This window comes from Gossypium hirsutum, chromosome D10 (genome assembly GCF_007990345.1).
Source record: "Gossypium hirsutum isolate 1008001.06 chromosome D10, Gossypium_hirsutum_v2.1, whole genome shotgun sequence".
Lineage (NCBI taxonomy): Eukaryota > Viridiplantae > Streptophyta > Magnoliopsida > Malvales > Malvaceae > Gossypium > Gossypium hirsutum.
The window spans coordinates 67,486,613-67,544,415 of record NC_053446.1 but is presented as its reverse complement, the minus strand read 5'-3'; the positions used below and the strand labels follow the sequence as shown (position 1 = coordinate 67,544,415).

The following is a 57,803-nucleotide window of genomic DNA, read 5'->3' as shown; positions in this document are numbered from 1 at the left end:
GCAGTGAATAAGTTTTGGAGTTGATTCATTTGATGATTACATCATATAGGTGAATAAGTTTTGGATCGCAGATTCGTGACATTAAAAGTTGTTTCATGAAAATAAAATTGAAGAAAATAAGGAGAACAGAAGCTTTTGATTGGTGCAGGCGGTGCGAATAGAGAAGACCAACAACAACAACTGCAATAGCCTAGTAACTTAAATGAAAATTTTTGGACTAGTTCGATGACCATTTTGTAACTTTGTTTTATATTATTAAAAAAGTAAATATAAATATAAATAATTACAACTTTTTCAACTTTTAAATTAAAAACTGAACTAAAATTAAAATAATCCAACATTATTATTCAAATCAAATCGAATTTCGAGTTTTTCGAATTTTTTTACCAACCCTAGCATGGAGGTCACGTATAGCTAATGGTAATGATACATTAAAGGTCATGCGGCAATGATATGTGAAGAATTTAATGACAGAAAAAATGATGAACCTAACCCTATAAGAATATGAATATGTACTTAGCTGTAAACTTGATTGAAATTGGCTTAATACATGAATTTCATGGGATTTTCCAGCTTAGAGAGGGACAGTCAAATTCTATGTTGAAAATTTAGATTAGAGAAAGAAAAGAAGAAACTTCATTGGAAGGACATTAGACGACAAAGATAGCTCACTTTTGATTTCTATCAAACTTTTGATTTTCACTTATTTATGGGGACACAATGAGATATGGTGGGGGTGGGGAGGAACCTCCATCAAATTTATTAAATACTTAAATGTTTAATATGATATCAGAGATACAATGTGACATTAAGTTTTTGGGTTTACGAGATTTAATCAATTTTTTTTAAAAATATTGTAGATTATTGAAAATTTTCAAAAATTTTAAGAGATCTAATTAAAATTTTTTAGAATTTTTGTGGTTTACTGAGAATTTCTAAATTTTTTTGATGAAATTATGATTATTAGAATTAGATTGAATTGGTCGATTAAATAAAAATTGATGGTCTAATTAGTTCAATCAGTCCCATAAAAAATTGAACTGATGCAAAAACGAAAGCTGTTTAAACTGGATTTAAACTAATTTAAATATTTAATTTTGTTGTTACTATTTATAAAATGAATGTTTTTATTTCTATTATTTATTTATTTATAGGGTTTTGTTCCTTTTTTTCAAAATAGTGTTTAATTTTTAAATTAGAGTCCCTCTTTTCCTCTTGTCTAAGTCATGGAATTAGCATAGTTGTATACACTTTGCTTAAATACACAAAAGGCCAAAGTGATTGAGAGATGATGGGAGAGTTGATCACCACTTGCATGCTCAAAAAGATTCTATGGCTTCTCTTAATTAATGGTTTTCATGCTCAAAAAATTTTGGATGAAAATTAAATTATAAAAATTTGAATTTATTAATTATTAATTTATAAATTTCAAGAAATTCAGAAAAAAAGTTATCATTTGGAGGGGTCAAGGTCTCTGCTTATTTCCTTGCATTTGTCTTTGTTAGTGAGACATTGACACTATTGATAAAGGTTGAACCTTTTCTAAGTGTGTAGATTTGAGTCTCACATTGTGAAAATTATATGCTGCTTAGATAATTAGTTGAATTAAGCTATACAGTTAAGTTATTTCAATGATTGATTTTACTTGGAACTATTGATATAATTAATTTTTTGATAATTAAAATGAACTCTTTTTTTGTTGATGTGAAAATGTGGATTTAAATAAGGGGTTAATATACTATTTGGTATCTGAGTTTGATTTTAATGTTTAATTTGGTACTTAAGTATTTTTTGTCCTAGCTAAGTACTTGAGTTTAGCTTTAATATTCAATTTGGTACATGATTTTTTTTTTGTTTCAATTAAGTATTTCACACCCCAAAATATAGAGGGTTAATTGAAATAATTAATTAAGAAATGAATTAGGCTTGATGGTTAAGTAATTAGTGTCCTTTCTAGAGGTTTTAAGTTCAAGCCACTCTTCTCCCATTTGAAAAATTATTGCTAATTGCCTAAAGTGAGAAGCAAAAATATTCTGATAAAGATGTTCCTCAGTAATATCTTCATGACTTTCGAAGTCATGCACGGTAGCAATACCAAATCAAATACGACGGGTCCTGAGCTAATCCTTGGCTAAACCTTGGAAATCTTAATGCCATAATGCATTTCAAATCCTCTTAGCCATTATCCTACTGCAATAATTCTTGCTAAGAAGAATGCCCATGTTGTGGCAATTCCACCCAGAAGGTAATGGGTTACCCCTACAACACGTCGTTGTACAATGCTCAAGGCTCTAGGCTGAGTAACATGAACAACTTTTAATTTATTATGAGCCCAAACAATGGATTCAATAAGTTCTTGCCAATAACCACGTCGGCTGAATAGAAACATTAAACTAAAAGCCCATACAATATGAGCACCTGTATTTAGCTCTTTTTCCTAATTACATTTGAATTCTTGCTTTCTTTTCCAAACCAAACATAATTTTGCTTCATTTTCCCTATTTCTTCGCCCTTTTCTTTTTCATATTCTTTTTTGCATAATATTTTCTCTCCATTGTTGAAACTATTTTTGCTTCTCGAATCAAAACCAATTCTGGTTCGAATAATTTTCCCTACCAATTGTCGACTACGCCATTGATAGCATCCAATTCTTTTCATCCAAGATTAGTAAGTACATTCTTTTCAATTTGTAGAACGTGTAAATTTTGCAATAGCGTCGATCCACGTTAATTTTTTAATCCAATCACGACCTTTTGCGATTCTTGTCGAAATCTTCCATTAATCTTGTTGAATCTTGATGTTCAATGTTAACTTGTGTATAAATATCATTTGAATGACTTGTTTTAAGTGTGTCGGATCAGATTTGATCGCGAGGAACGTCGGTTAAGCTTCCGGTGAAAGGTGTGTGTTCTTTTACAAGCAAATCGGGGCAAACCGTAACTAGGATTAGAGCCACACAGTCTGTCACACAAGTGTGTGGACCACACGGCCATGTACCTCTGAAACCCTAGGCTAGTTAGAATCTCACATGGCTTGCCACACCGCCGTGTCTCCCCTGTAGGTTAATTTTTGCATTTGTCACACAGTCACAGTCTGTTACATGGTCGTGTAACCCTTCAACACAGCCTATAGCCTCTCACACAACTTGACCACGTGATTGTGTGACCCATTCTTTACAGTTTCACCCATAATTTTATGATTTGTTCAATTTAATCCCTGAAGTATTTTTAGAGTTCTATTTCTCGCAATTAAACCCCTGATAATATGAGTATTGCTATTATGATTTGAATGTTTGTATTATTACTGTATATGCATGATATGAGAATAATATATGTTTGTTGCATCTGTATTACGGATTGTAGGATTAGCATGCCTTATGTTACCGTTAACCCGAACACATGATAAAGCATGTCTCACGCTACTGAATTGAATTAGTATAAGCATAATAATTGTTATCGTATTGATCTACTATAAGTATATTAATTGCTATCGTATTGATCTATTATAAGTATGCCACATTACATTGCAAGAGGTGGGATGATATGTATGAAGGAAGATTGATAGTTTATCTACAAATTTACTGTGTATCCACAACTAGAGACTGATTCTATCTGCGGGATATTTGTTGTGCATCCACAATCAGAGGCAGATTTCATCTGCAGGGTATTTGCTGTGTTCTCACAGCCAGAGATAAATTTCATTGCGAAATTTCATCTACTAAATACTAAATTAAATATTAAAATCAAACTCAAATACTAAATAATATATAACCTTTTAAATAACTTTTCCATCTTAGTTCAATGATTAAATGATTATGAAGCTTTCATATTAAAGTTATGATTTTAAGTTTCGGAGCATGAGTGATAATTTCATTTTTTTAATAATAACATATATTCTATGCACCAACCAAATCAAATTCAAAGTACTTGGAATCACCTCCATGATTGAAATTAGAACCAGAGTGAAATTTTTGTTTTTCTTTTTGGTAAAATATATTAATCAACTCAATTGTAAGCATTTATTGTTTAGTTTTTGAATTCACATCTAATTTTTTTCAAAAAAGTTTTTAAGTTTTAACTGTTCAGAGTTGGTGGATTTTTTATTAAGTTAGTATTGTCTTTGTTTTGTTAAACTTGTCATCCCAGACACTTAGATTTTCTGTAAAGTTGAGGGACAAAATCCTAACTGGAGACAATATTGATCCGTTAAGAAATTTATTGACTATCGACGAACAACACTTCGAAAATTTCTCTCAAATGAGTCAAACTCCCCTCAACAAAACTATATCATCCTTCTAATCAGAATTAATCATTACAAATACTGAATTAAATAATTATTTCAACAACTAACTATCAATAATATATTTGAGAAAAACCCAAACATGATTTTTCTTTCACAAAATAGATCTCGAACTTAACACTCAAGATCTCATATGAAGCATCAATCTTACCAAGACGACCAAGACCTCATTAGCTTTTAAGTATTATTGTTTTCCAATGCCAATAGGCAAATTCAAAAAATCCAATATCCTATATGGAAAAAATTGTTCTTTAGTCTATTTAAAAATTAAAAATTGATCTTTCAAAAATTTATAATTTAATTTTGATTCCATTTTTTTTTACTTTACTCAACTAATATATGATTTTATGAACAAATTTTTTAAAACAGAAGAAGAGAATATCTTGATATTTTTTAGTGTGATCATTAACAACTAAACCAATCAGTTTAATATCATCTCGATTGATTCATATAATCATCTTTAAAAGATAATATCCTATAAATTTTACATGTAATAACAAAAATGTATGTTATTTTAACCATGGAGAGTTGTAATGATTATATTATCAAAGTGAAATGATGGTGAATTTTTTGGTGATGTATGTCGGTGGCTGAAAAAGGAGATTAGTTCGTTTAGGTGAGAATCTAAAAGAGAGCTTTCTCTGCAATAGAGTTCACATCAAATAGGATTTAACCCACAATGTAGAAATTCAAGGGTAAAAGTGATTCATTTCAAATTTAATTAGAATTTTTTTATATTTTTTATTATTTATAAACTGAGCCAACTCGAGATTGAAAAATATAACACCAAACATGGCCAAAGTAGGTTGGACGAGGCATCTAGCTCATGAGTTTTTTTTGAACAACCTTATTATAGGTTTTGATCATATCTGTTCTTTTTTTACAGAATTACAAATGGTCCCTCTCAACACATAAATAGGAAGATAATGTGCTTTAGCGTACTCAAATCTACGTCCTTCTGCATTGACAACAATACCCGTATCAATCGAACTAAAACTCAATTGACTATATATGAAGTTTTTTAATTAATTAAAATTTGATTTGATTTAGTCTTTTAATAACATAATTTATCAATAATAAGTAAATTGACTATTAATATTCTATTATTTGACATTCTTAAGTCAATCATTCATTATCCATCATTGCACCCAACGTTCTTCATTGATTTTTGTGCAATATTTCACACTTTATTCATATTTTCTCAAACTCGTTTCTTTGAATTTTGCAAAATGTATTAAGTTTTTAAGGTCAAATTTAGTTTTGGTCCCTTCATTACACTCAGATTTGTGATCTAATCCTTATACTTTTTTTATACAAAGTCTACTTCTACCCTTAAATTGGAGGAAAAGAAGAATTTAGTCGCACTCAAACTCATGTCCTATTGGTTATTGCAATAGCAACGATGCCTACTGAGTTAATGCTTAATCAACATTTAATCCATGGTAGTTGGGACCATACCGTTCCGGTCCCAAACCGGTACCAAATAGTCAATGTTCCATTTTGGTCAAAATTTCGGTGTGTTTCGACCATTCCAATGTATTTTGTATTAACCATTTTTTAATAATTAAATTTAAAATTACTAGTAATTAAATTAAATTATTGAACCTAATTATTAATTTTATAATTTATACTTACATATAAATATATTTATATAGATGTAATTGAGATATATTTGTATGTATATATATCATTTGATTTATTTTTTGATCAAAATAATATATAATTTAATTGAGAAACTAAAAATTAAACTCTCTATATATGAAAAATATTTAAAAACATCAATGAATTCAAAACGGTATACCAAAACATACTGGTAATAGTACATACAAGTATCAGGACAAAAACGATACATCAACCAGTACGATACTGGCTACCTTGATTTAATCCCTATATTTTAATTTAAAATAATTTAATTATCCATTTTAATAGTTTTATACTTTAAATAGTTAACACCGTTAATTATTCCAATTAAATTCTTGAAGTTGATTTTTTTTTAAAATATGATTTTTTTAAAAATACTCAGTCCAATGTCACGATGAGAAAAAATGTTCTTAAAAATAACTACATTAACAATTTAATCGTTAATTTTAATAATTTCATACTTTAAATAGTGAACACTGTTAATTATTCCAATTAAATTCTTGATGTAGTTTTTTTTTAAAATACTCAATCCAATGTCATGATGAGAAAAAATGTTCTTAAAATAACTACATTAACAATTTAATCGATAACTATTTTGATTAATCAATGATATTATAAAAATAGATGAATCAAAATAAAAAATAAATCATGAGGACTAAATTTTAAATTTGATCATAATAGAGGGACCAAAATCAGTACTTGACCAATTTTAACATGGTTTGATGAAGTTAATGAATTTATTGGGATCAATATCAAATTTATATATGAACTTTGGTCCAATGTGCAATTTGATACATAAATTTTCAGTTTTGTGATATCAACGTAAAATGGTGATAATTCTATAATGTTGTTAGTGATTTATGAAAATTGAATCAAATAAAAAATTCATATACAAAATTGTACAAAAATGAAATTTCATATATGACATTACACATTAAATCAAAGTTCTTGTATAGTTGTGATATTCATCTTGAATTTATTATAATAATAGATTGGCTTACATTCATAGATAAGCTATGATGTTCTTCACCAAGGAAGGAAGGCAACCGAACAGAAGTGATAATATGTTCGTCGAGCTTTGAACATCGAGTTGAAAAAATGGAGCGTCGTCGAGATTTTGGCTGGCGCCGTCAACATTGCAAACTTGAATAATAAACTTGAGACTCGAAGTATCCGAAGGGATGACAAGTTGAGATACATAGAAGGCTTCTATGTGTGCTACTCCGATGTACTCTCTAACGCTTTCTAGCGTTCCTCTCAATGTTCGAATCGATTGTTTCGATAATTTCTCAACGTAGATATTGTACTTTGGGAAAAGAGGACCCTTTTCATCTTCCGGTTTCCAGCTGATCTTAAGACTAAGTGTTTTGGAACCTTGAGATGTTCCCCATTCTATGTCTTGGCCGTTGACGATCCAAGAAGTAGATGGAGGGAATTCGGTATTCTTGCTCGAAGTTGAAATCTTAATGTCTCCGAGCACAGCAAAGTATTCAGTTGTATTTGTGATTTCGGGTTGTTGTTTGTAGCATACGGCGTGGATTTCTGTTAATGTGTATCCGTTCATTGCAATGCTGACCTCTTGCATAACCCATCCTGGAGCATTGTCCGGCGTTGTAAGTCGTCGTGGCAGGAGGACTTCACTTGAGAATTGGTTTGTTCCTTGGGATGCAAGAAACAACTTCTTTTTTCCTTCCGTTTCAGAAGATAATTCAAGAGAAAGGCCCAAATGAGAATTACCTTCAGACTTTACCTAAAGCGGGGGTTATTGAACACTATTCGTTAGCGATCATAATGTTTGATTTCGAAAATATTTGGTTATGATGTAAAGCAGTAAGTCGAGATAGCTTACAGAATATGTGAAGTAAATCGGTAACGGACCCGTAAGAAGTTGTCCTGAGAAGAGTCTGGTTGAGAATGAGGCGCCGGCTTCGAGAGTTCCTTTAAATGTTATGTTTCCACCTCCGTTAAACGATGCTTCCTTAAAACTACCATTCATGAACCAACTCATAGACCTTTGAACATTATATAAACACAACCGAATCGTTTGGTATACAATAAATCATGCGAACTTACTCAACACGAACTTCAATTGTTTTTGAGGTGGAATCATCAACATACTCCAGGAAAGGCTGAAACAAGAAGGTAACGTAACATGCAAGTAAGTACACTTTTTTCTATAAAAAAGCAACTTAGATCCAAACCGACAAGCAAAGCGATAGACCTGAAATGTTTGTGAAGAAATGTTATTCCATTGAGTGCTTAATACTTGTGCTCCGTCAACGGAAATATGATTACCACGGCCCTGAACAATTTAAAACAGCGGTCATTGGATGCGTAAATGCCCGTCATGCTAGATATTCGATGAGTTGATTATTTTGTTGCGTGCACGAGACGTAACAAAATAACAACAAAGACTATGAGATAGTTTTTACCTGGTCGAAATTCGAATAGAACGGTAGTGTTTTAGGATAATTTTGGACGATCCCCCATGATTTCTCAACCAGACTCCACCAACTGCGAAAACCAAATTGTTCATAATGAAGATAACTCAAAAATGTATCATGCTTCTCTGGTTTTTAAGTGAAGGACCCGATGATGGTCCAAATCGTAAAAGAAAATAAAGCAAGTACTGGATGACACTATTGCAACCACAACGAGCTGAATACATCAGGACATTTGATAAACGAATTAAGTCCGTTACCGGTTTTGAGCGGTCTGAAAATCGGGTGGTTGTTTTGTTTCATAAACCCATCCCGGAGCGAATATCGCAGCCGAGACATCATCCTTTTTAATCACTTCAAGTGCAACATTCGTCTGTCAAAGGACAATTATCATATAAAGTTTGGAATGAGACAATAAAAGATCGGTAAATTACACTAATAATCGCTCAACTATTAGTAATTTTTTTATCACCCAATTAAAAAAAAGTTACAAAATGGTCATTCACCTATTCAATTTTGTTTTTTTTGGTCACCAGTGGGCTAACAATGGTAGCTTTTAAATTAGTATAATAGCAACTTTAATTCACAAACATTTATATATTGTATCAATTTAGTCTTGATTCTAAAAAAATTAACCCTCAACATTTATACATTATATAATTTAGTCTTTTTAACAAGTTTGCTTTTCTTTGTGGCTCTTTCATGTAAAAGGCTAAAAAACAAATTATCAGCTAAATTTGATTGTAAATATAAAAAAGAAAAAGAAACAGTTTAAAATTTTTAAAATCAAGACTAATTTGACATAATTTATAAATGTTGAGAGTTAAATTTACTATTATGCCAATTTTTAAGAATACCATCGCTAGTCAGTAGGTGACCAACAAAATTAAAATTGAAAAGTTAGATGACCAAAAAGAAATTTACTAATAGTTGAGTGACTACTAGTATAGTTTACCCATAAAAGATTATCATTAGCATGAAACATACCGTCCATTGCCCGCCACCGTATGTTCCTCTTCCGAATACATCAATCCCCATGTAAACATCGAGCTTTCTATCGCCGGCAACCGTTGCAGATAACTTTGGATCATCCTTTTCCCATAAATAGTTAACGAAGATTCCATCACTAATATCGAAAAAAGGTTTATTCTCTTCATTCAATTGATTTTGCCAACTAAGTGTTCCATCAATTGTAACACTATCATACCTGAAAAACCAACACTGCAAATCAAAACAAACACCTAAACCGCAAACCGTAAATCTAGGAGTGGATCTAGAGGAACTAATAGGGCCTTAACCCCTTAAAATGGAAAAATTTTTATTTAAGTTCTTTATAATTTATAAAATTTTAAATTAGTAATGATAAAATTACATTTTGACCCCCAAAATTATAAAAAATTGATTTAATCCTCTAAAAATTATAAAGATATGACTATTAAAATATTAAAATTATATTTTTACTATCATAAAAATATATAATTTAATTCTGGTGCCCAAAAAAATTTCAAACTTCACCGTTACTCCCCTAAATCGTATTTCTAAATCCGTCACGGCTTAAACCCGATTTACTAACCATATAACTAAAGAACCAGGAACCGAGGAGTGCATTGTCTGCGTTAAATAGCTAACAAATTCTTTGAGATTGGGGATTTGGCTAATGGCAAGGTCAACCTCCATGTTGAGCTGCAAGTAAAGCATTGAAATCAACATTATTAAACATTTTCTGAATTTTATCTTGTCTTGTCGGAAAAAAAGTGAACATATTTGACATTGGTAAAAAAAACCTCTTCACCCCTCTCAATTTCAATATTAAGCAAATTAGTTCCTCTAAAAAAATTAGGACAATTTAAATCTCGTCAGTTTCAAAAGTCAGTAACTAAGGACAATTACTCACGAAGTTAATGCTTTTTGTCATTTGTACATAAATTTGATTGGTAGATAACAAATTTAGCTTTTATAATTTACACATACTATCAACTTGGTCATGATTTAACAAGTTTTGTCTGTAATTTTTTTTTTGTAAATTTGTAAATGTTGAGGCTGAATATGTTGAATTCTTTTAGAACCAAACTCTCTAAAAAAATAAAACATATAAATATTCGCGGAAAATACTTGTTATTATACTAACTAAAAATACTTGTACAATTGGCGGAAAACATTAACCCTATGATTAATTGTCCTTAATTGCTTAATTTTAAAATTCATAGGGATTAAATAACCCTGATTGTTTTGAGAGGGACCAATTTGCTCAACTTCAAAGTTGAGAGGGGTTGGACAGGCCTTTTTTACCTTTGAGATTGGGATTGAATGAGAAGCATGTTGTGTACCAGCCATCCATCAAAGCCCAAAGCAACAGCAAGCTCTACTAAGAGTTCAGCATATTTGTGAGCAGATTCCTTTGTTGAAAGCATTTTATTGCAAGTAGCTGTCCCTTCTTCTCCTTCAACAATGAATGTCCCTAATACCTTAGTTTCCAAAGAAAAACAATATATGGACATGTTTCCGTTAGTGTCTTAGCACACACCATGATCCAACTACAATAAAAAGGTCAAATTCTGATTTTGGTCCCTTTTCTATATTTAAATTTGCATAATTTGGTACTTTTACTTTTATAATGGGGTCTAACTATGAATTTCATCTCTCTACTTTAGAAAAAATTGAGTTAGTCCCTCTACTTAATTGTTAAAATTTCGTTGTCAACTCTTTGTCTTTAAGTTGTTAACCCGAAAATTAGCATTTCAATCATTTATATGCACAAAATTAGAGGGAGAAAATCAGCAGTTCAACAATTTATATGTAACAAGTTAGCAAAAATTAGAAGTCCAAGTTGATGTATTTACCAACAACTGGACTAATCTCTCAGCTTTTGTAAAGTATAAGTATCAAAATCTAGTAAATTAAAGTAAAGTGACTAACTTTTTTATTTTCATAGAGAGGTGAAATTCATAATTATGTCTTTATAATTTCATTAGTAAGTCCAAATGATACAATTAATTATTTTTGTTAAAATGCTAACGTAGATTTTTCCTTAAATTTTAACACAATAGATTTTTCATTAGTATGTTTTTTTTATATTGGGGTACGGGGTAAGAGTAACACGGTTTGAATCACCACTTCATACAAGTCAAGACAATGTCAATACGTTAATGATATAATTAACGGTATTAAGTATTTGGATTAACTAATGACATTATAAAATCAAAGAGATTAAATTATACCAAATTCACTAAATCTCATATTCAAACATAAGGACCAAAATCATAATTTACAAAGTGACATATGTCTTAAGGGTAAAATATACCAATAGTCAACCAATTACTGGGAAGCTTTTTTTGTCACCCAATTATGAAAAGTTACAAAATGATCACTCAACTACTTAATTTTACCTTTTTTCTGGTTACTAGCTATTAGATGGCTCGTGGAAAGGTGTTAGCTTTTAAAATTGGCATAATAGCAATTTTAACCCTTTAACAGTATCAATTTAGTCTTGATTCTTAAATATTTAATCATCAACATTTACACATTATGTAATTTGATTTTTTTTTTGTAGTACTCAATTTAAAACCCAATGATGCATATAAAGATATTTGATCATTTAAAGCACAATAATTTAAACATAAAAAAAAAATCAATTTTTATAATAATAAGAGTAAACTATGCCTAAGGTCACTAAATTATTTGTAAGTTTTAATTTTGTTATTTAACTTCAAAAAGTTACAAAATAGTCACTGAACTATTCGAATGTTTTCATTTAAGTCACCAGATTGTTAAGTCTTTTTTTAAAAGTCCCATCACGAGTTTTGAGTGACGATTCGAAGACTGGTACGATAGAACAATACCCATTCACAAGTAGTATAACATATCTCAAATCCAAGCTGATCTGATTGTCGGTGTCGGAGATCGAAAAAAAAATTGTTTGGAATTTGGTTTGCAGATTATTGACATTCAAAGTTGTTTCACAAAAAAACTAAACTGTAGAAGTGGAGGGGATGTTTACCCTTTCGATTGGTGCCGGAGATGAGAACGAAAAATGTCATATATCAACAGATTTAACAAAATAGTGATTTAAATAAAAAATTTCTAATAGTTTAGTGACCATTTTATAACTTTTTAAGATTGAGTGATCAAAACATAAATTTACTAATAATTTAACGACTTTAAATATAATTTATCCTAAAAATAAAAATCATCATACTTTTCAATCAAATGAACATCATCCTACTTTTTATGCTTTAAAATTATTTTAAAAAATATTTATTACATTAACTAACCTTAACTCCATGTGTATGAGCAGTATTGGTCCAACAAGGTGGAGGCAAAGTAACCAAATAATGAGAAAAATAAACAAACACATCGATCAAATACCAGTGCCATATGGCATAAGCACCGGAATTTTCGCCACCTTGGATCCACTTGTCGTCCACGTAACCACCTTGCATATCATGGCAAACCAAAACCCTAGGCCTTTGAGCCAAACCTGTGTTTGGTCGTAAAGGAACACTGGTTTTATTAAAAGGGTAATGAAAAGACTTGTAGTAAGAACCATTTTCAAGGTCTTCAAGGGTCTTGATTGGATAAGAGATGGGAACGGACGGCTTTGATGGATCGAAAGGTGGTGGTGTCGGGTCGGATTTTTGATCGTTGGGTTGGCCGGACATGTTATTTTTGGGTTCTCCGATGAGGGTTTTCTTTTCGATCGATGAGTTTAAGATTGGAGGAAAGCATGTTGGAATTTTCTTTTTGTGGATTACAATGTAAGAAGACTAGCAATTGACTTATTGAGGCATGACGTGAAGTTTGGGTTAAATTACTATGTAGCTCCCTATATTAAGAGTAAAATTGCATTTTGCTCCTTTTACTTAAAAAAATAGTAAATTGATTGTTATATATTAGATCAAAGAATAAATTGGCCATTCTGTTAAAATTTTTAATCCATTTTGATTGTTAAAAACTAGTTTGGTCTTTGATTTAATGTACAAAGACTAATTTACTTATTTTTTAATAAATGACGCAAAGTGTAATTTAACTTTTAATACAGATGTCTCTATAGTACTTTTACCTCTATTTAACTTATTTTTAACGCTTTGGTTGTCTTTATTTTGGTCGGATTGTTTGTTTTAACGTGAGTGGGGAAAGGGACTTTCATTAGGTGTTGGGTCCAACCCTCAACAAGGTCATTTGTATTTGAAGCTCAAATATTTCAAATTAGATCTTTTTGAGTTGGAATCCTTTTGGATTTTGATCACTTTAGGTTCGAGTCAATTCAAGTTTTAGTTAAATAATTTTTTACAAGTATAAATAATCTTAATAAGGTCCATATATAGTGGATTTTAAAAAAAAAACTGAAAGAGAACATACATGACATTTGCACATGGTAATAATCGAATTTGGATGTTCAAAGCTTTTCGACCTTTGTTACACTATCAAGTCTCTTTGAATTAGTTGTAGACTTTTTATAATCAAATCAAAGGTAGGGAGCAAACAGTGGCCTTGGACCCCCTTAAATGATAAAATTGTTATATTACTCTCTTTAAATTTTGAAATGTGATAAATTAGTATAATGGGAAATTCACATCTTGATCTCCCCAAAATTTATTGTTTATTTTTTTATCCCTAAAATAATTTTATGAGTTTGTATTTTTTTTTCTTGGGTCCAATGGCAGCATTATTTAAGTTGTGGAAAATGGTTAATGCAAGACTTGACTTTAACCAGCCGATTTATTCAGACGAGGACTAATTTGGTAGGGCATTTATTTCTTCAGTCCTCGAAGGAAACTACATGGAAATTTCTCAATTTCCACGAAGAACTTCACCTAATTTCAAACGACATAAAATTTAGAACCGGTGCTAAATAAAAACAATTATTTATGGTTCAAATTTGCATATTATTCAAGCTGATAACAATTTCGTCCCAAAAAATAAGAACATGTTCAAATTCTAAGAAGTAAATCTGTTGGAAGAGCTTTACCTTTAATGCTTTTAGTCCTATAGAAATAAGTTTCAAGTTCATTGTGACTTTGGGAATAATTAAGTTTATGCACACAAAAAAGATAATGAAAAATAATGGAAAAAGATTCTTTTTGTTGATAATGATTTGGAAAATAATGTAAAAATAATGATGATTTGCAGAAGTAGAATTGAATAGGTTAGTTCTGAATCGAGTGAATTTGGGTTTTCAACAAGTAAAATATTATTCATAGTGTGGATTTTGTCTTTCGATTCTTTTTTTTTTGTATTGTTTATTTTCGTTTTATTATCCATGTTCGGAGTTCATAGTGTGGATGTTGTCTTTTAGGTTCGAATCCGCACCTCCCATTGAAAGTGCAATGTGCCTTACCAGTGCACTCAATACTTATTGGTTCTCTTGATTCTATTAATGGCTCAAGTGGATTCATTGAGTAATTCTTCCATGAGCTAGAATGCTTGAAGTGATGGCAAGTTCACAAAGTGGGAATGACTCGTCAAATACATGAACAAGTGAACCATGTGCAATTGTGCATGATCTAACTCAAATCCATGCCTTATAGCATGTAAGGCATTTATAGGTGAATAGGCTACCACTCAGGCTAGCTTCTTGACAAAGTCAAGAGACAACGCCATTGAGGACAAATACATGATGGGTTAAGGGTCCAACCCTCAACAGGGTCATTTGCGTTTGAAACTAGGATCTTTCAAATCAAATCATTATGGGTTAGAATCATTTTAGTTTTTGACTACTTTTGGGTTGAGTTAATTCGAAATGTAATCAAATTTTTACTAATACAATTACAAATAATTTGAATAAGACCAATCTAAAATAATTTGAGAGAGAGCTCACACATGACTTCGTGTATGATAACAATTCAACCCAAGTGTTAAAAACTTTTCACTACCAAAATATCATAACATTCACTTCGTATCATTAAAAACTGGTCAATGCAAGACTTAACTTTAACCGGCCAATTTTTTCACAGAAGGACTAATTTGGTGGGGCATTTATTTCTTCAGTCCTTGAAGAAACTACTTGGAAATTTCTCAATTTCCACGAATGACCTCGTCTAATTTCTAAAGACCCAAATTTTAGAATAAGTGCTGAATAAAAACAATTATTTATGGTTCAAATTTGCATATTTGTTTATAAGCACCATTACATGTCAAATTTGTCCAAATGGACGAGAACACGAGTTAAAATTTTGAAAAGCATATTTATTAGAAGAGTTTTGCCTTTAATTCTTCCTACATGATAAAGATTAGTCTTTAAGTTTATTATAATTTAGGAGTACGTGAGTTTACACACACAAAAAAGATAACACTCTAAAATCAAATCTAGAATATTATCTTTTGGGTTGATACCCCTTAATAGAGGCCGGTTTTCTCCTTCATATGTTTTTGTACAAGACTAAGGTTTTCAACTGCTTTCTGTGTTTTGTGTAGTTGAGTTTGTGGTTTTCTTTTTAGTAGATCTGTTTATAGGTTGAGTTATCTACTCAAGCATAGATAGGCCTAAAATGAGTTTGGGTTAACTATTTACAAATAAAGGCGGGCTCGAACAAACATAAAGTATATTAATATCATGACTAGGCTTGGCTTGGCTTGACTCACGAACGCCTCTAATTTATTGGGATGAAGCTCAAAATTACTCATGAACTTCGATTTAATATGTAATTTGATATATAAAACTTTGATTTGGTATAAATATAGACATGAAACATTGGTTTTGAGTCAATTGTGCATATTTGAAAAAAAAAATAAGTACATCAATTTATATTTATATTAGATAAATATAATTATTTGTGCATACAATATGTAAATATAAAATGGTATTGTATCAATAATGGTATTAATGATTTGTAGGCAATTGGATCCAATAAAAATTTCATATACAAAATTACACAAAATCAAAGTTCATGTATAAAATTATACATTAATTCAAAATTCAAATTGAAACCGAAACAAAAATCACATATATATAAGTTGAATTCTTTTTAAAAATATAATAATTTAAAATTAATTTTCATTTATTTAAATATAAATATTTATTTCCCGTTATAGAAATAAAAAATAAAAATAAAATTCAGTTTAATTTAAATAATTATGATTTTTAAATTTTACTAATCACAAAAAGAATATATTTATAATCTAATCAAATTAAACAAAACCAATCTAAAAATAAATTAAGTTACATAATTTTGTGAGTTTCAAATACACTCATCCCATTAATTTGGTTTGGGTTCGAACTGGATGGAGTTTGGACAAAAAATTTATGTTTTCAAGTTAATCTGAATTTAAATTAAATAAATTTTTAAAATTATATATTGTATTCTTTTAAATATTAATATGGGTTTTTAAGTAGATTAGGTTAGGCTAAGCCGGGCTTAATTTTTTTTTGAAATTAGAAATCAACCTGACCTAGAGTTGTTTATTAGCTCAGCTTAAAGGCCCGCCGAAGTAGGAGAGTTCGGATAAAAATATAGGCCTAAAAAATGAGTTTGAATGAAAAAAATGCCTATTTTCTAAATAGATTGGGCCTTGGGTAAGTTTTTTTTTTCCTAGGCCCGGCGCGGCCCGAATTTACAAAAAAAACTATTGCTATTTTTTACTATTTCGCCACTGCTTTTTTATTGTTTTGCTATCACTTCCCTATTATATTGTTGTTATTTTATTATTAATTTTGTTACAATTTTAGAAGTATTTGATTGTTAAGTTGCACTTATCTTAGTGTTATTTAAGCACTATATTTTAATTTTTTTCTATTTGTTGGTAAACATTTATTTTAATGTTTTTAGTATATTTGATGTATTATATATATTTTTAAAATTATTTTTTATATAAAAAATAATATAAAAACTAATACGGGCAGGCCGAGTCAAGCTCGGGTTTTAACTTTTTCTATTCGAGCCAGTCTTGGGCAAAATTTTAGACTTATTTTTTAGGCCAGGCCAAACTCAAACCTAAAAAATAGGCCTAATTTTTTTATTTGGCCCAATCCAAACCCGACCGGGCCCATGGACAACTCTAACCTGACCTCGCTCAACATAGTTTCAAACATTAAGTATTAACCGACGTCGTTTCCTTCTTAAAGCTGAGCCGGTAATTGTTAAGTGATAATTGATAATCTTGGGCACTTGGCAGGTGGCCACATCGCTATTATTAAAATTAAGAGTAAATTACACCTAATGTCATTAAATTAAATTATTAATAAGTTTATATTTTACTTATTAAATTATAAAAAGTTAGAAAATTATCATTAATATATTTAAAAAAATTATTTAAGTCATTGGGCTATTAAAATCATTACTCTTTAGCCTTCTTTATTTACACTACTTGCACCAATCGAAAGCTCTTCTATTTTTCTTCTCCCATTTAGTTTTTTCATAAAACAATTTAAACGTAACAAATTTATAAACCAAAATCCAAACAACTTGCTTTTCTGATATTTGACATTGACCGTTAGATTGACTTGAACCTACTCGTCAATAGATATTAATCCATCATACTGATTATCGAATAGTCACTTGGAGCTTGCTAGCTGAACACTTAAAAAAAATCTTAACAACCTAATGACTTAAATAAAAATATTCGAATAGTTCAATAACTATTTTGTAACTTTTTGAAACTTACTAATATTTTAATGAATTTAAGTTGGGCACTATTAAAAATAAAGGGGTCAAATTATAATTAATCAAAAACATGAGTTGAAATCGAGCAATTAACTCAAAGTTCAAAAATTTCCTCTTAATTTCAGCAATGAAAGCTTGTTTCCCTTCCCTGCTTGTCGTCTTCGGTCCAGCTTTGTATTTTTTTTCCCCTCTTCACTGTTCTTTTTTTCAGCTGAAAACCAAAACAACATCATAGGAAATTCAGGAACCAAAGAAATAAAATAATTTAGATTTTTTTTTGGAGTGAATAAATTGATAATGGGAAATGAATCTCGGAGATTGCTTCTTCTATTGATTTTTCTCTTGACGGTTCAACTCCGAGTTAACTCAGTCATTGGGATCTGTGAACACAGCTTCAATGACGGCAACAAGTTATACAACTTTAGCTTGGCTTCTCCTTTGCCTAAATTCCCTCATGGCATTCTCAGCGAAGACGGGTAACTCACTAATTCCCTCTTTCTCTTAGGTTTTAGCTTTTTCCTTTTATTGCCTGATCTGAATGTCTCTCATTTCTATTAAAATTACTTTGTTTTAATTGAATTTTAGTGTAAAATGCTCTGTTATATATACATACATTTATATTGTTCGTTTTTAGCGTACGAGGTTGTTGAAAATTTTGGTAATTTCCCCTTTTATGCGTATATTATACTAATTTAGAATAATTTGAATTTAATTGTTTGGTGCAATTTGGTATAATTAACTTAATCAAAGAGCGAAATTTCTATGGCTTATAAACAAGTTTGATATTGTAGTTATTATGAGATTAAAAAGAAAATTTGGTGCTGGCTACTGTTGCATCCAATCATTGTTGATAAGGATACTTGTTTGAAGACGAGGCGATAAAGGAATTGGTTTGAATTTGAAGAGAGTTCCTCTTGGTTTAGTAGAACTTTAGACCTGTTTGAATAATGAAATTGGGTTAAATTGCAGATTATCTTAGTTTGATTGGAAGCTATCATATCTTGATTGGGTCAGCTTCCATTTTTATTGAAATATGTTTTATTTCGTGTAACTATGTGTTAGGTTTTATAAGGTGGCGGGGAATGAGACTGTGCTTTGGTTTCAGGTTGGCTCCATCAGGTTACACTTTATTACTTTTGTTTAAGTAGCACTGTTTTCCTCCTTTTGAGTATGAACTTCTTATGTGGAATCTGATGTGGTTAATTAAACAACTGAAGTATGCCTTTAAATTCTTGTTGGTTGTTTAAACTGGAGAATATTTGTGCGTTTTAATTAGAGTACTTGTAACTATTGAGCAGAGGCAATAAGTTGTTACTGATCTTTGTTCGAGGGTCTTTTACAAGCTAAGTATAGGATGTTTTACCTTATAAATTTAACTTATTCTTTTATTGGCTTTCTTTTCATTGACTTAATGGAGCAGCTTTGTGGTGGAATGCTTTTTAACCATGATCCACCTAGATGTGCTGAGTGCTCGGTAATTACTTCATTAATTTTATCAGAGTTTTATTGTTTACATTCTGATTGTGGAAGGATCCAGAATAACGATGGTGGTAATTATTTATTTGATTTCCTTATGATATTTTAGGAATGTGGAGGTCCATCACGCTGTGGAACGGAATGTAGTGCGTTAGCGGCTAGAAATGCTGGAGGTAAACATTTTTTGCTGATTTTCTTGCATTTAGTTAGCAGATCTTTGTTTACTAGTGGCCAATCACTCTCTGTTTAGGCATTGTCACTTAATATTATCTTTTCTACACCGTAACCTATCAGAGTCTAATAAAAAACGGTGCTAAAAATGTGTGATTTCGTTTCTCTTTGGAGTGGATTGCTGCTTAACATTTGGATTACTTGAAATTTACAATATTCTTTTATATATGCGTTATTGACAACATGGTAGAAACTTCATATTCATGTAGGATACCAAAGATTTTCCTGCCTTGCTAACAAATTCAGTATGTTAAATTGTCTAATTCTAATTGAATCTCTGTGGTTTATGTAGGTTATCACGTATGTTCTACTCTTGGACATGCTTCAAGTACAAATGTTAGCATCCTTGGTAAGTCAAAGATATCTTTTAGGTAAAAGTATCATGGAGGCCCCTATAATAGAAGTTGGATTGCATTTTGGCCCTCCTACTTAAAAATTGGGCAAATCAGTTTCCATACATTAGATCAAAGAGCAAACTGGTCCTTCTAATAAAAATTTCATCTATTTTTACTATTAAAAACTGGTTTATGTGCATCAGCATGAGTTACACATGACATGCTATGTGTATCTGGTTATTCTATCAGTCACGCCAGTTTCTAACAGTACAAAAGGATGCGATTTTAACAGAAAGGATCAATTTGCTCTTTGATCTAATGTTCAGAGACAAATTTGCCCATTTTTTGAGTTGAGGGGGCAAAATGCAATCTGGCTCTTAGTACAGAGGCCTCTATGATACTTTTACCATACCTTTTATTTTGTAGGTGTCTTTCAATTGTGATCCAGGCCTTAGTAAATAAGATTAACACTCTAACTTAGCCTCCAAATGGAAATTCTTTCGTTTTCCATAGTGCTGTGCTATTAGGAGGCAGTCGATTTCATGCTTATTTGTATGAATGCAGTTTGGTAATACTGACTTCTCTATCACCTTTTACATGACAGACAAGCAGAACCCTTTCAAAGGTGTCATTGTTAGAATGTCAAGCAGTGGAAAAGATCCCGGTTGTTCACTCTCGGTCTCAATCCTTTGTGATTCAAATGGAGCTCAAGTAAGAGTGTTTACCACAATGTTTATGCTGAATTTGATCAAATAGAAATTCTCTAGAGTTGCAAATACCTGTATTATGACATATACCCATACGTCATTCTGTTTTTAACAGGGGCCAGATTCAGTGGAGAAACTGGGGACTTGTGATTATGTAAGTTTCTAGAAAACTTAGTTTCTGATATACTTGATGATATTTTTAACCAAACATCATGTATGTGGTGAGTATGCGTATGCTTGAATATAGATGCACATGCATTACATCATGTCCAAGAAGTGCAGTTTTGTGATATATTATTCAATAACCAGTCATTTTAATTCTTTTGCAAATGTTACTTTATATAATAATTTACTCTACTGGCTATTGGTAAAAGTATTATGGAGGCCCTTGTACTAGGAGTCAGATTCCATTTTGGTCACTCTACTCAAAAAATGGGCAAATCAGTTCCTGTACATTAGATCAAAGAGCTAACTGGTCATTTTGTTAAAAAATTTGTCCGTTCTTACTGTTAAAAATTGGTCCTTGTATATCAGCATAAGGTATACGTGACACGCCACTTGTCACTATCTGGTTATTCTGTTAGTAATATTGATTTTTAACATTACAAAAAAATGATAATTAACAAAAAGGATCAATTTGCTTTTTGATCTACTGTACAGGGATCAATTTGCCCTTTTTTTGAGTAGAGGGGTCAAAATGCAATCTGACTCCTAGTATAAGGGCCTCCATAGTACTTTGACCCTGGCTATCCCTTATTTCATTTGACTTCCCATTTCATTTGACCACTACTCTAGAAATAATTGGGAAGGGAAGAAAGGAGGAGCGAGTGTCGTCCAATGGATTTTCTGAAATTTGAGCAGAGGGTTCTAGGCTTCTAGCTTTATGTTTGGGCTAAGGATTATAGCTTTTAGCATATATGGTGGTTTTCATCCATCCAACCGATTGACTGTCTCAATGTTGTGGTTTTGAATTCAGATTGGAACACTTAGGTTCTCTTTTTCCTAGTTATGGTAAGGTTATTTGTGTTTAAGCTCAAGTTGCCTACGAATAATTGACGTTTAGTTTACAAAAAGGTGTCTCTTATCAACCAGTCTGGCCAAAGAAAATTTTTTGTAGTATGGCAAGGATAGAATAAAGGAATATAGTTTCCATTTGAGAAAGATGAGGATGCTTACTTTTTCTCGAGTTCGGGAATACTTAGTTATCAGAGTACAAATCTCTATGTCCGAAAGACTTTCAATATAGAGCACAATATCTATTATATTGATAACTTTTCTGTTTCCTCGCATTTGACAAATGGTTTTTTTGTCATCTCTGGTGTTTCAAGTTTGTTTCCTTACTTTTGATAGGCTACAACGCTGCGGCATCCTTCTGGCTGTGCAACAATCATATCCATTGGTGGGAAAGGGTTTGGCTGGTTTGGCACCTTGATAATCATGTAAGGTTTTTACTTCTTCAATAATAATAAGGCATAATGATAAATTTAGTTCTTCATCTTTTGTCAATTTGGCTCTTTATTATTATTATTGTTATTATTATTTTGAGCTAAATTTGGTCATTAACCTTTCACAATGAGTAAAATCACTTTTTTAAATGGAAATATTGCCTAAAACATTAATTTTTTAATGATGTTGGTGTGGTAACCTGCATGGCGATCCACATGTATTTTATTCTGACATACACTATTTGTCTTATATGCTATCATTATAAAAATTCAAAATTCAAAAAATTATAAAAAATTCAAAAAAATGCAAAAAACTAGCATGATGTATATGCGGATTGTCATGCGAGTTGTGTTTAAAATTTTATGTTTTAGTCCGAATTCCCATTAAAAAAACAGTAATTCAACTTTTTTTTGAAGGTTGATAGTCAAATTTGACTTTTTTTTAAGTCTAAGGCCAAATTTAGCTCAAAGAAAGAATAAGAGCCAAATTAACAAAAGATGTAAATGTTGAGGGCTAAATTTATCATTATGCCTAATAATATCTATAACAGTTTTAGTTCTAAAAGAGTCTCTTGGTTGACTTCTCTCTCTCTCTCCCCTCTCTCTTTTTTTTCTTTTCTTTTTATAGTATCATATGCCTCTTTGGAGCCTACCTGCTTGCTGGTACAGTTTATCGATATTTTTTCCTTGGGGTTCACGGTATAGAAGTAAGTTTTTAGTGCTTGCTCTTAAAATTCTCTGTTTTTTCTTTGCGAAAGTAGGTACTTGGTACTTTGTCTTGCCTCGATCGATTCACCATTTTCCTAACTTCTGTTATATTCTTGCTCTACTTTCTTCAGGCAATTCCGAACTTGGATTTGTGGGCCAGCTTACCACATAGAACTCAGGTACCTCTCATTATTCGCTATTTTCAACCGCACAAGCAATAAAAACGAGCCAAAACCCACTAGTCTTACAATCGTACATGTTATCATTCTTGCAGATATTTTTCTCGTCTTTGGTACGACAGTTTAGTGGACCTTCAACCAGTCACAGAAACTCCTATTCGCCAGTCAATTCTTGAGCAGTTGCAATTTGGTTCCGCGTTTGTAGGTAAACCAGCTTTGAGATCGCTTGGTCATGAACCTTTTTTTCCCAGTAAGTTCCAAACTGCTAATATGATTGCACAGGGAATCGGTTTTCCGATGATCCGCCTCTTGTTAATTGAAGTTGACAATTTTTTTCGGTGTTAAATGAGTAGCTTACTCGGAGAACAACTAATTAATAGTAGAATCTTCATTCCCTTTGTTCTTACTAGGGATAGTTAGACATTTAAATTGATAAGTGTGTACAATGTTAAATTTGCTTGAATTGTTAAAACCTAATTCAATGACTGTTGCATTGAGAAAATTGTTATTTTTTCGTGTTTTGAGTAATTCCTTGTTTCGGTAATTCACGAATTTACAGGTTAGATTTTGTTACATAATATTTTTTTTTACTCGTACCGTGAGTTTGTCATAATCTAGAGTGAATTTTAAATTTTTTTTTGGCTTAAATGCAAAATTGGCTATCACAATTTTGATATTGAGTAAATTGGCCTCTCTAAAAAAATTTGAAGCAATTTAATCCTTATCAACTTCGAATGTGAGCAATAACTAATCATAGCATTAATGTTATTATTATTATTATTATTATCAATTTTACATAAATTTAATTGGTATAATAATAAATTTAACTTTCATAATTTACATATTCTATCAATTTGGTAATGATTATTTCGCTTCTAATATTTTTGTAAATGTGTAAATGTTGAAGTTAAATATATTGAATTTTTTAAAATCAAGATCAAATTAACAAAATATGTAAACATTGAGGATTAAATTTGTTATTATATCAAACTTATGTACTATTGATGAAAGACACTAATGTCCTAATTATTTGTCATTAATTACTCATTTTTAAAATATGCAGGTATTAAATTGATCCATATTAATTTTCTCAATTTCAAAATTGAGAGAAAAGGTTTTTTAAAATCAAGTGTTTGAAGTTTTTTTTTTTGTCAAAATGATACCTAAACTATTAATTTAGTCTAATTTTACCCTAAACATGACCTCAGCCAGGCCAATAAAAATAGGATATGTGGTAATGTTTCATTGAATGTCAGTACATTTTTGGATAAAAATGTTACTAAAGAAAATTAAATACCTAACAGGAAAAACGAAAATTTTACAGTTAAGCATAAAACGAAGTTCAATCAAATACATCTATTTAATGGAAAAAGGGTTACCCTCTAAAGTTGTAAAGTCTCTTTCTCCATTATCACGTATCTATTAGAGCGAGCTTAGTATTTAATTTTTCGTGTTCTATAGGCTCATTAAGGTGTAGACGTTGGTCACGAGTTTTAAAATTGTTTCATACTCGAATCGAATTCTCGACCACTAATTAAGGTAGAAAATACTCTTACCATCTCACTTAACTCTATGACTTATGTAACACGAGCTCCTTTAAAATGACTCTTTCCCCGATAATTGAATGTATTTTATGCTAATTTCACAATAAAAGTAAGCAAAGATTGGGAATACCCTTACATTCTTTGCATGACCAGCTTTTATCTCCACTTTCTGCAACCTGCCAAAAATTATTCTTAAAAGGGTTAATATATATAGAGGTGGTAATTTATATTTATTTGGTATTTAAAATATTTTTGGACTTAATTGATTTCTAGACATCAGATTAACACTGTTAAAATATGCTGACGTGACGCTCATAATTAATAGCATGATGACATATAGTAGTCTCACATTTTGATAAGGGGCAAAAATAAAAGATTATAAATTCTTATTTTTAATTTTTTTACCATGTATCAAAATGTAAGGCTACCACATGTCAATATACTATTGATCATTAGTGCCACGTCAGCGTATTATAATAGTATTAGCTAGGTACCTAAAGAAACTACCAATTTAGCTTATAGTTTTCAAGTTTAAGTATGAAATAAATAAATAAGGTACCAAATAGGTACAAATTACCAAATTCAAGTATAAATTATTTTGAATTTGGAATTATTTAATAAATAATAATTAGATTTGTCAATTTTGGCTTAAACTCGACAGATCATTTGAAATTACTTGAGCTCAAATTCTGTCTAATATAATTTAATTATTTAATAACTCGAATCCGAATTGACTCGAATGTAAATTAACTCAAATATGAAACTAAACCGAATCTTAAATGAATCAAACAAGTAATTTGAAATGATTTGAACCTAAAGTTAATAGAATTCAAAATGATTTGACCAATAACTTAAACCTCAAATTTAAATGACCCAAATTCGGAAAAAGCCAAGATTTAAAATAATTCGAACTTAAAATTGACTCAAACCGAAATGACTTAGAAATTTAATAATCTGAATTAACTACATCTAGAGTGACTTGATCTGCCAAATTGATAGTATAAGAATTCATAACTTTTTGTACAATTAAGATTTTAAAAAATTCACCTGTTGTCTATCTCTCTCTCTCTCTCTATATATTGGCATGGTCAATGTATCTTTCATGTCCATTTTATGGTCTATGAAGATTAAGACTAATCTTTCTAAGGTTTTTGGTGGCCCTTCTCAACAATATTATTTCTAAAGTTCGAACCCAAGTTTTTCACTGGGAGTGTAATGTACTTTATCACTATTTAATTGTTGAAATATTTACATTAAAATAAATAGTTCAAAAAAAAAATAATTGACCCCAAACGCGACTAACATAATCTACAAGAACATGAAATACATCAACTAAATTATTAAAATATTAATCATACAAAAAATTATAAAAATCTTCAATTTTATATAGTGTTTTTCTCCATATGAATATGGGATATGTTGTAGTTGATACATCCCAATTGGGTTGCTGATCATATCAATTGGATGACACCTTAAACACCTATTTTCTTGTTGAGGATTAGAGTAAGAAAAAGAAAAACATTTAAAAGCCAACAAAGTAGAAGTTGAAATGTTACCAAATCTTCACCTAAATCCCTCAATTAATTAAAGCAACCCTATTTTAATACATCCTCAATTATGAAATTACTTTTAAGGATAAATATCAAAATTATACATGAACTTTGATTTAATGTGCAATATCATACATAAATTTTGATTTTGTACAATTTTATACATAAAATTTTAATTTGATTCAATTTCCACAAACAATTATATTAATCTAATATGAAAATAAATATATGTATTCATTTATTTAAATATGTACAATTAAATCAAAATAATTTTTTTTACATATATATGAACCATAATTTAAGTTTCATGTATATAATTGCATAAATTCAAAACTTATATATCGACTTAAATATTAAACTAAAATTCATTTATAAATTTTGTATTTATCCTGCTTTTTTACCCTTAAAGTCATTGTAATAATGGGTTCATCCATGTTGGAAGAATACTAAATAGGCTTAACAACAAAGATAAATATTATTGACTTTCCTTGCAATACTAGTTAGTGTTGAAAGAATATAAAATACTTGTATCGAATCGATTGAATTAAAAATCAATGAATTATTAAATTAGATGAATATCGAATTTTTTTTACAATTATACGAAAAATCTATTTTTTTGACACAATACCTAGAATTATCTATAGTCTCTCTCCAACCCATAAATAGAAGGATAATACGTTTCAGCACACTCGAACTCACATATTCTTTCATTGACAACAATGCCTATGATCAAAAGTTGAGTTGAGTTAAAGCAAAGGCAAGTTGTGTTTACAACAGAAATTGGACCACTTTTTCCTGTTAGCAAATTGATCCCCAACCTAATCACCATTTAATTAATGTTAATCCAAAAATTATTCACCTAAATTAAATTGTTACAAAACAAAAAAAAAGTAAAGGAAACCCCCAAAATCCCAACCTCACAAGTCAGAAAGTGGCAAACAAACAGAAAGATATGACCTGGTGATCATATGCAACCAATCATTTTGTTTTATTTTATTCCATAAAAGGGTTATATTCTGATTTCAGTCCCTCTACTGTGCTCAAATTTGAACTTTAGTGTTTGTATTTTGATTCAACATAATTTAACCTTTCGTTTTCATAATGTATTTAGTTCATGAAATGGTGACTTTACCAAAATTTCAATGGAATCCTTGTTGAATTGCTTTCGGAGTTGGTGCTTCATTGGAGGTGACACTTGCTATATGTAGCCATAATTCGATATTTTATAAAATTATAAAGACCAAATCATGTCAAATTAAAGAGATTTATGTAGGGAATGTCGGGTTGGGATCGAAATAGGCACATAAGAAGGTGACGCTTGCTATATGCAACCCTAGTCTAATCATTTAGCCGGTTGATATCAAAATGAATCATAATAGAGGGACCAAAAATGGAATTTAGCCGTTTATAAAATAATACAATTTCACTTTCTCACCACACATTCATCACATTAATAAAAGCATTCAACCCTTTTCCATGGCATCCAAATACATTAATTATTCATATGAACAAACTTCCACAAACAATCAAAACCATAGAAAAGTTCCTCTTTTCTTCTTTTTCATTTAAAGAACAAAAATGAAGGCTCCACTTTCTTCATCAACATCATCATCCTCTGGTATTCTTAGAAGGTCTCGTCTCTCAACTTACTTATACACTTTATTAGCTTTCATTGTTTTCGTTGCTGTCATCCATGGAGAATACTCCATCGCCAATTTTGGCCGAGTTGACCCAATAATCCCCAGCCCAGTTTTCTCCACCACACCAGGTGAGTTAACCTTATACTTGACTCAGTCAGTCCAACTCAAACTCAAAACCCGAGCTCTCTTTGTTTTTTTGGCTGATTTTTTTTTGTGGGGTTAGTGAAGAAAAGGGAGAAGGTGGTGGCGCAGCTGCCGTCATTTGCGGTGGAGGAAAGTGAAGAAGGATGTGATATATTCAGTGGGAAGTGGGTCAAGGACGAGTTGACTCGGCCTCACTATGATGAATCGGAGTGTCCATACATCCAGCCACAATTAACGTGTAGAGCACATGGGAGACCGGATACTGAGTATCAGAAATGGAGATGGCAACCCCATGGCTGTGATATTCCTAGGTAGGTATAATTACAAAAAAAGCCCCTTTCTTTTATTTTTCTAGTTTTTTGGCTGATAATTTAAAGCCTCTGAATTTTTTTTCTTCTTCTTGTGTTTGTTCTCATTGCTTTGTCGACTGATAGAAAAATTGTCCGGATTCATAAACGAACTTTGTCTTGTTCTTCTTGGGTTTTTAGTTGAATTTTTTAAGGGTTTTTAATTATAGGTCAAATTTTGTTATTGATCCTTCTAGTATGCATGTTTCAGTTTTACATCCTTAAACTATTTAGACTAACTGATATTATAAAAAGTAAAAAAATTAAAATTAAAATTAAAATAATTTAATTTCTATAATAAAATTAAATTAAAGCCTAGGGTTAAAATATAATTTGCAATTAAATAATTTTAATTTTCTATGAAATAAATTAATATGTGATTAAAAATAGTGATGTTGTTGTTTTCTTGGTAGGCTTGGCTTAACTTAGTAAAATTAGAGCTACAAATTAAGGTTTATCTTATAATTCAGTCCCTAAATTATGTCAATGTTTTCATTTTGGTATCTAAATTTTTTTAAGTGAAACGAAAGATGAATTTAGGTAGTAAATTGAAGTAATTACGAATTAGTGGGGTTAAATTCTAGGGCCGGCGGTTCAGGGTGCGTGATTATACACACGTGCCGAACCGGATGGGTCTTATGGCCGTAGGAATAAGCAAAAGTTGTCGGTGTGGTGTTGGTAGGAAATATTAAGAAGGTGGGACCCATTTACTTTCTTTATTTCCACGTGTCGCTTGATGTGGTGGCTTGTAATATTGTCATTATGCCACGTGGGATTAATCAGGTGTTGAGTTGGGAACACGTGCAAGCAAGTGCAAGTATGTCTAGGGACATGTTCCATGGGTCAGATCCTGGTCTGGTTTTAAAAAATGATTTTTTATTTTTTTCTGATTAGTAAAATCATTTTACTATTCTCTAGTTTTTAAAATATTAAAAAATATTTTTATATTTTATAATTAATTTGAATAATAAATATTTTCATGATAAAAAATAAATTTCTATACATAACCACGATGTATACGTGGCATACTATGTATTGCTGTCAAACAACTTTTAATAGTACAAAAGGTGAAATTTTTAACAAGAAAGGAATATGTTCTTTGAACTAATGTACAATATTTATCTATTTTTTGGATAGAGAAGACAAAATATAATCTGACTCCTAATACAAGGGTTTTAATGGTAACTTTCACCATTTAATTTTATATCCATAAAATAAATAATCCTTGATGAATGATCTCTAAAAGTTTGAGATTTTGGATTCAAAATTTTATCATTTGTGGGTTTTTAATTTGGATTTTATTCTCTATTCAAGTTATATTCATATGTAATTTGATTTAGAGATATATTTAGATTATCAAGACATATATTTATGTTTTGTAATAATTATAATTGTAATTGTAATTTATTTAGCATGAAAATAAATTTAATTATGATGGTAGATTTTGATGATTAACAGATTCAATGCCACATTGATGCTAGAGAGCCTAAGGGGGAAGAGAATGATGTTTGTGGGTGACTCATTGAACCGTGGTCAATATGTATCAATGGTTTGCCTTCTCCATAGGCTCATACCTGAGGATAAAAAATCCATGGAAACATACAATAATGACGCCCTCACGGTTTTCCGAGTTAAGGTAAATTCGAATTTAAAATGATTTGAACTTATAATGATTTGAATGAAAAATTCGAACTTCAAACTCGAATTGATTGAGCTTGGAATGATTGGAACTTAAAATGATTAGAACTTAAAATTGACTCAAACTTGAAAAGACTAGAATCTATAACGGGTTGATTAGGAAAAACCAAGACTTAGATCCAAATAAACTGAACCCGAAATGACTTGAATCTAAAATGAAAAAAACTTAAACTTGAAACAATCTCAAAATGATTCATACAAGCTTTAAAACTTGAATGAAAAACTCAAACCCCAAACTCGAAATGATTTCAGTCTGAAATTAATTGAATAATGACCTAACTGAAAAAACTCAAGTCTTAAACTCAAGTAAACTAAATCTGAAATAGATCCAAATCTAAAATGATCGAAACTCGAAATTAATCTAATCTGAACTAAAATGAATCTAAGATTTTCAAATTTGAATTAATCCGACTTAAAATCAATCCAAGTCGTAGTGCATGGTTAATTAATATGTGTTTTTCTAGTGCAGGACTACAATGCCACCATAGAATTCTATTGGGCTCCATTTCTTCTAGAATCCAACTCGGATAATGCTGTAGTTCATAGAATATCCGATAGGATCGTGAGGAAAGGTTCGATGAATAAGCATGGCAGGCATTGGAAGGGTGTCGACATTTTGGTTTTCAATACGTACTTGTGGTGGGTGACAGGCCAAGAGATGAAGATCTTGTACGTGTCTCATTTCAACCACAACTCTTTTAGGGGAAAACATATATGTGTTTGTGTGCTTAATTGTGATGATTTGTATGTGTTTTATTCTGACAGGATAGGGTCATTCAAGGATGTTGAGAAAGAAATAATGCAGATGTCAACTGAGGATGCTTATCGTATGGCAATGAAGAGCTTGTTGAGATGGGTGACCAGAAATTTGGATCGTGAGAGGACTAGGGTTTGTTTCACCAGCATGTCTCCTACTCATTCAAAGTGAGTATAAATTAAATTTGGTCTAAATTTGGAAATCTAAATTGATAAATTGAATCATACGAGTTTGATCCTATTCAATCTGATTACAAGTCTAACTACTTAGCTAGACCTGTGCAATCCAAACCGAGAAATGACATGAACCTGAAATGGTCTAAACAAGTAATTCAAGAAAGCTCAAACTCGAGTGTTAAACCCAACTGATAAAACTTAAAACAACTGAATCCAAGATAGTTTGAACTTGAAATGATCCTAAATTGACCCGACCTGTAATCAACCCGACCAGCCAATTGATAGGTCTATTCGTAGTTATAGTTTATTATTAGTATATGGATTAATTGGCCTTAAACTTTGAAACAGCCTAATTAAATCTTCAAGTTATTAGTATTTTATCAACCAGGTCCTTTGCTAGTTCAAATATGAGATGGCATATACTTAACATACATGGATCAAATTGTAAATTTATTTGTATCTATTGAATGAACAACCTAAATCTGACCTCCTAAGAAAAAAGAAAAGAAATAATCCTCTTAAATTTTATTGACATTGTATGTTTTTTAACACAAATGATTTATGTTTTTTTATGTGTTAAGCACACGCATATTTACAATTTGATTCACGTTGTTTCATGTTAGATCCAAAGTGGCATTTAATGTCTAAATTGATGGCTAGGTTGACAGAAGGACCTGTTTGATACAATAGTGATGCTTCTGAAATTTAGAGATAAATTTAGAATTGAGGTGATAGTTTGAGACTAGTAGATAGAAAATTTACACTACACATATATTGGCAGGGGCGATTGGGGAGGTGAGGCTAGTGAGAACTGTTACAATCAAACAACACCAATCGCAGATTCAAATTATTGGGGTTCTGATAGCAGGAAAAGCATAATGAAAGTGATTGGGGAAGAATTCAGTAAATCCGAATTCCCCATCACGTTTCTTAACATCACACAACTCTCGAGTTACCGCAAAGATGCGCACACCTCGATTTACAAGAAACAATGGAATCCATTGACGACAGAGCAACTAGCCAACCCGGCTAGCTATGCAGATTGCATCCATTGGTGCTTGCCGGGACTTCAAGATACTTGGAATGAGCTTCTCTTTGCCAAGCTTTTCCATCCTGATTTAATCTAATTTCCATTCATGAATTTATATATATATCAAATTAACATTCTTTTACTTGGTTTTTGGTTATAGCCACATGCATACTATGGCCATTGATACAAGGTTTTGGTGCTTGAGGTGGTAACATTTGATCAACAAAATAGATGAAGAAATAGATGAAAAAGAAGAGCTTTTGTAAGATAATAATAGAGGCCCAATTCTCCAAAGTGTATTGATATATGTATAAATATATATAGATATACTCACGACATGAGTGAAAAAATTTTATACATTTAAATATAATAAATATATTTATAAAAGTTGTAATCGATTCAAAGTACCTGTGATTGGAGAAGATATTTTTTAAAATTAAAATTTTTGGTTAAAAGTATTGCAGAAGTTCTTATATTAAGAGTTAGATTGTATTTTGTTTCAATTATTTAAAAAAAAAGTAAATTAGTCCTTGTACGTTAAATTAAAGAGCAATCTTTTATGATAAATTTTTTATTATCTATTTTTATTGTTAAAAACTGACGTGATTGACGTAATAACAAAATTGTTACATGTGGCATGCTATGTGCACCACATGTTGACGTACAAGAACTAATTTTTAACAATAAAATTAGATAAATTTACTTTTTAATCTAACATACATAGTTAAATTACTCACTTTTTAAGTAGAGGAGTTAAATGCAATCCAAAAACTTTCCTTTTAAGTTTCTCTAATACAAGTAATTTTTGTCAATGACATAACAGGCCAAAGGACCTTCATTGTTGTCCTTTTCGGGATACTTTCTTCTCGGTCTAAGAGACGGATTGGTGTGTCTCATGGAAAAATTTTCATTTAGGTATTTATAATTTATAAAATTTTAAATTAATAAAATTATACTTTGCTCCCTTTAAAAATAACAAAAATTTGATTTAATCCTCTAAAACTTATAAAGATATAGGCTATTACAATGGTGAAATGATATTTTTACTATAAAAATATATAATTTAATTTCGATCCCCTAAAAAAATTTTAGAATTCTCCCTTCTCAATCTGTAAATTAATAAAAAAATTATAAACACAATATACATCATATGTTTCTAATTTTAAGAAATTCTTCATTTATTTAATTGATTACCCCCAAAATATTTGTGGTTAAAAATTAACAATTTTCCTTTTCAGAAATACTATCCACATGATTCTGTGTTGAAAGGTGATATTGACACTAATAATGTTGAAATATTAGTGACAATTAAACAAATATATTTATAAAAAATTATATAAAAAAACATGAAATGATAAATTAAAAATATTTAAAATTATAATGTTTTAAGTTCAAATATGTATTATTTTAGTTTTTCTTCTATAAAATATGTAAAATGATAAAAATATACTCAAAATAATATAATTTATTTTGTAAAACAATGATATTTTTAGTTATTATTCAACTAAATTGGTACTCGATTAACTCGACGCCAATTCAGTCAATGGCTTAATATATATAATTAATTTTTAATCTAAAATATTGATTTCAAGTCGTAATTGGTATTTAAGGTTAAATATACTCCAAGTCATTGTACTCTCTTTGCATTTGGAGCTTAGTCTTTAGTTTTTGGATTTAAAAATGGAAGTCCAATTGTTAATGCCGTTAAATTTTTTAGTTAAATTCAAGTTCATTATAATGTCATTTTTTGTTACGTGTTTGCCAACTTGAGTAATTTTTTTTATTTTAAACTGTCATGCCAACGAATTTATAAAAAAAATTCTTAATGGTGTCACACAGTTGGCCTTGAATTTAGAAATATGAAAGCAGATAAACTAAATTTTTGAATGTATAAGTAAAAAGACTAAATCTCAAATGTACGAACATATTATTAAATTTTGACATGAGATCAAATTTAGCTCCTAATGTTTACATTTTTATCAATTTAGCTCTTATTCTTTTTTTTTATAGCTAAATTTAACCATTAACTTTTTGAAAAAGAATAAATCACTTTTTTTAAAAAGGAAATGATAACTAAAACATTATTTTTAACAATGTTGGCATAATAATCCACATGTACTTTATGTTAACATAACATTATTTGTCTTATATGCTACGTTAACAAATAACTTAAAAATTGTACAAACATTAAAAAACAGAAAAAAATTATGAAAATTTAAAAAAAGAGCATGAAGTACACGTAGATTGCCATATGGACTCCCACGTTTAAAAATGTAACGTTTTAGTCAGTATTTTAAAACCATTCAACTCTTTCTGAAATATTAATGGTTAAAATTAACTGTTTTTAAAAGACTGTTTGCCAAAATTAACTAAAGACAAAAAGGATCAAATTAATAAAAAAAATACAAACATTAAGGATTAAATTCGACATTATACCTTAAAACTTTTTTATATGTTTATCAAGTTGCAGACAATGGCCAACATCTGGTTTCCTAAGCAAATTCCATCTGTTCAAATTATGAGAAAATCACATGTATGTTAACAAGTGGCAAAAATGATTTTCTTCTTTTTCTTGAGGGATCAAAATATGCTTTTAAAATTTTTTTCATCAAAGATAGTAAAATGTGAATGGGGGATAATTTCTTTTTTTTTTAGAATAAAGGTATCTTATGCTAGGTTTAGGGTCTATAAATATTAATCCTTTTAGAATATATAGTTTTCCTCCTAAATAATGTCGGTTACAAAATTTGAATTAAAGAACAATAGATAATTTAGTTTTATCCTATTTTTTAATATTGGAAAATTAAGTTACTAGTTAATATGAAATTATGTCAATGATTTAAATGAAAATTTTCGAATAGGTTAATGAACATTTTCTAACTTTTTGAAGTAATTTAGTGACATTGGGTGTAATTTACTTTATATATGTATATGAGAGATTCACTTATACCGGTGTATTACACGATCAATATTTTAATGTTCTAACTATTGAATTTATCAATATAATTGTACTTGTCATGCATGTAAACTTTCACAAACTGATCTGATATCTCTATTTGACATGCATGATCTATATGAATAAAATATAACGGTTAGATCAATAAAATATTAATCGTATAAAAAGATACCAAAAGATAAAAAACAACTTACCCCTCCTATATATATAGAATATACTTCTAGAATAATATAGGAAACCTACAACGTGGAAACATTAAAGGCCTCGTGCCCACTTGCAATCCAACTTGCAAAACCTCGTCCCTTGCTCAACGACATATACATATATATATATATACCAGATGAATATATAAATAAAGAAAAGGGGGAGAATATATAATTAGAAAAAATGGGCAAGGTTTAACATCAACTTGCATGCTTTTTTCTATATAAAAGTCTTAATTAAGTTGCAATTTGCAAAGCAGCTGTTGATTCTTTGTCTCTTAGAAAACATCTGTATTGTTGATTTTAAGAATCCTATTAGGATTTTATTTACATAAACATTAATAAGAGATGGTTAAATTAATTCTATTAATCTTATTGTTAGAGTTATATGACCCGAATTTTTTTTTATTAGACTTTGATTATAACAGGATTGTTTAGCTCTTAAATAGATGTAGTCAAGCTCCTCTTGTATTGGTGTGTTTTCAACTTAGTGAATTTTTCCTCCTCCGTTCGTGGTTTTCTCGATAAGGGTTTTTCACATAAAATCTATATGTTCTGAATTTTCTTTCTTATTGCTTTGCGATTATTTTATTATCATTATCGACGTTCATTATAACATTTATCAAATTCAAGAAGAGCAATATATGAATTAAAATCTATTATTGTGATAAATATTATCAAGTTTATTGTGTAAAATAAAAAAATTAGTATGGTAATATTTATAGAACTATACATGGTCGAAAACTCATTTTGTATGAACGAAAACCACTCCAAGACATCTTTTATATGAATAATTAGATTATAACATATTCATAGTGCGAGTAAAAAAGAATTAGGTATGATAAAAATATTATCATGATAATATTTATTATTTTATAAAAAGAAATATTTTTTTAAGATGGATGGTGATACTAATTCACTTAACCCCTCTATATACAACAATAAACATTTGAATATTATATTCAATCCTCACCTTCTTTCTTCTAAACATGTTCTACACAACAAACTTCAAATAAAACCTATAAAAGCTATAATTATATATATATAATCTCACATGCCATTCATTAAACCTTAATTATATAAGAATAATGTAGTTGTACGGCACAAAACTATATAGTAAAAGGTGGGTTAATTTCCATGGAGGGGAAAAAAAGGTACATTATGTACTAATATGGGTAAATTAGCAAATTGGAACCACATTCAATGCATATTGTTGTGATGTATTAATTATAAATTTAGTCAAATATATATTTATGAAAGATAGGTAATTTATATAGAATTTACAAGGAAATATACTCAATAATTACATAGGGAAATGAAATGAAAATTAATTCATATATGTATGTATTATATTGTTGAAACAAAGAGAAATATATTTTCTTTTTGGTGAATGATTATGGGGATGATGAATATTTTTCTTTTTTGGCCGAATTTCCGGCCATTTGAGCCAAAGATCGAAGGTTACAACTTACAATCATATCAACAAAAGTACATGTATCTTCTTTAGTATTACCCGACGGTACATCAACAACGTACGACTCAACGGCAACCGTCCCTTTACCGTCTGTAGAAGCGTGTAAGGTGGTGACCGACTTATAATTTCTCAACCGATGATCGCCTCCGACCACGCTGAAGCTAAGCACGTGACGTTCATCATCAAGGATCTCAAGCCTCTCTGTGCTAGAAGCGGCGGGGAGGCCGGATATCACGTGGACTTTGCGGAGGGTTCCCACGTCACCGTCCCCGACTATAACGTGGCAACTCTTGAGGAAATTTTTGTAAGCTTGAGGGTTATCGAATCTGCGAACCAAGGACCAAGCCGTCTCGATTGGGGCTTCGATAAGTTGAACCACCGCGGAACAACATTGGTTCGGTCCAAGGGTGTGTACGTGGTACAACGAGACCGCGTCAGGTAGGGAGACGCCGCGTGGAAGAGGGGAACACCTTGTGAGTGTGGTGGTGGGTAAGGGTTGAGGTTGTTTGTGGTGGTGGTGGTGGTGGCTGCTGCCGAAGGTGGTGGCGGTGGAGCGGTGGAGTTGCAAAGAGGAAGGCATGTTTTTCTTTTCTGTGGTCTGCTTGTGCGTTTGAGATATTTGAAAATTTAAAGGAAAATTTCCACTTTAGATTTTGAGGGTTTTATTTTATTTATTTATTTTCGGTATTCTCATATGCAAATGTAACAGCTTACGCTGGACAATGCAAGTGGATGGCCAAGTTGTAGTTCCTTTGGACTTAGTTAACATATATTTATCCATTTATTTTATATAAACTACAAGATTGCCATTTTCTTATTTATTTATTTTTATTACTTAATGTTAGGGTAAACTGTATTGGTAGTCATCTAATTATTAGAAATTTCTTTTTAGTCTCTCAATTATAAAAATTTATAAATTGATCATCTAATTATTCGATTTCTTTTCTTTTTTGGTAACCCGTGTTAAATGAGTAATGGAAAGTTTTTAATCATTTGAAGTATAAGGAAAGCAATATTGTATTTGAGGATTGTCTAGTTTAATAATAAACATATATTTTTAAAATATTTTTATTTCTAACTTATACATTATGTATTGAATTATACTTTCATGTAAAAAAAGATAAAATTAGATAATGTGTAAACATTGAGGGCTAATTTTGTTATTATGCCAATTAAAGGTAGTCATCTTTTAGTTACCCATTTAGCGACGAGTGACTAAAAAAGAAAAAATGAAATAGTTAGGTGATCATTTTCTAACTTTTCTTAGGTGAGTGACCAAAAAAGAAATTTACTGATAGTTGGATGACTACAAGTATAGTTTACCCTTGATATTAATACCAACTCCTTTTGAGTCAAGTTGTAAAAACTCGATTTCCCTTCGATTAAGTTTTAAATCGAGTCTTTTGAATGAAGAAAATAGAAAGAGCTTCATTTCCTTTTGGGTATTAATTATTTTATATAAACTACAATTGTAACACCCCTAACCCATATCCGTCGCTAGAACAGGGTTATGGAGCATGACCGGAAATTTACAGATCAAATATAGACATTTCATATCACTTCACATGCATACCAGAAATCAATCATATATTAATCATATTGTCTCTTATATGAGTCCTCGAGGCCCAAAACATACATTAGAAACAAGTCGAGACTAAATCGGGAACTCAGAGAATTTTTCACAAAATCTCAAAAATTTTCTAAAATACAAGAGACACATGCCCATGTGGTCATGCTGTATGGCTCAGATAGCCAATAGACACGCCCGTGTGGGCTTTCGAAGTAGGGCACACAACCGTGTCCCAGCCCGTGTCCATATCCGTGTAACTCTCTGACTTGGATTACACGGCCAAGTCACATGCCCGTGTGCTAGGCCGTGTGAATATATTAATTTTCATTAATTAAGTGCAAGGGTCACACGGCCAAGCCACACGCCTGTGTGTCAAGCCGTGTGATCAATTCTGAGTATTCTGTTTTTAAATTTTAAGATGCAGCGGACACACAGACAAAACACATGCCTATGTGCTAGGCTGTGTGTTACACACAGCTGAAGCACACGCCCGTGTCTCTGCCCGTGTGGACAAAATAAGGTCATTTCCTAGCCATATTTCTCACCCAGACTTATCTTCCACCTACATCAACACTTAAACATATTTTCAAACCAATACAAGACTTTCAAACCAATACAAGACATTCAAACCAAACCAAAATCAAGTTTAATACATGTCATGGCACCTCATATGCCTAAATATTCAATCTTACCTAAATGACCATATAATCATATATATATCAAATATATCAAACTCAAGCCATTCTAATGGCTATTTACAACAAAATATTTTTAAGCCTACATTTGACCAATTTTCCCTATACATGCCATTATAACCAAAAGGAATTTTGCTATTTTTACCGAAATGAGTCAAAGGATAGTGTGATGTTGCTCTGACCAGCTTCTAACCAAGCGAGCTTCAGGATTACTATAAAACAGAGGAAAAGGAACAAAGTAAGCATTTAATGCTTAGTAAGTTCGTATAATGGGAATTTAACTTACCAAATATTTCACATTCAAGGTAAACAATTAAACATGCTTAAACAAGTTTGGTCATTTGCCTAAACACATATCTCCATCAAACTTGTTAGTCATGTAATTCACATAAATACAAAGGAACTTGATTAATCTCATCAATATTCAAATTCCACATACATGTATTTGTCACTTCAATTGTCTATAAACACATAGATATCTTATCTTTGTATTTCAAGCATTTCTCATAATAACTTATCTTCAATTCATATTATCTCATATTGGAACTTTACCCGTTAAATCATTTAAAATATCGATGGATACAAGGGTAGTACACATGAAGTGTACAAAGCTGTAAATCGTCAATTCATATCCGAGAATGCTCATACGAGCACATAAACGGGAAACTCTCTCTCGAGCACATATAACAGAAGCTCATGTAAGCCATGTAACAAGAAGCTTATCCAGGTTGTATAATAGGAAGCTCATAAGAGCCATAATCAGGAAGCTCATGCGAGCCAATAACGGATAGCTTCGAATAGCCATTAACAAGAAGCTCCGGATAGTCGTGTATCGGGAAGTTCAAGTGAGCCATATCGGGAAGCTCACAAAGAGCCTTTAATCAGGAAGCTCACGAAGAGCCATTTAACGGAACACTTATAAGAGTTGCAGTGTGTCCACAACACATGCAGGATCACAACCGATCGGGATGCTCCGAAGAGCTATTAATGGGAAGCTCGTAAGAACCATATAACGGGAAGCTCGAGAGGGCTAATAACGGGACGCTCTTTCGAGCTGTGGTGTGTATGCAACATATGCATTACCACAACCAATTTAGGAACCCTGTATCCATCGAATCTCATTTATCCAAATGGGATTTTTTATTTATCAAGCATTACCGAATATGTGATTAATTTCATATATATGACATTTATACAATTCAAAAATATAACATCAAATTCAAACATATAAATATACACAATTTAGTTACACGATTTAACTCCGTTACTTTCTCTTTTCCTCGATTTAACTCCGTATTTGATCTATTCGGGTCTATACGAATGAATTTAACATCAATTTAATACAATTTATACTCAATTCAATCCAATTCACATCTTAGGCAAAACTACCATTTTGCCCCTATACTTTTAATTAATTCTAATTTTATCCCTAGGCTTTGAAAATGAAATTCATGCAATTTAATCCTTATTCCAAGACTAGTAGAGTTTTACATGTAACAATATCAGCCCATATAATTCAAAAAATTAGAATTTTTCCATGAATTTTATAACTTTTCAATTTAGTCCCTAAATCATAATTTCATCAAAATTCACTTTACAAAAGTTGTTTCTCTATCAACAACTTTTCTTTTTCTACCATAAAACTTCAAAATTCATGCATATTCATCCATGGTAAAACTTTAATACCTTAATAAATTTGAAAATAAATCCCCGAGATAGTTAAATTAAGCTTATACGATCTCGGAAACATAAAAATTACTAAAAACGAGACAAAGAAACATACCTAATTAAGCCAAACAAGCTTTTTACCTTAAAGCTCTTCTAACTAGGGTTTCTTGGGAAAGATGATGAAAAATATGATATTTCCATTATTTAATTACTTATCATCTTTTATTATTTCTACTTTCCAATTTCATCCTTTTCTTTAATTAGTTTTCCATAGATGAATCATCATACTTATCTAATAACTCCTCTTAATGGTCTATTTGCCATATAAGGATATCTAATTTTGAATTCCATAGTTATTTGATACTTATAGCTACTAGAACTCAACTTTGCATTTCATGCAATTTGGTCCTTTTATCAATTAAACATGTAATTGGTAAAATTTCTTTACGAAATTTTTATAAGATATTTCAATCATAACGCAGATCATGAAATAATATTAAAATAAATTTTCTTTCAGACTCGGGTTCGTGGTTCCGAAACCATTGTTCCGATTTCACTAAAAACTGGCTGTTAAACAATATTGTCATTTTCTTAATTATTTATCTTTAATAATTAATAGTACTTCCAACCCCTTTTAGGTCAATTCTAAGAAGCTTGATATGCTTTCAGCAAGGTCTTGAGATTTATATACAAAGAAAATAGAGGTCTAAAGTGCTTTGTCCCCATTTAAGATCTAACCTAGGTACTTGACATTCAATTTAATTGATACAATATTGAATTCTGAGTGTCTTGCACAAAAAAAGAAAAGTTAATAACATATGTGGATGAGTCCCATTTAGGATCTAACCTAGGCACTTGACATTCAATTTAACTGATACAATATTGAATTCTGAGTGTCTTGCACAAAAAAAGAAAAGTTAATAACATATGTGGATGAGTGGGTGTATATTCATATATATATATATATATATATATATATCTAAGTTAAGAGTAGAGATGTTTATAGGTTGGATTAGTTCAGGTTTGGGTTAATCTCAAACATGGTGTAATTATCATACATAATTATCTAAGTTTGATTTGTTATAAATACACTATACATTGGATTGTATTTCAACCATTCTACTGAAAAAATGGACAAATTAACCCATGTACGTTAGATGAGTGAGGAAAAAAGTCACTCCGTTAAAATTTGGTGTTTATATATTTATTCAATTTAGCACTCAATTTTTATACACTTATTCAATTTGACCCCTCTTTTAGTGGAAGTAAATTAGAAAATTTTGAAACTAATAAGGCTAAAGGGTCAAAAAGACCTTAGTAACAAATTAAAAGAAAATAAATTAAGCCCTTTTAAAATTTAAAAATTATTAAAAAATAAAAAAATTGAAAAAAATTATGAAAAAATTTATAAAATTTATAAAATTATAATTTTTAACCCAATAAAAGAGTAGGGTCAATTTTTTTAAAACTCATTGGGTTGGTATTGTTATTTTTTAATAAAAAATTTATAATTTTAAAATTTTATAACTTTTTATTATAATTTGGTTACAAATTTTAAAGTTTAAAAGACTTAATTTTATTTTTTTAATTTGTTACTAGGGCCTTTTTGACCCATTAGCCTTATTAGTTTCAAAAATTTATAATTTAATTCCAATAAAAGAGTATGGGTCAAAATCAAATTGAAAATTTGTAAATGTTGATGGCTAAATTTGTTATTATACCTTATATATAAAATCAAAATTTAACAAAGCAGTTGTTTTGCTCACTTATCTAATTTTAAATTTTTATTTTCTAGATTATCCTTAACGAAATCAACTCAATTAACTTATATTTAATAATTATTTGTGAAACTTAAATTTCATTTGATTATATGATCTCAAATCTTCCATACTAATCTAAAAGCAAAGAAAAGCCCTTGTAATTAATTCTTCGATTGGGTGAAGAAGTAATAAAAAGAATAGTTTTTGTTTGGCATGGAAGATAAAATTTATTTATTTAATTAATTGCAACGATTTTTTTTCTTTTAACTTAACATGGAAGATTCAAGATTATAATCAAAAGAAATTTGGGTATTTTAATTTGGAAATATAAAATAAAATTTTAAATTTTACAAGGAGATTAAATTAATTAATTTAATTACTTTCAATATTTTAGTAAAAAATCGGTTGACACTATCAAAGCATAATTTTTTAATAATTTATTTAATTGATTTTGATATTTTGAAATTTAAATTTTCAATATTGAAAAAAATCAAAACTTTCGACAAGGGGATAAATAAGTACAACTTGACTAATTTTTAATGTATTCTTTTAGTTTCTACCACTTTTTCACTTTAATCTTTTTTTTTACCCCGATCAATACGTGATCAAAATGAAATCAACGTAGAAGTTGGGTAACCAAAATGAAAGTGTAAACATGATGTGGTATGTACAGTAAACCGTTGTTAAAGATTTAACGCTTGAGTGACTAAAATGAAAACACCTTAAAAGTCGAGTGATGAAATTTCAAGGATTTCATTTTAGGTGACTAAAATGAAAATGCCCTAAAAGTTGAGTGACCCACCTAGCTAGTTTACCCTTTTTTTTAATTACTTGCACTTAAAATTAAAGTCTTCTATAAGTAATTATTAAAAAATATGGCTTGGTCAAAAGAAAAAAAAGCATATGACTTAGTCAGATTTTTAAGAAAATCCATACGAGTTTTATCTAAATAAGCAATATACTAATTTAAGGACTTATTTAATATATTATCCTAAAACCTTTGAATGGAAAAAGCAATATTTTAATAAGTTCTTAATAATAGTAAATTCTTTTATCATATAATAATAGTTACCTAAACCTGAATTATTTTCTTTATTTATGGCAATATTGTCATATTCACATTGACTAATCCTTACAATTTGCAAGATTGCCACTTTCTTTCTTTGGTCAAATTCTACTATTAGTCCTTGTACTATGTATAAGTTATGGGTTTTGTCCTTGTACTCTAATTTAGTTAATTTTAGTCCGAAATGGTCAATTTTATTCTTTGTACTTTCCGAATTTCGAAATTTTAGTCCTGAAAAAATTGGTAGCAATTATGTTCTTTAGATAAAATTCCATTATTAGTCCTGTAGTATACGTAGTTGTGGATTTGGTCTCTATACTTTTTGAATTTTAGTCATAACTTAAACAGTACTTCTTAAACCTATTAACTAAAATGACCTATCTTCTTTATGAGTATTATGTGAAAATAATAAGTCGATATGACATTACACATGTGATAATATGTATGTTACATAAGATTTTAGAAATAGATAAATTTAACTTAACAAATTTAATGACTACCGTTTAGCGAGAACTAAATTATTCAAATTCAAAATCTAATGAAACTAAAAATGACCAAATTAGAATACATAGACTAAATTTATAACGTATACTTAATACAGGGATTAATAGTAGAATTTGACATTTTCTTTTCTATCCTTAATATTTAATATTAATAAGAAATAAGATTGAGGTTTTTTTTTAACATTAATTTCATTATAGGTTCTTATTATACCTGTTCTTTTTGATACAATGCCTAGAATTACTCATAACTCCTCCCTAACTCTTAAATAAGAAGATATTTCACTTCATCGCACTTGACCCTCTTGAACCCTTATCATTATGAATAGTTGATCTTCTATAACATAATATAAGTTAATTTGATTGAAAAAAAGAAAAAAAAGTAGTTGTTAGTTTAAGATAATTACCAAAACTGAAAATTTGTAACTAAATTTAATTAGGGTAAACTACATTAGTAGTCACCCAACTATGAAAACTTACAAAATGCTTACTCAACTATTCAAAATTTCTTTTTTGGTCACCAATTGGCTGACATTGTCTGCTTTTAAATTTGACATAATAGAAACTTTAACCCTTAACATTTATAAATTATGTCAATTTGGTCTTGATTCTAAAAAATAACCCTCAACATTTACACATTGTGTAATTTGGTCTTTTTCTTTTTTATAGTCTTGTTTTTCTTTGTGACATTGAGGGTTGATTTTAAAAGAATGAGAAAATATGAAAATTATTATCTTTGATTTTTGAGTGTTTCTATTTTTTGTATATTTTCAATCAAATTTAGTAGATAAATTTGTTTTTTCTAGCTTTTTAGGTGAAAGAGTCACAAAGAAAAGCAAAACTACAAAAAACACTAAATTACACAATGCGTAAATGTTGAAGGTTAGATTTTTTAGAATCAAGACAAAATTGAATAGTGGGATGACCATTTTGTAACCAAAAAAGAATTTTCCTAATAGTTGAGTGATTATTTTGTAATCTTTCATAGTTACGTGACTCAAAAAGAAATTCATTAATAGTTGGGTGATTACTAGTATAGTTTACCCATTTAATTAATTAATCTAGACTTTAACTATTAATCACTCAATTTATTATGATAAATTCAATGTTTTTGGAATCAAATAAGACGTATCAATTAAACCGGTTAGATTAGAAATTGATTGGTATATATGTTTGGGATATACTGATTCGCACAAAGATATTGAACTAGTTTTTAAATGGAGAAATTATTTTATGAACCTTTTCCACTATATCATCCATGATCACGTCCAATTAAAAGAAGACACATCATTTCCTAGAAATTAACAAAATTAACAATTGGACTTGAATTATGAAATCTGAAAAGTAGAGAGACTAAATTTCTAGAAATACACATACAGGGACTAAATTCTTAGAAATACAAATATATGGACTAAATTCTTAATTTTCAAAAAATATAACCTTACATAAATACTCCAACTTCATCCCTTTTTATTTTTAAAATTGAAAACAATAAAATAATGAAGAGGTTAAGAATAGAAATATAGAATATTTGTTAATGGGAGGGTTGTATTATGTTATGTGACAATTAATTAATATTTTGTTTTAGAAGGACAACCAAAACCAAACCTAAATAAACTAAAAAACACAACAGGTATCCTAGTAACAAACTACAAGTTTAACCAACATTTGTTTGATTAATTACATCTTAATTATAATAATCAAGTTCCTGTCATTATGTTCTTTACGCATTCCCTTCGAAACATAATTCGAAGGGAAAAAATGGCTTCAACTTCACCAAACGCAACGCTGGTTAGCTCTACAGTATGCGTCTTCTTGAATAAAAATCTGCATTACAATAGCATGTTTTGGAAAGAAAACCCTTTAAACCACATCTTCCCTGTCTTAATGCTTCAAGTCATCTTGTCTGTAGTTGTCTTTCGGGTCATCCATGTTATTCTTAGACCATTGAAACAACCCAAACTTGTCTGCCATCTCTTGGTAAGTTTCTAATTTCTTTTCATGTTATTATGTTTATAATGTTCTTATATGGGTTTTTATTACAGGCTGGTGTGATTTTAGGACCTTCTGTTCTTGGTCGTAACAAAGCATACATGGAAAGCATGTTTCCAGCAAAAGAAGAGGTGGTAATTGCAACATTGTCACAAGTGGCGTGTAATTTATATACTTTCATCGTATGTATCAAAATGGATACAATAATGTTAACAAGAGCAGCCAAACATACATGGAAACTTGGTGTATGTTGTCTTGCTTTTCCTATTGTACTCATTGTTTCGGTTGACATGGCGAAACAACGTTTCTTCCCCGGTTTAAACCCCGGAAATCCGTTTCCGGTCCAATTCAGCGTCGTCTCGTCGTTGAGTTATTTCATCGTTGTTACGCGTGCTTTAGACGAACTCAATCTTTTAAGTTCCGAGCTAGGACGAATTTCTTCGTCTATTACGATGCTGAACGAGATGGTTTCAGCCGCTTTCGTTATCATCGGGGTCGCTACGGTGCAAAAAGAAGCCAAATCCGCTTTCCTTGCCATCCTTTCTTTATGTTCGTTTATAGTGTTTGCGCTCTTCGTGGCACGACCGATGTTATATTGGGTTATCAAACAAACACCTAAAAGTAAACCTGTGGAGGAATCTTATGTCGTAACGATATTACTGTCGACTTTTGTAATGGGAGTGACCACGGACGCTATAGGAGCGTCGTTTGGTGGGGCGTTTATGGTAATGGGATTTATTACACCAGACGGACCGCCGCTCGGGACGACGATTATACGGAAAAGCGAACTTATTCTTTACGAGTTTTTTCTTCCATTGTTCTTCGTTCGGATCGGATATTTCACCAATTTATCGGCAATACAAAATTGGGGGGAATGTGCGACTTTTGCAACAATTGTTATCGTGGGATACATAGGAAGGTTAATAGCATGTCTTGTGTTTGCTTCATCTATGAATATGAGGAAAAGCACTGCCGTTTTGCTTAGCCTTGTTTTGAGCTTACAAGGTCTTGTTGAATTAATTCAATCCATTCAATGGAAACACCTTCAGGTCAGATTTTTCTTTTTTTTCTTTCCCTTTTTTTGTTTAAAATATGCTGTTAGTCCCTGTACTTTGATAAAAGTTAGATTTAGTCCTTAAAAGGTTAAAAACTAAGTCTAATCATTAAAATTGTAAATATTTTCTATCAAAATTTGTCGGTTTGACATTAGACAATTTTTTTTAAAGGGCCCAGAAGTAAAATATAAATGTTTGGGAAGCTAAAATGATTTTTTTTCTAAAGGGGCTCTAAAGCAATTTTTTAATATAGGGTGATTAATTTTTTAATTTTTTAAGGTCCAGGGACTAACCACATAATTTACCCTTTTTCTTTCTTTTTAAAATTTTTATTACTAATAATAATGGTGGGTGTTTGTGTCTATACAGCTAATAGATGATCAAACATATGCAACATCTGTGGTTAGCATCATTGTGGTAAATGCCATTATAACCCCAATAATAGAAATCTTATACAAACCGGCGGAGGAAAATTTCGATGTGCTCCGACTAGGCACCAGGTCGCTCGGGACAACATCGAACGTCGGCGAGTTACGTATCATTACATGCATTCAAGATGAAGACAATGTCCCAAGCATCATTAGCCTACTTGAAGCATTGAACCCACAAGAAATTAGTCCCTTATGTGCCTATGTGATCCATCTTGTCGCGGTAGCTAGCCAAAGTGTTCCAACATTAGCCCCTTACAAGAACCACTTACGGAAATTCGTCCGACCGAGTGTCTCCGACAATATCATCCGAGCTTTCCTTAACTACTCTGAACACTCGAAAGGACCGGTTCAGATTCAGCCCTTTCAAATGATTTCGCCATATAAGTACATGCACCAACCGATTAGTCGGCTCTCCGATAGAATACATGCACCACTAATTATAGTACCATTTTTTAAAAGCGAAGAAGCACATAACATTGACGGTACGTTGCGGATTTTCAATACTAACATCCAAGCCACGGCGAAATGCACGGTGGGGTTACTTGTTGACCGTGGGCTAAGGAGCTCGATTTTAACCACTTTTTCCTACAACATGGCGGTGATTTTCATCAGCGGAGGCGACGATCGAGAGGCTTTAGCGTTGGCGAGTCGCGCTTCGTGTCAACCGAATGTTTCAATTACGGTCTTTAGGATTAATTTAAGAGGGACTCATACATTAGAAGATCAAATAGAAAAAGAAGCGGATAACACTTTGTTTAGAAATTTTGAAGCTATGAATCTAAACAATGGTCGTGTTGAGTGTCTTGAATGGATGGCGGATGATGTTGAGGAAGTAATGAAAGCACTTCGGTCATTAAAAAGTGAATATGATCTCGTTGTTGTAGGGAAACACCATGCGAACCCGGAGTTACAAGCGTTGGAGAGTTGGGTGCAATATTCGGAGCTCGGGGTTATTGGCGATGCCATAGCAACGTTGGATTTCTCCGGGGGGAAGATGTCGGTTTTAGTGTTGGAACATCATCATCGTCATGATGATAACCAACGAAAATTTGATAATTGTAGTTACTTTTCTTTTACCTAGGTAAGTTGTTTTCCAAGTATTTGGATCAAGTTAGGATTTTACTTAAATATAAACTTGGTCCAAATAGGATTGATCTTAGATCATAATACAAATGAATACACATTTAATTCTATAAAAAATAACAAATTTTATACTTTTTTTCGATTTAATTTTGACTCGGTTAATTTCGTTATTGTTGCAATAATTAGAAAGTTATGATTTCAAAGAGGTTACAAATAATTTAGTTTAGATAGTATGTGTATAGAAAAATCCTAGTAGAGTAAACCCTCATAGTATTTTTTTTATCCAAAGAAGCCTCTTCTCTAATGCATTTTTATAGAAGCTTTTAGCAATATATTTATAATTAATTATAAAAGAAAAGAAAAATAAATTAATTTTTACTTTTGTTTGTCCAAGTCAATAGAAGTTTTTCACAATTTTTCATCATTTTAAATTCTATATCATAATTTTTACTTCTCTAGTTTTCTATTTTTATTTTTTATATTCATTTTACGATTCATGTTCGAGATTCGTAGCTGTCTCTCTCAACAATTCGTCTCTAAGGTTCAAACTCCATTCTTTTCTTGAGAGTGCAATGTGTCTTATTATTACACCCAACACTTTGATATTTAGTTACTTTTTTTAAAGTCTTATCTAAATAAGTTACATTAGTTTAAGTATGGCACAACAATAATGTATTTAGAAAAAGTTATAAGAAATTGATATAAATATTAAATATTGAAATGGTAAAAATGGGAGAGTAGAGTTCGTGATTTTATTTTGACTTCCATCATGGGTGTGTATTTTTTTAGAATTTATATAAAAACATAAAAATATCCCTCAAAATAATATTTATCCCTTCATAAAAATAACGGATTTTTAATAAATTAACAACCGAGATTATAATAAAATCTTCTTATTGAGCAAAAAAAAAAAAGAGAGAGAGTTAAAATCTGGTTGAGGATGACACTAACTCAATCAAAATTTTAAATATTAATATAGGTATAACAACCTAAAACCTTTTAATAGAAATATTAATATTTTGTCGATTGAACCTTAGTTCAGTTGGCATCATTACTATGACAACAATTTGGAGGATACACGTTTGGGTGTGCTTAAGTGTAATTTTCTCCTATATTGTTGAAGATGATATATAGGGACCAAAACTAAAATTTAACCATTGTCTTATAATGCAAAAAAAAAAAAAAGCAATGCAAACACATTTTAATTGAAAAGTTAATGATATTAACTTTCCAGACTGGTTAATAACATTGTAAAAATATAAGGACCAAAATATTTTAGAAATTAATTATAGATATTAAATATAAAAGTTAGGCATATTGGAAGCACCAAATTTGAAATTTAACTAATTTTTATGATTAAAAAAAAAAAAGCAGCTCCAACGTTAGTATAGCCATGTGCAAACAAAAGAAGTTTCTTTTGGAGCTTCATTTTATACATACTAGTACGATAAATCTGGATTTTATTTGGATTGGTTATTTATTTGTGTCAAATTATAGAATAAAAATTTGAAGATTAAATATCGTTTAAGCAAAGTTTTTAGAATCAAAATAGTTGTTGAATTAGTCAAACCACTGGTTCGTATGATTCGATTAAATGAATCATTAAAAACACAAAAATTAAAATATTTTTAAAAAATAAAAAAACAGTTCAATCGGTTTTTTCCTAGTTCTACTAGCTTATATCGTTTTGTAGGTCAATTAGTCTGATGCCTCTCTTCGAATTGGTACTTCAGTCAGTTCAATCGGTTCAAACAATCATGACCCTAAGTCTCTACACTTCGTATATTTAAAAATTAGTCCTCTAACTTTTATTTTAAAGAATTTAATCTATTTAAAAATTCGCTTTCAAATAATATATAACCACATAATATTTTAATTGAAAAGCTAATAAATTAACTATTTGAACTAACTAGTAAAATTGTAAAAATACAGAGCACAATTTAAAATTTTCAAATCTGGTGGATGTGTAACACATGGAGGACGAAGTTCCTATGAAAATTCCCACATGTCTTAAGGTAATATATAGATATAGATAGTTAAATAGATGATCAATGGGGGAGCTAGAGGGCTGATATGTGCTTCGACTATTTTAAAATGGAAAATTTTAATCAAGGGTATAATACCTTTTCTAGTCCCTTTAAATTTTAATTATTCAATATAATCCTTTTTAGCTTTTTAATTATAGGGGTCAAAGTATAATTTTATCTTTATATTATTATGTAATTTTACAATATTTTGAGGGTCTAAATGATAATTTTACAATTGGGGGAAGTCCACTGCTTGGCCCCTTGTTTTTGCCCCTGGATGCAGTGTATAGATGTCAAGCAAGCCGCCTTTGTTACGGGTGTGGTTCCTAGACATGTGCTTGTCTTATTTTAGACTCGTGAGATAAGTGTCCCAAGATCCTGGTTGGTTGGATCTTGTCTATGCTGTCGGTATTAGCTCGTAATGGTTTGATGAGATCATGGGGAAACTTGACGAGCTCTCCAGATGTCGCTGAAAGACTTCGATGGTCTCGCAATATCATATTTATAAGGTAAAATTTAATACATGGTTTTGTTTTTACAGGCTGGAGTTATCCTAGGACCTTCAATGACGCAACAAAACATTCATGGAAAAAATGTTTGCACCCAAAGAAATGGTGGTGCTTGCCACTATGTCGAACATGGCGGTGTACTTGTACATGTTCGTTGTATGTATCAAAATGGATGCTATAATGTTAACTAAAGCAGCCAAACATACTTGGAAACTCGGCTTCTGTTGCTTTGTCTTTCCTATTATATTCACTATTGCAGTAGCCATAGGGCAAAATTATTTCCTCCCTGGAGCAAGTGGCAGTGCGTTTCCCGTACAATTCACAATCATGTCGTCAATAAGTTATTTCATCGTTATTACTCGAGCATTAGATGAACTCAACCTCCTAAGTTCCGAGGTAGGGCAGATTTCTTTATCGGTCGCGAAGCACAACGAGGTTGTTTCCGGCACCTTTCAAATACTCGGAGTTGCTTTAGGACAACAAGATGTGAAAACATCGGTCTACGCTATCTTGTCTCTATGTTCATTGATCATGTTTGCATTCTTCGTTATACGACCAATGTTGTATTGGATCATCAAGATAACACCAAAAGGAAAATCGGTGAAGGAATCTTATGTTATAGCGATATTACTTTTGCTTTTTTTTTAATGGGATTGACCACAGACGCTATAGGAGCATCCTTTGGTATGGCATCTGTAATAATGGGATTCGTAATACCGGACGGATGGCCACTTGGTACAACGATCATACGGACATGCGAACTTATTCTCTTTGAACTGTTTCTTCCATTGTTCTTCGTTCGAATAGGTTATTTCACCAATTTATCGGTGATAAAGAATCAGGACGAGCTCATGATGTATGGAGCTATGACTATTGCGGGATGCTTAGGAAGGCTAGTGGCATGTCTCTTGGTTTCATTTTCTATGAAGTTGTCGAAAAGATCTGCCATTTTGCTTAGCCTTATTTTGAGTTTACAAGGTGTTGTGGAATTAATTCAATCCATTCGATGGAAACATTTACAGCTCCGTACTCTTTCAACTATGTTTCATTGAAAATCTTATTTCCTACAAGTTATAATAAGCTCAGATCTTTGTGCAGTTACTAACTGAACAAACTTATGCAACATCTACTATTGGCATTGTTGTTGTAAATGCCATTATAACTCCATTAATAGAAATGTTGTACAAGCCAGCCGTGACGAAAAAGTTCAATTTACCTACCTTGGTCAGGCTACGAATTAGGTCACTTAGGATGACTTCAACCGTTGAAGACTTACAGATTGTTACTTGCATTCAAGATGAAGAAATCGCCCTAATCATCATTAGGCTCCTTGAAGCTTTGAACCCCAAAGAAATTAGCCCCATCAGCGCCTATGTCATCCACCTTGTTTCGATGGCTAGTCAATGTGTTCCAACATTAGCCTCTTACAAGAACCACCTGAGGAAATTTAACCAACATAGTAGTTTGGACAACATCATTCGAGCTTTCCTCAACTACGTTGAGAAATCACAAGGATTGGTTCAAATTCATCCCTTTCAAATGATTTCACATTATAAGTACATACACCAACCCATTTGCAGGCTGTCTGAAAAGATACATGCACCTCTCATTGTAATGCCCTTTTTCAATAGCGAAGAAGCACATAGCATTGACGGCACGTTGCGGATATTCAACACCAACGTTCAAGCCTCTGCAGCATGCACGATCGGGCTTCTAGTGGATAGAGGGTTGCGTAGCTCGATTAGATTAACCACCTTCTCTTATACCATGGCAGTGATCTTCCTTGGCGGAGTTGACGACCGCGAGGCGTTAGCTTTGGCGACTCGCGCTTCTTGTCATCCTAATGTTATTGTTGAAGATTTGCTTCAATTATCATAATCTAGCTATTTTTAGATATAATCATAACTTTGATTTATTTCAGATTTTTTAGAGATTTTTTTAAAGATTATGATTATGTTATTAGCCTATTTTTAGTTAGTAGTTGTTAACTTGTTTACTATATAAACAATTAGTTTCAGTTCAATAAAATGTACCTTTTCCATTTCAATTACTTGACTTCTCAGTTCAGTTTTCTTTATCATTTTAGTTTTCTTTTCTGATAAAATACCAACAATTTGTATTAGAACTTTCTTCTTGAGGGACCTGTGTTAGTGTTTGCTGAATTATGGAAGCTGAAATTAATTTCTCTTCCATTGCATCGTATATTTTTTATGGAGATAATTATCAGATTTGGGCAGTGCGAATGGAGATTTAACTGGAGGCTATATATCTTTAGGAAGATGTAGAAGAAGACTACGAGATTCCTACATTGCCTACCAACCCCACCATGGCACAGATCAAAACACACACACACAAAAAAAAAAAGATAAGGAAATCAAAGGAAAAAGCATGTTTGTTTGATGCAGTTTCACCAACTATTTTCACGCGAATTATGTCTCTAAAGTTAGCAAAAGAGATATGGGATTATCTCAAGACTGAGTATGAGGGAGACGAGAGAATTCGCAGGATGCAAATGTTGAATCTTGTACGTGATTTTGAGCTGCAGAAGATGAAGGAGACTGAGACAGTCAATGAGTATTCTGAAAGGCTCCTTAACAAAGCCAATAAGGTCAGGTTGTTAGGTTCATCTCTAGCAGATTCAAGGATTGATAAGAAAATTCTTGTAACAATACCTGAAAGGTTTGAGGCTACCATCACCACCTTAGAGAACATGAATGATATGTCAAAGATTACTTTGGCGAAACTCTTAAGTGCTTTACAAACACAAGAGCAAAGGCATATAATGAGGCAAGAAGGGGTTGTCAAAGGTGCTCTACTAATTAATCATCAAGATGATGGAAAGAACAAGAGGTCAAAGAACAAAAATTTTCACACTACGAGTGGAGAAAGCTCTGCTTTTGGGAACAAAAGTAAAATTGGAAATAGAAGATTAGGAGTAAAAAAAGGATTATCCTCCATGTCAACATTGCGGCAAGAAAGGTCACCCTTGTTTCAAGTACTAGAGAAGACCAGATGCAAAGTGCAGTAAGTGTAACCAAATAGAACATGAAGCTATTATTTGTAAGTACAAAAATCAGCAACAAGGAGATGAAGCGCAAGTAGCAGATCAAGAAGAAGAAGATCAGCTTTTTGTTGCAACTTGTTTCACTAGTCATGAAGCAAGTGAAAGTTGGCTCATTGATAGTGGTTGCACTAATCATATGACACATGACAAAGAGTTGTTCAAAGAACTGAAGAGTACCAAGTCCAAAAAGGTTAGAATTGGGAATGGTGACTATATTGTAGTCAAAGGAAAGGGCACTATAGCCATTACAAGCTGTTCAGGTACCAAGTTCATTACTGATGTTTTATATGTACCTGATATTGATCAAAACCTGCTTAGTGTTAGTCAATTAGTAGAGAAAGAATTCAAAGTGAAGTTCATGAAAAATGCATGTGTGATAGAAGATGCTACAGGACAAAAGATGTTCAAAGTTAAGATGGCAAGAAGGAGTTTTTCCCTCAATCTAATGCAAGAGGAGCAATCAGCTTTTCTAATCAAAAAAAGCCTCACAATGTTGTGGCATAAAAGGCTCGGACACTATCACCATCAGAGGATACTGCAGATGAAGTCCAAAAAATTGGCAATTGATCTTTCAGAACTTTATGATCACATACCGACATGTAAGGCTTGTCAATTTGGAAAGCAAAATAGAAAGCCATTTCCCAAGACAGCATGGAGAGCCACTTGTAAGTTGCAGTTGATTCACACAGACATTTCTGGATATCAAAGAACTCTTTTATTAGCAGGTAGTCAGTATTATGTTACTTTTATTGATAATTTTACAAGAATGTGTTGGATTTTCTTCTTAAAATTCAATCAGAAGTGGCTGGAGTATTCTGGAAATTCAAGAAGACTGTGGAAAATCAAAATGGCAACCACATTCAAATATTGAGGTCCACTACACCAAATGAGGCTTTTAGCGGCATATTTTGTGGCGTTTTCACTACAAACGCCGCTAATAATCTCGCATTAGCGGCGCAAAAAATAAACCGCCACTAAATATCAGGCATTAGCGGCGCATCATGAAAAGCGCCATAAAAGAACATAATTAGCGGCGTTTACCGTCACACGCCGCAAGATCTGAAGACCAAAACGCATCGTTTTGATCTTGATGTATACAAGAATTAGTGGCGTTTATAGTAAATCGCCGCTAAATCAATTATTAGCGGCGCAATGGCTGAAGCGCCGCAAAAATCTAAACAAAAACGCACCATTTTGTCTCGCTGTATATTAGGGTTAGTGGCGCTTTAACAAAACACGCCGCTAAAGCAAGTATTAGCGGCGCTTACTAAAAGCGCCGCAATATATGTTAACCAAAACGCAGAGTTTGGCCTAGAGGTATGTTACAATTTATGGCGCTTATGGGAAAACGCCGCAAAAATATCCTAACCAAAGTGCACCGTTTTGGTCTTGGTGTATGTTACAGTTAGTGGCGTTTAATGTAAAACGCTGGTAAAGTATAATATTAGCGGCGTGTTGTGGTAAGTGCCGCAAAACATCTTAACCAAAACGCAGAGTTTGGTCTTGAGGTATACTAGAATTAGTGGCGCAGAGCGAACACGCCACTAATGCATACTATTGGCGGCGCTTTCGTACAAGCGCCGCAAGATTTGACAACAAAAACGCAACGTTTTTGTCTCGATGTATACAGTTATTAGTGGCGCATATTAAGAAACGCCGCTAAATCATAGTATTAGCGGCGCTTGGACAAAAGCGCCGCAAAATATACTCACCAAAACACTGAGTTTTTACATGAGGTATATTAGAATTAGTGGCGCTTGTTGGTCATCGCCGCTAAAGTATATTATTAGCGGCGCTTTTTTATAAGCGCCGCAAAACATATTAACAAAAACGCAGCGTTTAAGTCTTGATGTATACTGGAATTAGTGGCGTTCACGAGAAATCGCCACTAAATCATGGTATTAGCGGCGCTTTTTGATAAGCGCCGGAAAATGTATTAACCAAAACGCAGAGTTTTGGTCTTAACCATGCATTATATAATGTAGGTTATTATATATGTTTAGTTTATCGTATTTGGTCTATGGTTTATGGTTTAAAGGTTAGGGTTTAAGGTTAATATGTGTTAAGGATTTATGATTTAATTTAGGGTTTATGGTTTACAATTTAGATTAACTAGTGTTTTGTAATTTATATATTAATTAATTTCTTATATAATTGTAAAAGATATAATATTAATTTCAATCTTTAAAATTGTGTGAAGATTTGGTTATTCAAAATCGATATAAGCTATATCCAGAAGGATATCCCCATCTTATATATCCCATTTCGGTTCAGTATTTTTAGTGCTCTGTTCAGTATAATATATATGTATATATATGATTATTAATTTAAGATTTTAGCTAGGTCATATTTAGGGCCGGGTTACTATTTTAAGGTTATTGTAATTGATCAGGAGTACTATATATATATTATGTAAGAGCTGATCAGGTTTAATGTTTAGGTGTTAGGAGCTGGGTTAGACGTTATGGGCCAGTTAGGAGTTAGGGATTTATGGTTTAGCCAGGGATTTAGGTGGGTCGGGTTAGGGTATTAGGTTTAGATCTTTTACATGTGTAAATGGAATAACAAATTAAGCTTGGTGGACACCTGTATATATGAATTTAGGGTTACGGTTATAGGGTTAGGGGTTAGAAGTTAACAGATCTTATTTAGTTTTTTTAATTTATATTTTAAATATGTTCTTACATTTTTTAACATAAATAAAAATTATATATTAACCAACCAAATCTGAAATAAAACACCATATTAAAGCACGATAAAACAATAATTCTTAGAGAAATAGCAAAAAAAATCAATTGGCTGGAATAAAAATCAGATTAATTAATTGTATTTAAACTTACATATGTTAATAGGATAGCAATGCTTGGTGGACACTTGTATGGATTTAGGGTTTGGGATTTAAGGTTTAGGAATTTTGGGGTCAAATCAGGGTTTTGGGTTTAGAGCACTAATTAGTATTTTTAAAATATATTTTAAAAATTTAATCTAAACCAATTGATGTATTTAATTAATATTAGTTTAAATGGAATAAAAAAATAAGTTAAAATTTTGGCTTAAATTAGCATTTTCTCTATATTAACTAAACGGTGCCGTTTATGTTAATTTTTTGTGGCGTTTGTGTTTGAAACGCCGGAAAAGTGACTTGATATATTGGCTAAACGTCGACGTCTAACTTAAGGAAATTAATTTTTAGTGGCGCTTTAGAAGAAAGCGCCAGAAATGTGCAATAAATCCGAGCAAAACAGCGCTGTTTCGGATTAGAACCTTCATTATTTGTGGCGCTTGTCAAGAAACGCCGCAAATACACAAGCTATAGCGGCATTTTTTGAATAAACGCCGAGAAAGTGTATTCAATTTTTTGCTAAACGGCGTCGTCTCTGTACACGCTTTTATACTTAGGATTTTCTATATATTAACTCAACGGCACCGTTTCTGTTAATTTTTTGTGGCGTTTATTGAGAAAATGCCAGAATTGTGCATTACAGCTTACTAAAACGGCGCCGTTTCTGTTTTAACTTTAAAATTTAGTGGCGTTTTTTAAAAAACGCCGCAAATGTTTCTTAAACTTTCAGCGAAACGTCGTCGTTTCTGTACCGTGTTTTAACTTATGCCAATTTATGTGTATTTCAGTGGCCAGAATTCAATACATTGCAGAAACAAAATTGGGGGAAAAACGAAAGCAGTGAAATCGAAAGAGAAAAAACGAAGGAAGAAACGGAGAGGAGAAATCTTTCTGTGGAAACGAAGGCTTCAGAGGATACTATCAAAGTTGCGTCATTTGTGTTTAAAAGGTAAGCTTTTTT

General features: G+C 31.1%; 6 protein-coding genes across 7 annotated transcripts; 4 read left to right on the top strand and 2 right to left on the bottom strand.

The window, feature by feature from the left end:
* Window positions 1-6,837: 6,837 nt before the first annotated feature.
* Window positions 6,838-13,117, bottom strand: LOC107931828 (cytosolic endo-beta-N-acetylglucosaminidase 1). 2 transcript variants are annotated; one of them, XM_016863782.2, is made up of 10 exons: window positions 12,653-13,117; window positions 10,709-10,846; window positions 9,955-10,064; window positions 9,369-9,588; window positions 8,642-8,754; window positions 8,373-8,454; window positions 8,162-8,242; window positions 8,014-8,069; window positions 7,790-7,925; window positions 6,838-7,690 (listed from the first exon to the last, which is right to left on the bottom strand). In XM_016863782.2, the coding sequence occupies exons 1-10, from the start codon at window positions 13,037-13,039 to the stop codon at window positions 6,944-6,946; spliced, it is 2,070 nt and encodes a 689-aa protein (XP_016719271.1). In that variant the 5' UTR covers window positions 13,040-13,117; the 3' UTR covers window positions 6,838-6,943. The 2 variants fall into 2 exon arrangements, with proteins under 2 accessions (XP_016719271.1, XP_016719272.1); XM_016863783.2 differs by lacking the exon at window positions 9,955-10,064 and having other exon boundaries at window positions 10,671-10,846.
* Window positions 13,118-18,063: 4,946 nt separating this feature from the next.
* On the top strand, window positions 18,064-23,563 carry LOC107931757 (uncharacterized). The gene is made up of 11 exons (XM_016863686.2): window positions 18,064-18,456; window positions 19,043-19,085; window positions 19,401-19,454; window positions 19,566-19,629; window positions 19,980-20,036; window positions 20,627-20,733; window positions 20,845-20,883; window positions 22,080-22,168; window positions 22,803-22,881; window positions 23,014-23,061; window positions 23,157-23,563. Exons 1-11 carry the CDS (start codon window positions 18,278-18,280, stop codon window positions 23,235-23,237), a joined length of 840 nt encoding a protein of 279 aa, XP_016719175.2. The 5' UTR covers window positions 18,064-18,277; the 3' UTR covers window positions 23,238-23,563.
* A 4,058-nt stretch (window positions 23,564-27,621) lies between these two features.
* On the top strand, window positions 27,622-32,405 carry LOC107931857 (protein trichome birefringence-like 33). The gene is made up of 6 exons (XM_016863814.2): window positions 27,622-27,923; window positions 28,019-28,250; window positions 29,745-29,922; window positions 30,454-30,653; window positions 30,750-30,908; window positions 31,699-32,405. Exons 1-6 carry the CDS (start codon window positions 27,734-27,736, stop codon window positions 32,042-32,044), a joined length of 1,305 nt encoding a protein of 434 aa, XP_016719303.1. The 5' UTR covers window positions 27,622-27,733; the 3' UTR covers window positions 32,045-32,405.
* A 4,022-nt stretch (window positions 32,406-36,427) lies between these two features.
* On the bottom strand, window positions 36,428-37,335 carry LOC107931756 (abscisic acid receptor PYL4). Its single transcript, XM_016863685.2, has one exon. The coding sequence runs from the start codon at window positions 37,158-37,160 to the stop codon at window positions 36,501-36,503; it is 660 nt and encodes a 219-aa protein (XP_016719174.1). The 5' UTR covers window positions 37,161-37,335; the 3' UTR covers window positions 36,428-36,500.
* Window positions 37,336-45,600: 8,265 nt separating this feature from the next.
* LOC107931784 (cation/H(+) antiporter 15) lies at window positions 45,601-48,398 on the top strand. Its single transcript, XM_041102081.1, has 3 exons — window positions 45,601-45,630; window positions 45,885-46,880; window positions 47,256-48,398. Exons 1-3 carry the CDS (start codon window positions 45,601-45,603, stop codon window positions 48,396-48,398), a joined length of 2,169 nt encoding a protein of 722 aa, XP_040958015.1.
* A 2,667-nt stretch (window positions 48,399-51,065) lies between these two features.
* LOC107931783 (cation/H(+) antiporter 15) lies at window positions 51,066-52,814 on the top strand. The gene is made up of 4 exons (XM_016863713.2): window positions 51,066-51,499; window positions 51,600-51,671; window positions 51,744-51,828; window positions 52,035-52,814. Exons 1-4 carry the CDS (start codon window positions 51,066-51,068, stop codon window positions 52,812-52,814), a joined length of 1,371 nt encoding a protein of 456 aa, XP_016719202.2.
* The last annotated feature ends 4,989 nt before the right edge of the window (window positions 52,815-57,803 follow it).

Bases quoted from the DNA above. Each gene is read 5' to 3' on its own strand.
- LOC107931784 (XM_041102081.1), top strand. From the start codon at position 45,601: ATGGCTTCAACTTCACCAAACGCAACGCTG. The intron at 45,631-45,884 runs GTTAGCTCTACA...TTTTTATTACAG, and splicing joins CTTCACCAAACGCAACGCTG to GCTGGTGTGATTTTAGGACC. The intron at 46,881-47,255 runs GTCAGATTTTTC...GTGTCTATACAG, and splicing joins TTCAATGGAAACACCTTCAG to CTAATAGATGATCAAACATA.
- LOC107931757 (XM_016863686.2), top strand. From the start codon at position 18,278: ATGGGAAATGAATCTCGGAGATTGCTTCTTCTATTGATTTTTCTCTTG. The intron at 19,630-19,979 runs GTAAACATTTTT...TGGTTTATGTAG, and splicing joins AGCGGCTAGAAATGCTGGAG to GTTATCACGTATGTTCTACT. The intron at 22,169-22,802 runs GTAAGGTTTTTA...TTCTTTTTATAG, and splicing joins TTTGGCACCTTGATAATCAT to TATCATATGCCTCTTTGGAG.
- LOC107931756 (XM_016863685.2), bottom strand. From the start codon at position 37,160: ATGCCTTCCTCTTTGCAACTCCACCGCTCCACCGCCACCACCTTCGGC.
- LOC107931828 (XM_016863782.2), bottom strand. From the start codon at position 13,039: ATGTCCGGCCAACCCAACGATCAAAAATCCGACCCGACACCACCACCT. The intron at 10,847-12,652 runs GTTAGTTAATGT...TTGGAAACTAAG, and splicing joins CTCATACACATGGAGTTAAG to GTATTAGGGACATTCATTGT. The intron at 8,070-8,161 runs GTCTATCGCTTT...TTCTTGTTTCAG, and splicing joins TTTCTTCACAAACATTTCAG to CCTTTCCTGGAGTATGTTGA.
- LOC107931783 (XM_016863713.2), top strand. From the start codon at position 51,066: ATGGCGGTGTACTTGTACATGTTCGTTGTATGTATCAAAATGGATGCT. The intron at 51,672-51,743 runs GTACAACGATCA...TCGTTCGAATAG, and splicing joins ACCGGACGGATGGCCACTTG to GTTATTTCACCAATTTATCG. The intron at 51,829-52,034 runs GCTAGTGGCATG...ATCTTTGTGCAG, and splicing joins ATTGCGGGATGCTTAGGAAG to TTACTAACTGAACAAACTTA.
- LOC107931857 (XM_016863814.2), top strand. From the start codon at position 27,734: ATGAAGGCTCCACTTTCTTCATCAACATCATCATCCTCTGGTATTCTT. The intron at 29,923-30,453 runs GTAAATTCGAAT...TTTCTAGTGCAG, and splicing joins TCACGGTTTTCCGAGTTAAG to GACTACAATGCCACCATAGA. The intron at 30,909-31,698 runs GTGAGTATAAAT...ATATATTGGCAG, and splicing joins ATGTCTCCTACTCATTCAAA to GGGCGATTGGGGAGGTGAGG.